The following is a 68653-nucleotide window of genomic DNA, read 5'->3' as shown; positions in this document are numbered from 1 at the left end:
GACTGCCTGTAACTGACTCTGAGATTCGGTGATTGACTAGGCCTGACCGTTGACCCGAGGTTTCCCGAAGATTTTCGTAAGTGGCCGATCTGTGGTCAACCGTTGATATACTGAATTTTGACTGCGTTTCAAACATCTACTTTTCTGTTTTTTTTTCAAAAAATCATTGTACGCTCTCTAGTTTTCGCAAAAATGGAGCTATCAACTTGTTTTTTCATTCTTGTGCGCACGATAGTTTGAGACAAAAAGAAGATATCAAGTGGAAATTTGGTATGATTATAACTCTCATAATATTAAAGATTCGTATTGTGAATGGGCGCAATCGGCCCAGTGGTTTGGAAGATATTAATTTTTTTGTATAAATCCATTTTATCAAAAAGTTGAATATAAATTTTTTTTTCAATAAAATGATTTTATGCGTGGTAGAAAACATTGATAGTTTGTCATTCCATTTTCTTTCTCTCTTATGAAGAAAATGAATTGTTTGAAGACACTTTCGAAAAATTGTCCAGGATATCTAAAATCTTTGAAAAAATTTAAAAAAGTTGTTATACATACAGACATGACTCTAAAGACATCATTTCTTCATGTTTCATAACATTCTTGACCATTTGCAATCAAAATTAGAAACACGAAAATTCGACCAAAAAAAATCTGCTTTGTGCATATTTTATAAGAAAATGAGATATTAGTTGAAAATCAGAGATAACCAGCAATACCAGATTTAGAAAATTATCAATAGGCTCACTCATCAAGCAATCTCGAATCCAGCCATCTAATCGCTAATGTTCAAGGTTAAATTTCTTCAATATCAACTCTTAGTTAATAATTTCCACATAGAAATAGAATTAGTGTGGTTGCGTATGTATGCCGGCCTTAGGAACAGGGAAGTGGTACGGATCCGTTCGGAAGCTTACTACCAATGGAATTGGTAGAAATAAAAGAAAGAAAAAGACTAATAAGACAAAAAGTAACGGTTGCATGCCTTCTGTCGAATAGGCTTCAACCCCTACTTGTTTCACTTTTTTTTTTGCGAATAACTGAAGAATCGCTGAACCGATCGTCTTCATGAACTAATCAGTTGTAAGTTACACAAAGATGCATTGATTGTAAAAAAAATTGAATCATATCATTTGTTCAAGACTAATCGTCGGGCAAAATTTTGTTTACACACACACACACACACACACACACAATGAACCTAGCATGAAGGATCGTGCTAGAGGCGAGCGAACTAAGGGCGAGACCAATCAAGGCAGGTTCAACAAGGATGAAGCCAGTGAAGACCAGGGCTGGCAGAAGTGGAAGCGACGAAGGGAGAAAGGTGACTCGGCTCCTAAGATGCTACGGGAAAACCCGAACACGAAGCAAAGTCAGAAGAAGTTGGCGGCTAGGCCAAAAGCGCTGATCATTCGACACAGGGAGAAGGAGAACTACTTGGACCTCCTTAAGCGAGTGAAGAAAGACAGTGCTTGTGATAAGGCTAGTGATTGCGTCGAGAAAATCAGACGTACGACCACAGGAGATATGCTGATTATTCTGAGCAAGAAGAAGGCGTATGAAGCCTCCCAGCTACGATCAGCGATTGTTGCACTCCTAGGAAGTGAAGCCGAAGTGCTAAGTAAGGAGCCTATGGAAGATCTCGAGATCAAAGACCTCGATGAGGAGACTTCGAAGGAGGACGTTCTCGTTGCTCTTTGGAAACAAGTGGGTGAGGAGCATGAGTTAGGTCTCGAGGCCATAAAATCCATGCGTAAAGCATATGAAGGGACGCAAACTGCCTTGGTGACACTCACGGCCGCTGCTGTCATGAAAATCCTGGGGGAGGATGCGCACGGGAAGAAGATTAAGATTGGCTGAGTGAACTGCCGCATACGTGGAGTTCAGAGGCCGGTCAAGTGCTTTAAGTGCTGGCACTACGGACATCTCGCTACCAAGTGCACCAGTGGAGTGGATCGGTCAAAACTCTGCCCAAAGTGTGGAGAAGATGGCCACAAAGCAAAGGAGTGTCAGAAGGGTCCTTGGTGTGCCCTCTGCACTGAAAATGTCAAAACGAAGAATTGTGCTAATGTCGCTGGTAGCAGTAGATGCCCAGCGTACAACGAAGCACTCCAGAAGCTCACCAATAAAAGGCGATCATAAGAGGAGAANAGTGAACTGCCGCATACGTGGAGTTCAGAGGCCGGTCAAGTGCTTTAAGTGCTGGCACTACGGACATCTCGCTACCAAGTGCACCAGTGGAGTGGATCGGTCAAAACTCTGCCCAAAGTGTGGAGAAGATGGCCACAAAGCAAAGGAGTGTCAGAAGGGTCCTTGGTGTGCCCTCTGCACTGAAAATGTCAAAACGAAGAATTGTGCTAATGTCGCTGGTAGCAGTAGATGCCCAGCGTACAACGAAGCACTCCAGAAGCTCACCAATAAAAGGCGATCATAAGAGGAGAAACTGCAAGGTATTACAGCTCAACCTCAACCACTGTGAAGACGCATACGATTTGCTCATGCAAACGGTGCGCGAGCTGAAGGCGGATCTTGTCATGATTTCGGAGCCATATCGACATGTTGGCACTCAGTCCTGGATTACTGACGCCAGTGGGAAGGCAGTAATCTGGGCTTGTGAGAATCAGCCGTTCCAAGACACCGTAAGCAGAAATGGTTTCGTGAAGGCGAAGATCGGTGGAATATATTACTACAGCTGTTATGCCCCACCTAGTCTCAAAATTGATGAGTTCACAGACTTCCTCGATCGGCTGACTGTGGATGCCAAGCAACACTTTCCCGTGGTGTTAGCTGGAGACTTCAATGCTTGGGCAGTTGACTGGGGAAGTAAGCTAACAAACGCGAAGGGACAAGCTGTACTGGAAGCCATGTCCGCTCTGGACGTGATCTTGCTGAACAGAGGGGATGAACCAACCTTCAGGCGGGGAGAGTTGAGCTCAATTGTTGATCTTACCTTCGTGAGTAGTGCTCTCGCTAAGAGAAACTACTCATGGAGAGTGAGTGATATCTACACGGCGAGTGACCACCGAGCAATACTCTGGGAGATATGTTCTGACCAGAAAGTCACATCAACAGCAAAGAAAACCAACAGCGTTGGCTGGCGAGTGAGCACATTTGATCCGGGCTCATTTTCGAAGGCATTAGATGACCATCCCATTGCTGGAGCAAATGCGACTGCGAAGGCACAGGACATTATGAGGAAGGTGACTAAATCCTGCGATGCCACTATGACGAGGACATGAACCACGAATCGACATCCACCGGTGTATTGGTGGAATGAGACCATCGCTGTGTTGCGGAAGGAGTATAATGCAGCAAGGAGGTCAGCTCAGCGTGGTAGGAAAAGTCCTAACTTCCAGGAGTTAGAGATGAATTACAAGAAGGCACGGCGGAAGCTCAGCAAAGCCATCAAGTACAGCAAGAGGCAATGCTGGAGCGAGCTTCTTAGCGAGGTCGAGAACGATCCATGGGGGAGGCCCTACAAGGTGGTGATGACACGATTCAAAAGTCAATCAATGCCATCACCATCGTGCGCGGTGCTCCTGAACAGAATTGTGGAGACGCTGTGTCCGAGTCAACCGGAAGTTCACAGCAATACTGAGCAATGGGAAGGCGAAATTGTTCCGAAGATCACCAGAGAAGAGCTGATGGAGGCCTGCAACAGAGTGGGAAACTCCAAAGCTCCAGGGCTGGATGAAATTCCAAACGTCGCATTGAAACTGGCCATCCACACGATACCAGAGCAGTTCCTGGATGTTTACAACGAGTGCCTCAGAGAAGGCATCCGCCTTCTCCGCCTGGAAGCAGCAGAGGTTGGTACTGCTCCCAAAGGGGAATAAACCACCGGACGAACCTTCATCCTACCGTCCTCTCTATATGCTCGATACTGCAGGTAAGATTCTCGAGCGTATCATTCACCAGAGGATAGAAGCTGCAGTGGAACCCATGCTTGCCAAAAATCAGTACGGTTTCCGGAAAAGCCGATCCACACTCGATGCCATCAACCTTGTCGTCGAAACCGCGAGGGAAGCGATTGCAGGGGAATGATGGCTCAATGGCACCAAGGAGTACTGTTTAGTAGTGACACTGGATATCAAGAATGCCTTCAACTCAGCCAGGTGGGACTGCATAATGGAGGCTCTTGACAAATTGGAATTACCAGGATACCTGCAGAGAATGGTTAACAACTATTTCACCGGAAGGGTCCTTAAGTACGACACAGAGTCCGGCCCCAGGAAGTACAAGGTAACAAAAGGAGTACCCCAAGGGTCAGTACTAGGTCCTCTATTGTGGAACACCATGTACGATGGGCTGCTAAAGTTGAATATGCCCTGGCGGACCAAGTTGGTGGCATTTTCGGATGACGTGGCGGTGGTCATTGTTAGGAAGCACCTGGAGGACATGAAGCGTGTTTTCAGCACAACGTTCGAGACGATCCGCGGCTGGATGGATTCTGTTGGACTGAACCTAGCGGAACAGAAGATAGAAGCCGTATTGATCACCAGCAGGAAGAAGATCGAGACGATCACGCCGCAAGTCGGGTCTTGTGAAATCACCTCCCAGCCATTCATTCGATACCTGGGCGTGATGCTCGATACACGACTGAACTTCAAGCAGCAAGCGGAACACGTGAAGAAAAAGGCATCGGGCGTCAGATCCACCTTATCACGCATCATGCCTAACATCGGGGGACCTAAGCAAAGAAGACGAGCACTGTTGTCCTCAGTGACTACTTCAGTGCTCACATATGCTATTCCCATTTGGGGGGACGTTCTACGACTGCAAGAAGCATGGCGCAAAATCGCACCAGTCTATCGACTTAGTGCCCTTAGAGTTGCAAGTGCTTTTCGGACAGTTTCTGAAGACGCGGTGTGTGTCATCGCAGGATTGTTGCCCATTCAGGTTTTGGCTGAGGAGCGAGGATCGCTGTATAAGCGGAAACGAGCGCTCGCATCGGAAATGATAAGCACCGAAGAACTGGCGTCTGAGGAGAGGCGAAACAGCTTAAACCGATGGCAGGAGAAGTGAACAAATTCGACCAAGGGAAATGGACCTATCGTCTAATTCCACACGTAGCCGCGTGGGTAAGTGGAACTCATGGCGAATTCCACTACTATCTGTGCCAAATGCTTTCAGGGCATGGGTGCTTCAGAGAGTATCTCCATAAATTCAAACATGAAGATTCTTCATGTATTTTTCAGCTGCCCCCAATTCAGTGACATGCGAAATACTTGGGAGTCAGAGTTCGGAAAGAGAGTTTCACCAGAGGATCTAATGGAAGCAATGCTGTTATCATAGGCAGCCTGAGACGCAACGAACAACTTCGCGGTAGAAGTCATGAAGGAGCTCAGTAACGAGGAACGAAAGCGCAAGGCTGCAGTATAGGTGAGAAATCTTTTTTGGAACTTCCCAATCACGCACATCTTTGCAGGTTAGGGGGACGTACATAAGATGAAGGCGGAAGAGCGAACAGCTGGGACCTCCCTCAGGAAGTAATATCTAACGGTGGTGCCGTGAGGGGAAGAAAGATTAGTGGAAATTTGTCTGATTGGAGTTTAGTGGGTATTGGCAGTCATTGTCGGAGTCCCACACTCACTTGACGGAGGGAAACACCTATTCCCTCTCTCAGGTGGTCGTGCGTAAATGAATTCTCCCAATAGACGAAAAAAAAAACACACACACACACCACGGATCCTTTCGGCGATTAACGCCTTTACCCGCCGAGTTTTCGCAGGCTGGAAGATCATGCAACGTGGCGCGTCCCCATGTGGTGGATGGGGGAATGCTCGATATTCTGAACTGCCGTTCAGAATATAGCGTATCGACTAAATAAAATACGTCGGCGCGAACCAACACCTTCCGAGAAACCCAACTCTAAAAGTGGTGCGCAGGGCGGGTTCCCTATAATACCCCCGGATCAGTCTCCCGTTAACAGCTAGTAATGAAAATGATGAGTGATGATAAAATTGAAAGTTCCCAGGCGGGTAGCCCCACAGTGGTAAATCCCGTCATCAGTCTTACTGATGCTGGCTCCATGGATTCTGGGAGGAGCCAACCATCATTGCAGTCAACAAAGGTGGACCTCTTGGCCTCAGGCTGCAAGAGGAGTAGGGTCTCAGACCCAACAGAGCTCTGATTGGCTGAAAGCCTTCCAACGACTTGAAGAACTTGTCTCCCGTCTGCAGGAATTCGTCCAGCCCAGGTCGAATGTCCACAACGAAATCAAGTCCAAAGTGACTTCTTTGTGCAGCGTAGTCAGGAGACTCAAGGTCTTAGAAAGGCAGAGCGTCAGCATCCAAATCCAACCATCCGAGAAATCGCCGCGCATGCGATTGAACTCGGCGTATGGAGGAACCCAGACTGCCTCTGTAAGACTCGAAGCTGCTACAGCGAAGAAGATCCTGGGGGAGCATGGGAAGATCAAAATTGGCTGGGTGAAGTGGCGGGTCAGAAGAGTGGTGAGTCCGCTGAAGTGCTTTAAGTGCTGGCAAGATGGACACTTAATCACTTAAGACTCGAAGCTGCTACAGCGAAGAAGATCCTGGGGGAGCATGGGAAGATCAAAATTGGCTGGGTGAAGTGGCGGGTCAGAAGAGTGGTGAGTCCGCTGAAGTGCTTTAAGTGCTGGCAAGATGGACACTTAATCACTTAAGACTCGAAGCTGCTACAGCGAAGAAGATCCTGGGGGAGCATGGGAAGATCAAAATTGGCTGGGTGAAGTGGCGGGTCAGAAGAGTGGTGAGTCCGCTGAAGTGCTTTAAGTGCTGGCAAGATGGACACTTAATCACTTAAGACTCGAAGCTGCTACAGCGAAGAAGATCCTGGGGGAGCATGGGAAGATCAAAATTGGCTGGGTGAACTGGCGGGTCAGAAGAGTGGTGAGTCCGCTGAAGTGCTTTAAGTGCTGGCAAGATGGACACTTAATCACTTAAGACTCGAAGCTGCTACAGCGAAGAAGATCCTGGGGGAGCATGGGAAGATCAAAATTGGCTGGGTGAACTGGCGGGTCAGAAGAGTGGTGAGTCCGCTCAAGTGCTTCAAGTGCTGGCAATATGGACACCTATCCACTCGATGTAAGAACGCAGTTGACCGCTCGAAGTCTTGTATCAAGTGTGGAGAAGAGGGACACATGATCGAGGACTGCCAGAAAACGCCTCGCTGTGCCCTGTGTACCGAAGGCGGCAACACAGAGAATCGTACCCATATTGCTGGTAGCAGTAGATGCCCAGCGTATAAAGAGGCACTCCAGAAGCTCGAAGGTAAAAGGCGATAATACATTGGTTAACCTCAAGGTGCTTCAGCTCAACCTCAATTACTGCGAGGCCGCACAGGATCTGCTTATGCAAACAGTGCGGGAATTGAAGCCAGATGTAGTAGTGAACTCGGAGCCATATAGACAGCTCGACACTCAACCATAGGTTACAGATGTGTCTAAAATGGCCGTTATCTGGTCCTGCAGCGGACTCCCATTCCAGAGTGCCGCTTTCAGTACAGAGAGGCTTTGTGAGGGCTGAGGTTAGCGGACTACATTTCTACAGCTGTAATGCCCCACCTAGCCTCTCAATCGACGAGTTCACCGACTTCCTGGATCGACTGTCTGAGGATGCGAAGCAGCGCTTCCCTGTAGCGATAGCGGGCGACTTCAATACTTGGGCAGTCGATTGGGGAAGTTGACAGACGAAAGACAAAGGCCAACCTGTGCTGGAAGCCATGTCATCGCTGGATGTCATCTTGCTTAACACCGGCAATGAACCGACCTTCTCGAGGGGAGAGGCGAGCTCAATCGTGGACCTAACCTTCATGAGCAGTAATCTGGCAAGGAGAAACTGTTCTTGGGAGGTGACTGACATCTACACAGGGAGCGACCACCGCGCGATATCCTGGGAGGTATCCACCGGCCAGCGGAGCAGACCAACATCGGAGAGGACCAACGCAGTAGGCTGGAAAGCGAGCATCTTTGATCCTAGCTCCTTTCTAGTAGCACTGGACGACCGCCCGATCGGTGGCAGTGATGCCACTGAAAAGGCAGCAAACCTCATGGGCAAACTCATAGAGGCCTGTGATGCTACTATGCCTAGAAAGCGTTCCACCAGCCGGCAGCCACCAGTACACTGGTGGAATGATACCATCGCCGAGCTACGAAAGGAGTGTAACGCAGCGAGAAGAGCATCTCAGCGCGCCCGGAACAAACCCAATTTCAAGGAGCTGGAGATGAGGTACAAGAAGTCGCGCTGCAAACTTAACAAGGCCATCAAGTGCAGCAAAGCGCATACCTGGAATGAGCTGATTGCTGAAGTAGACAGTGACCCGTGGGGCAGGCTGTACAAGGTGGTAATGGCGCGGTTTAAAAGCTGACCTATGCTATCGCCGACGTGTCCTGACCTTCTGGGAAAAATTGTCAAGGCGCTGTTTCCAGAACAACCGGAACTCCAGCGGAAAGACAACCGGAAGAGTCAGTTGATGATTCCGCAAGTCACAAAAGAAGAGCTGATGGAGGCATGCGGTAGGGTTGGGAACACTAAGGCTCCTGGCCTTGATGGGATTCCCAACATCGCGCTCAAAGCCGCCCTCAAATCGCTGCCGAGCCTATTCTTGGACGTCTACAACGAGTGTCTTAGGGAGGGTATCTTCCCTGCNCTCAAATCGCTGCCGAGCCTATTCTTAGACGTCTACAACGAGTGCCTTAGGGAGGGTATCTTCCCTGCCGAGTGGAAGCAGCAGAGACTGGTGTTGCTCCCGAAAGGGAAAAAGCCACCAGACGAACCGTCATCGGTAGGACGGTAGGTCCTCTCTGCCTGCTCGACACAGCTGGCAAAATCCTCGAACGTATCATCTATAAAAGAATTGAAGCAGCTGTCGAACCGCTGCTGGCCGATAACCAGTATGGGTTTCGGAGAAGCAGATCCACCCTCGATGCCATCAACCTCGTCATCGAGACCACTAGGGAAGTGATCTCAGGGGCAAGGTGGCTCAGAGGCACGAAGAAGTACTGTCTAATCGTGACATTAGACGTTAAGAATGCCTTCTATTCAGCCAGCTGGGACTGTATCATGGAGGCTCTTACGAAATTTAATGTCCCTGATTACCTGCGGAACATGGTGGGCAACTACTTCACCGAAAGGGTACTCAGATACGATACAGAGGATGGTCCCAGGGACTACAAAGTCACCGGAGGGGTGCCCAAGGGCTCAGTACTGGGTCCACTTCTGTGGAATATTATGTACGATGGCCTGCTGAAGCTGACGTTGCCGCAGGAGGTGAAGTTGGTGGCGTTCGCGGATGATGTGGCCGTAGTTGTCGTAGGGAAACACCTCGAGGATATCGAACTCGCATTCGACATCACTTTTGAGGCGGTCCGCACCTGGATGAACACAGTGGGTCTGAGCCTTGCCGAGCATAAAACCGAGGCCGTATTGATCACGAGCAGGAAAGCTGTAGAGACAATCATGCTGCATGTCGGGAATTATGAACTCACATCCCAGCCGTACATTCGGTACTTGGGAGTGATGATCGATGCCCGGCTAAATTTCAAGCAGCAAGTGGAGCACACGACAACTAAGGCATCCGGTATATGAGTAGCTCTTTCACACCTGATGCCCGATATTGGAGGTCCAAAACAGAGGAAACGAGCATTGCTGACGTCGGTGATTACGTCAGTGCTGACCTATGGCATCTCCATTTGGGCTGATGCACTGCTGACCCTGGAGACAAGACGGAAAGTGGCTTCGGTGTACCAGCTGAGCGCTTTAAAAACTTCAAGCGCCTACCGCACCGTGTCTGAGGATACGGTGTGTGTCATCGCTGGAATGCTACTCATAGAGGAGCTAGCCGAGGAACGAAGATCCCTATATCGGCGGAAGCGAGCAGAATCATTGAGCGCAGAAGAACTCGCAGCAGACAAAAGACGGAAGAGCATCCACAGATGGCAACAGAAGTGGGACACCTCGGATAAAGGAAGATGGACTCATCGCCTAATTCCGCAAGTAGGTGGTTGGCTCAATCGAAATCACGGCGAACTGAATTACTATCTTACTCAGATGCTTTCTGGCCATGGGTGCTTTCAGGCGTATCTTCATAAATTTAAGCATGAGGATTCTTCCGATTGCCCCATATGTACAGGTGCTGACGAAGACGTAGAACATGTTTTCTTTGTCTGTCCACGCTTTAGGTCGAGCCGCTCCGAGTGGGAGTCTGTACTTGGTGGCAGGGTCCTGCCCGTGAATCTGATGGAAGCAATGTTGTCATCGCACGCAGCCTGGGATGCCACGAGCGACTTCGCGGCCGAGGTCTTGAAGGAGCTCAGAAAAGAGGAACGCAAGCGCAAAAGTACTGAATAGATGAAGAGTCTGATGGAACCTCCTGCTCTCACAAAACATCATAGTTGAGCAGGGGGATGTACATTAGACTGTGACAAAGTGGAAGAGCGAACAGCTGAGACCTCCCTCACGAAGTAATACCTAACGGTGTTGCCGTGAGGGGAAGAAAGGTTAGTGGAAATTTGTCTGATTGGAGTTTAGTGGGTATTGGCAGTCACTGTCGGAGTCCCACACTCACTTGACGGAGGGAAACACCTATTTCCTCCCTCAGATGGTTGTGCGTAAATGCATTCTCCCAACAGAGGAAAAAAAAAAAAAAAAATACAACACGGATCCTCTCAGTAAGAAACTCCTTTACTTTCTGAGTTTCGCAGGCTGGAAGGTACTGCAATGTGGCGCGTATCCAGGTGGTGGATAGGAGAAATCTCGATATTCTGAATTGCCGTTCAGAATATAGTGAAGGTGCTACAGCTCAACCTCAACCATTGTGAGGCGGCACACGATCTGCTTATGCAGACGGTGCGGGAGCGGAAGGTCGATCTTGTCTGTATCTCAGAGCCATATAGACATCTTGGCACCCAACCCTGGGTTACTGACACCAGCAAGAAAGCTGTCATCTGGGCTTGTGGGAATCGACCTTTCGAGAGCACCAGCAGTAACAAAGAGTATGGTTTGTGAGGGCTAAGGTTGATGACATCTATGTCTACAGCTGTTATGCCCCGCCGAGTCTTTCGATCGACGATTTCACCGATTTCCTAGATAGACTGACCGAGAATGCGAAGCAGCACTTTCCCGTGGCAATCGCCGGGGACTTCAATGCCTGGGCAGTCGACTGGGGAAGTAAAGATACCAATGCCAAAGGACAAGCCGTACTGGAGGCCATGTCGTCGCTCAACTTGGTCTTGCTTAACAGCGGCGTGAAACCGACTTTCAGGAGAAGCAAGGTCCATCATGGATCTTACCTTCGTGAGCAGCAACCTGGCAAGAGGAAACTGCTCATGGGAGGTAACTGTAATATACACAGCGAGCGACCACCGTCCAATACTCTGGGAGGTTTCCACCGGCCAGAGACGTGGACCCGCAACGAAAAAGATCAATCCAGTTGGCTGGAAAGTGAGCTCTTTCGATCCCAGCCTTTATTTAGTGGCCCTGGATGATTGCCCAATCAGTGGCAGTAATGCCAATGAGAAGGCAGCGAACATCATGAGGAGACCCATAGAAGCTTGCGACGCCACCATGCCCAGGAAGCGAACCAGTAACCGGCAGCCACTGGTATATTGGTGAAATGATACCATCGCAAATTTGCGTAAGAAATGTAATGCGGCAAGAAGATCATCTCAGCGCACCCGGAAGAAGCCAAACTTCGAGGAACTGGAGATGAGGTAAAAGAAGTCATGCTTCCAGCTCAACAAGGCCATCAAGCGCAGCAAAGCACACTCCTGGAATGAGCTGACTGCTGAGGTGGAAGGCGATCTGTGGGGCAGGCCGTATAAGGTGGTGATGACGCGGCTTAAAAGCCAGCCCATGCTATCGCCGACGTGTTCTGATCTCTTCGAGAAGATTGTCACGGTGCTCTTCCCACAACAACAGGAATTCCAGCGTGCCAACAAACAAGGGAAATCATTGATGGTCCCACCAATCACGGAGGATGAGTTGATGGAGGCATGTGATGGAGTCTGGAATACTAAAGCCCCCGGTCTTGATGGGATTCCTAATATTGCGCTGAAAGCCGCTATCCATGCTTTGCCGGACCTTTTCTCCGAGGTGTTCAACGAGTGTCTCAGGGAGGGCATCTTCCCTGCAAAGTGAAAGCAGCAGAGGCTGGTGTTGCTCCCGAAAGGGAAAAGCCACTGGACGGACCTTCATCCTACCATCCCCTCTGCATGCTCGACACAGCTGGTAAGATTCTCGAGCGCATCGTCCACAGGAGAATAGAAGCAGCAGTTAAACCATTGCTGGCCAACAACCAGTACGGATTTCGCAGAGGTCGATCCACCCTTGAAGCCATTAATCTAGTTGCTGATACAGCTAGAGAAGCGATTTCAGGGACGAGGTGGTATAGAGGCACGAATTACTCCTTAGTAGCGACACTGGACATCAGGAACGCTTTCAACTCAGCCAGATGGGACTGTATTATGGAGGCCCTCGAGAGGTTTGGTGTACCTGAATATCTACGGAGGATGGTGGACGATTACTTCACTGGGAGGGTTCTCAAGTACGACACGGAGAGTGGCCCCAAAGAATACAGAGTTACTGGAGGGGTGCCTCAGGGCTCGGTATTGGGCCCTCTTCTATGGAATATTATGTACGATGGCCTGCTGAAGCTAACTCTGCCACTCGATATGAGTCTCGTGGCGTTTGCGGATGACGTGGCCATAGTGATCGTGGGAAAACACCTGGAGGACATTAAACTTGCTTTCGAAATTACTTTCGAGGTGGTTCGCCGTTGGATGGACTCAGTTGGCCTGAGCCTGGCTGAGCATAAAACGGAGGCCGTGTTGATTACAAGCAGGAAGGTCTTAGAGACAATCACACTGCAAGTCGGAGACTATGAGCTCACTTTCCAACCGTATATTCAGTACTTGGGGGTGATGATCGATGCCCGGCTCAACTTCTAGCAATAAGTGGAACACGTCACTACCAAAGCATCTGGGGTTCGAGCGGCCTTATCACGCCTCATGCCCAACATTGAAGGTCCCAAGCAGAGAAGACGAGCGTTATTGTCGTCGGTGATTACGTCAGTACTCACCTACGGCATTACCGTTTGGGCGGATGCGCTCCAAGTACAAGAGACCCGACGCGAAGTGGCAGCTTTTTATCGACTGCATGCCCTCAAAGTTGCCAGCGCATTTCGCACTGTGTCCGATGATGCCATGTGTGTTATAGCCGGAATGATGCCGAGCGAAGTACTAGCCGAGGAACGAAGATCCCTGTACCAGCAAAAAGGATCGACCGCAACGAGCCCAACCGAGCTCAAGGCAGAGGCAAGACGTAAGAGCATGGAGAGATAGCAGTCACAATGGGACACCTCACTGAAAGGGAGATGGACGTATCCCCTGATCCAGCAGGTGAGTGCTTGGTTAAACCGTGAACATGGCGAGATTAATTACTATCTAACACAGTTGCTTTCTGGACATGGGTGTTTTCGGGGGTATCTTCACAAATTCAAAAATGAGGATTCCCCGGATTGCCCGACCTGCCCAAGTATTGAGGAAGACGCAGAGCATGTGTTCTTTGTATGTTCATGTTTCAGAACGAGCCGCTTAGAGTGGGAGACTGCACTTGGCAGACCGATTCTGCCTAAGAATCTGATGGAAGCAACGCTGTCATCGAAGGCAGCCTGGGACGCAACGAGCTACTTCGCGGCGAAAGTCATGAAGGAGCTCCGTAGGGAAGAGCTTTCCCGGTCCTTTTCAGGCCATCATTGAAGAGAAGCCCAACTCCAAAGGAGGCGTGCAGGGTGGGGTTCCTACAACAGCCTGCCCTACTGAAATCTTTGGCTTCCGGATGGATGCCGCGTTTGGATTCAGCGTTGCGCCGACGTTTCGCAAACATTGCAGTCTGCATCTTCAGGGCTATGAGCTCCGATTCTGAGCTCCGATGTCTAGGGATAGTCCTTATATGCCTTCCCTTGTGGTGGTGGGGGAAGGGGAAGGGGGGGTGGTCAGCCAATCATATATTTTTAATTGATCAGCTGGTCAATTAAAAAACCGGGAGGACGGAGGCCCTACTGTCAAGGTGTTCACCGTGCTAAGTTCAGGAAGGCGCCAGGGGCAGTTGGCGTCACGAACGGTGGTCTCTGGGGCACCAGGTCCCACCCCAGGTCTATTAAGTGGCCCTACTCCTACACCCGGGGCTCTGTCAGGAGTGGACTGTTATACTTCCCTAGGTACTCGTGGGAACACAATGAAGGAAATTTATAAATCAAAAATAATGGAAGATATAGGAGGGATGAGCGGGCAGCACTTAATTCAAATGTCTCGATGCAGACACATCAAGCGTGGGAGAGACTCGAGAAGATCCTGAATGAGCTTCACGAGTTTATCTAACCGAAGATAAATGTCCACCAGGAGATCAAATCAAAAGTGGTCTCCGCGAGGACCGCACTATGGTCACTTTGCCACTAGATGCACGAACACAACAGACCGAGCAGAACTCCGTATCAGATGCGGAGAAAGGGGCCATAAATCTGCTGACTGCCAGAAGGATGCCCGATGCGCTCTGGGCATTGAGAAAGGGAAAGTGGAAAGTCTTGCCCATGTAGCTGGCAGCAGTAGATACCCAGTCTACAGGGAAGCATACCAGAAGATGTGCAACAAACGAAGATGAGGGTACCCCAGCGGAACCTCAATCACTGTGAGGCCGCACATGATCTGCTTATGCAGACGGTGCGTGAGCTGGAAATAGACCTGGCGCTGATCTCGGAGCTGTATAGACACCTGGCCACACAACCGTGGGTAACGGATACCACTACTAGGGCCGTTATTTGGTCCTGTGGTAAGTGTCCGTTCCAGAGCGTGGTCAATTGTGGAGAGGCGTACTTTGTGGCGGCTAAGCTGGAGGGAATTCGTTTCTACAGCTGTTATACTCCACTCAGCCTCAATTTCGATGAGTTCACCATCTTTCTGGATCGACTGACTGAGGATGCGAGGCAGCACTTACCTGTGGCAGTTGTCGGGGACTTCAATTCCTGGGCGGTCGACTGGGGCAGCAGGTACACCGAAGGAAGGGGAGGAGCACTACTGGAGGCTATGTCAACCATAGATGTAGTTCTCTTCAATAGTGGTGAAAAACCAACATTCATGCGAGGAGAGGCAAGTTCGATTGTGGACCTTACCTTTGTGAGCAGTGCTCTCGTGAGGGGGAATTACTCCTGGGAAGTGGCAGATATCTACACAGCCAGTAACCACTGTGCAATACTATGGGAGGTATCGACGGTTCAGATGGTTGGAGAAGCATGCCCGAAAACCAATACAATTGGCTGGAAGGTTAGCAACTTCGACTTTGACACGTTTTTGGTTGCGCCGGACGTTCGCCCAATCGATGGTAGAAATGCCATGGAGAAGGTCAGCGAGATCATGAGGCGAGTCACGGACGTTTGCGATGCTAGCATGCCTCGAAAGCGTACTCAAAGCCGGCTCCCAGCGGTACATTGGTAGAATGATCGAATCGCTACCCTTCGTAAGGAGTGTTTCAGGGTGAGGAGGTTATCACAACGTAGCAGGAAAAAGCCAAACTCCGAAGAACTGGAGGCCCAATACAAGAGTGCGCGCCGAGAACTGAATAAGGCAATCAAGTGCAGCAAGAGGCAAGGCTGGAAGGAGCTAGTGGATGGAGTTGAGGATGATACATGGGGAAGGCTCTATAAGGTCGTGATGTCGCGGCTGAGAAGTCAGCCGATGCCCTCATCGACATGTCCCCAGCTCCTGGAGAAAATCGTCTCGGTGCTGTTCCCTCAACAAAGAGAGCTCAACCGGCTATCAAGACAATGTGAGGTGGAGGCCATCCCGCCTATCACAGAGGATGAACTGATGGAAGCATGCGGTAGAGTAGGCAATACCAAAGCCCCTGGTCCAGATGGTATACCAAACATTGCGCTGAAAGCAGCTATTAAGGCAGTGCCAGCGCTGTTTTTGGATGCATACGTCGGTGGATGGACAGTGGAGTTGACACTGGCAGAACACAAAACGGAGGCCGTGCTGATTACTAGTCAGAAAAAGTTGAGACAATCACGCTGAAACCTGGGGATTATGAACTCACTTCCCAACCGTTCATTCGATACCTGGGGGTGATGATTGATACCCGCTTGAACTTCAAGCAGCAGATGGAACACGTGGCGACCAAGGTCTCAGGGGTCCGAACACTCTTATCCCGCCTCAGGCCAAACATTGGAGGTCCCAAACAAAAAAGAACAGCGCTGCTGTCCACGGTGGTGACATCAGTGCTGACTCATGGGATTCCTATCTGGGCCGATGCGCTCCAGTTCCAGGAATCTCGGCGTAAGATCGCTCCCGTCTATCGGCAGAGCGTCCTGAGAGTTGCTAGCGTGTACCGCACAGTGTCGGAAGATGCAGTTTGTGTGATCGCCGGAATGCTGCCTATCGAAATATTGGCTGAAGAGCGGAGGTGTCTTGACCAGTGGAGAAGGCACACTCCATTGAGCCCAAAAGATCTCAGGGAAGAGAAGAGACGGAATAGCATCAGCCAATGGCAGGTGTTGTGGAATACCTCAGCGAAAGGAAGTTGGACTCACCGTCTAATACCACAGTTAGATGTTTGGCTGAACCGTCCCCACGGAGAGGTCAACTACTATCTGACGCAGATGCTCTCAGGACACGGATGCTTCCGGAAGTATCTTCATAAATTCAAACTTGAAGAGACCCTGGAGTGCCCGACCTGCAGTGGAGAAGGAAAAGATGCTGAGCATGGGTTTTTCAGGTGCAAACGCTTCGCATGGCTTCGCAGTAGTTGGGAGACTGCAGTGGAACAGAGAGTCCCACCTGAAAACCTGGTGAAAGTCATGATTTCATCGAAAGTAGCGTGGGACGCCACGAGCTCGTTCGCAGCCGAAGTTCTGAAAGAACTTCGACGCGAGGAGCAGGCCAGGAGGAACTAATGAGAATATCCGAGAAGAAGGAAGCATTGTATTCAACCACCTGATGGGAGAGCTGCGGCTAAGACCACCTCTGCGAAGTAATGCCTAACGGCGGTTGCGTGGGGGGAGTATAATTACAGTGTCGTGGTCTGTTTTTTAGTCAGTATGGGCTGCAAATTTGCCGATTTGAAAGCAGGTTCCACTTACCGGGAGTGAGACCTGGGCTCGTGGTCGTTACCTTCAAGACCTGACCGACTCGGGCACAACGTGCGTAAAGAGCATTTTCCAGACCATGACGTAGAGAAAAAAACACACACACACACACACATACGAACATGTCTTCAAAATTCGTTGAAAATGATTCTAAACGTTAAGAAACGTGGACAAATCATGAAAATTTCACATTCGATTTCCGGGGTCATTACTATAACTACCCGATAGATCGGGAAGTTAATAAAATGTAATTTTTTCCCCAGCACATACAGAAATAGGGTTAGCATAGGGCGTACTATTTCCATTTCCACTCTAAAAAATAGCTTGAAACAACTTTTTGGTAACATAAAATTTTTGTGAATTTTTTCAGATTTTTAAAATGGGGCTTTCGTTGATCTACCTCAAAAATTGATAAAAAATTAAGGAATTGATTAAAAAATCTGAAAAAAATGAGGGTAGATTTAGCATCGAGTAGAATCATGAAACAAAAATGAAACGAATCCCAGATGATCAGGGTTTAAACCGGTCGAATTGACATGGAATGCCCCATATACAAAATCCTCACATATGTCAAAACATCTCATACTAGGGCTCATCGCCCTCTGCTAGTTTCGCTCGACCTACGCCCCTCCATCAGATACCGGTGCCAAAAAAAAATTCAAATAGAATCAGAATTTGGAGTGGAACAATTTCCCTACGCCCGGCCGAGATTCAATCCTGGGTCTCCTAGATACGCGCCGGGCACTCTCCCAACTAAGCTACCGGGAACCACGGAAATTCCCTCTCTAAATTACTCTCAGAAGTGCAGCTGGCTCTGTTTTCAAGATTTTATCTAAAACCAGATCTGACTCCTGGTCCAGTAATTTAAAACTGTTCAACAGCATAATTTTCTCAAATCTAACTTATGGCTCCCTAGTTTGGGCCATTCGTTATGGCGATCTTCTAGAGTCTGCCCAGTTATTCTATTTCAAAAGAATTTTTCATTTGCCGTCATGTACACCCAGTTATTTACTGAGATTGGAATTGGACCTGGCCCCAGTGTTGGTACGAATTTTTAGTTTGACTTTAGGTTGGATAATTAAAATCCTCGCAATGGAGGACTCGCGTCTCCCAAAAGTTTGTTATTTACGTCATCTTATATTATTCAAAAATAAATCGAGTTGATTGGAGGATAAGGACAAGGAGACTAGGATTTTAGAATCTTCCAACTGGATTTATCAAGTTAATCTAATAATGAGGTAAATTGGGACTGAAGACATGTGGAACAGCTTAGATAGTGAATATTGGGAGAGTGAGAGAGATGCTTTGGTCAAGAGACTGGTGTGTTATTGTAAAAGCGAAGATCTAGCCAGGGCTCGCAAGTCGGGGAGCATTCAACTCAACATCCCGCGTTCGATTGATGATGGGCCTGCTCTCTATTTTTTGATGAAATATCCTTGGTCATACACCCGTTCGGTGATTCAAGCCAGGCTCTCGACTTTTCGCTCACTCACTTTCTCAATAAAGGGATCTTTCCACAATATTATTTCTCTGGATGTATGTGAGTTGTGTAACCTTGGGGAGGTAGAATCCCTTTCTCATGTTGTGTTGCGCTATCCATTTTACTCTACCCCAAGGAGATTTTGGTTGGGCGCTGCGATTGAGCGAAGTAGGAGATTGAATGTGAATGTCGAACCCGACAAAATTCTTATTGATCTATTGCACACATTCCTCGGCGATGAAAATATTATTAAGAGTCTGCACAACTTTGTAAAAGATGCGATGAAAATTAGAAGTTTTCACCTTGAAGTCTAATGGTGGTTTTATGTCGATTGCTCCGCCGGAGTACTTAGATTACTTTTTGTCTAATTGCGAGCTATTCTTTTCTTCTTTTAATGGCAATGTGCGATACTATTTTAGGTTGTAATCTTGTTTTTTTTTTATGTACTGGTATCTTCTAAGGCGATGCTCACGTCATGCACCGATGAAACTCTATTTATGAATGTTTTTTACTTGTGTTAGCCCGATATTAACAATTCTGTACCCCCCCTGCCATAGGGTGCTATCCCTGGGAGTCAAGTAATGATAAATAAAATAAATAAATAAATAAAATTACCCTCAGCAAACCACCTGACCATCTTCAGGCATTAAATAAATCCAAAGAGAATTAAAATTTAAAGAGGAAGATCTCATTGCGCTGAGCCGGGATTCGACAATACTTGACTGCTCGAATGTGTTCGGTCATTGTATTATGTGAAAAAAACCCAACACTACAAAAATTAAACCTGATACGACTGAACCTCCCTGGCCTCGATTTTTACCATATGCATATGATCCACATATGATCCCCACATCACCATCATGTGACCCCATATGACCAATATGTGAACGCATGTGATTCCGTATGACATCCATATGACCCTCTATGAACCTCATAGGATTCTCATATGACTAAATATGGCTTTTATATGAACCCCACATGACCCAATACGATCCTCACAAGACGCCACATGATCCTTATTTTAAAAATTTTTGAGTTTTTGGGAATTTTGGAATTTTGGAAAATTTTGAAAATTTAAACAAATAGAACATTTGAAAACTTGGAACATTTGTGAATTTTTAAAATTTTGAGATTTTTAAAAAGTTGAAGATGTTTAACAATTTTGGGAATTTGAAGAATTTTCCCGTATATAAGATCTTTCTACATATGACGGCTTCTCCATATATAAAACCTCCCCATAGATAATATTAATTTTCCCATATTCTATATAATATCTAGATATCGAGAAAGAACATCGAACCAGAATAAAAGATCGAGACGTCGAGATCGACTCCGAACCAAAACAAAATAGGGAGATAACTTGATTCGGTAAAAATTTTTTCGCCCCTATCTATTTACATTTGAAATCGGGAATATTAGGAGAAGGGGAAAGCGCTTAAGAATAAGTCTAGCGGTAGTAACTGTTCCACGTATACGTCGTGGCACTTATCTCGACCGCGATACTTGATCGAAAACCTAGCAAATTCGCTAGAAAATTCTATTGGGATTGTATAGGCATTCTATGGGGTTTCTATAGTATTTCTATTGGAATTCTATTGAAAAATTCTATTTACTAGGCAGGACGTGCTTCGCGCGCGCTAGCTGAATTGTGTGAAATCGATATACTAACCACTTGTAATTTTTGATCTAGTGGGTGGAATAGGTAATATGGGATATCATTTCGAAGATCTCAATGAGACCTTCGAAATGATATCAAATTGTAATATATGCCCGCTAGTCAAGTCTCAAGCGTCGATAATTGACAAAAAATGTCATTCTTAACGTCTGACCTATTTAACGTAAAAAATGGAAACCATCTCCAATAACTTGATGAAAATTGAATTGAATAAGACTTATCATACACCATTTAGAAGAACATACCCTTCAAAGTGGCATATGAATAGTTTCATTTATTTCACTGATACTTATAGAGAAATCGAATCAAAGCTGAATTGCCAATAAAAACATAAAATGTTGTTTTTTGGTGTATGCACAAAAAACGCTCATAAGTCAATGAAAATTGGGGATAATCAAATAATTCATGGATCAATTTGAACGTAATTGAATTAGCTTCTACTTAAGTATAAAATATCTTCACAGATTTGAACAGGAATCGAGCAACTCTCGTTATTAAGAGGAAGAAATAGGAAATTTTCAAAATGTGACATGGTAAAATCGATGCATTATCACATATAACAATTGATCTAGTATATAGAGAAGATAAAATGGGATATAGTTTTAAAGATCTCGATGAGGCCTTCAAATTGAGATATAAAATATCCCCGCTAGTCGAGTCTCAAGATGGAAAAAATGGAAACAATCTGCAATAACTTGATGAAAATTGAATTGAATCAGATTTATCATACACCATTTTGAAGAATATAAAATCCTTCTCTGGAGCGTGTTTAAATAATCCTGTCTAATCGTCTTGAAAGTATTGAAAAATGCAACAAAATTTAAATTTTTAAGTGAAACATAAAAGTTCAATTTTCGCCTAAAACTCTCATAAGTCAATGGAAAATGGTCGAAATTGAACAAAATAGATGTCATTTTGAAGCTTGCTTACTAGGCTATCAAATAAATACATTATATAAATGGTTCATGGAGAGGGAAGAAAGACTCGAGTCTAGAAACCAAAGAAAAAAGCCTGGTGACGCTCACGGATCTTTCTCTTTTGGATTTTTTGCGCTACTCCTAGTGGATATTCGATAAGAAAAAGTCAATAGATTTCGAATTTTTGGGAAATTTCCTCTGCAGATTTTTTCTATAAGAATGCTTGGGCAGTAATTTTCCAAGTTTTTCCTACTCGGATTCTGTAATGCAAAAAAAACTAAATCCAGCGAAAAAAACTTGGAGAACTTGTACCCAATAATTGTAATGGAAAAAATCTCAAGAGAAAAGTATGAACATAAATTCGAAATCTATTGACTTTTTCTTACCGAAAATCTCATAGCATTAGCGCAAAAAAACAAATAGAATTTTTAAATAGAATTTTTTTTATCTGTGCTGATTTGGTGATGCAAGAGTTGGAGTAACATTGTTTCAGCCAGATAGACTTTGCCCCACCTTTTTTCAATCGTTACTTTGATGACGTCATCACCTGTATCCCAAAAGACAAAATTCAACTCGTGCTCAATGAATTCAATGCGTATCACCCTCGCCTCCAATTCACCTATGCAACTGAGTTGGATGGAAAGATTCCCTTCCTTGATCTGCTGATCATTAGGGACAGAATAGGTTGCAGTTTGACTGGTACTTAAAGTCAACTTTCTCCGATCGACTTTTCAATTTTCACTCTCATCATCCGATGAAACAGAAAATTGCAGTCATTCTCAACTTGGTAGATCGCATTGTAAAGTTATCCGACGGTAAGTTCATCAAAAAGAATTTAGTATTCGTCCGTCGAATTCTTCTAATGAATGGGTATCCACTTGCCTTTGTCAATCACCACGTGAATCAAAGACTTAGTAGTTTACGGTTGAATAACTTTCCTAGGATCTACATGGGTGAAAAAGAAATCAAGGAGGATGAGAAGAAATCCTTGGTTTTGTTGTTCTCTTATAGAGTGTCTTCAAAGTTAAATAGATTATCCGGTAGATTTGGTGTTGACTTGGTCTCGAAAGTTTCAAATAAACTGGCTTCTTTTTTCGGCTCTACTAAAGACAAAATAGATCCCCAATTGAAATGAAATGTGATATACAAGATTGACTGCTCGGATTGTGGCTTAATTTATGTGGGTCAGACTGGTGATGACTTAAAAAATAGGAATTATAGACATGAATATTGCACTGGACTGGAGACCAGAAATGGTCGCACGGCTCTGACCAAATATGCGTAAGAGGCAAATTTAATTTTGATGACACAAAAATTATGAATTTTGAGGGAAACAAGTGTGTGAGGAATTTCGTGGAAATGTTTCACATTAACCCATTGCCGTGGATCACGGTTCCCCACTTTCAACTATTTTGAAGCAGTGTGCGTGCGCCGCCGTGGTTTTCTTATGGCGCACTAACACACTTGCGACATCCCCCCCCAACTTCCCTCATATCGAGACGATTCACGACTCTCCGTCGACAATGGGTTAAGAAAAATATGAACTCCAGTATTAACTTCAGGACATCAAGACTCTTTCCGCCACCTATAATCCACTAATAAAATAAAAAAATAGCGAAAGGTCTTAGCCATGCATGGTTGTACGATCGCGCCATTTATGTTGAACATGTGTTTTGGACTAGGGTCCCTAGGTTGGAACTAGTTCATCAGCAAGTGGAGCGTACCATGATAGGTAATGGTTTTGTTTGTTTACAATTAGTCTTGTTCTGTTATACAGGGAATTCTGCTTTTATTAGTTGTTGTTCTGAGGCCTGCCTCTTGCTCTAGTCTTTAAAATGTCATATCTAATACCTTAAGTGTGATATTATTGTTTTAGGTTAAACATGTCATGCGTACTGTGTTAAGGCCCGGATGGAGTCCCCAACTCCCGCTTCTTCCCGCCCCCCGCTGAAATCCATCATCTAGATATAGCGGACAGTGGGTGATGGATACGTGCACTCGGTATATAAATTATTGCACTCGAAATCTTTAATAAATCGCGGAAAAAAGGTTGAGCGGCCACGCCAAATTATTATTCTTTTTTTTTTCATCACACTCTCTCCTCTAACTATTGAATATTAGAAAAAAAAGCCTGTATAATTCGAGTTGGCTCTCAGCTGTCATGTCCTCGGACTGACAAAAACATAAGCTTTTTTCTTTTGAGCGCCCTCGCCGTCAACGGTGATGCGGCGAGTTGAAGGCGAATGTTTTACCGACCGGCATAAGGTGGAGTTTGTATTTTTTTTCATTCTTTTACAGAATGTTCTTTTTTGCAATAGCTTTTATTTATTAAAAAATGTGTAATAACATTTCTCAACACTTCTAAAAGGAAAAAATTGCGAAAAAAACTGGAAAGGCGGAAAATGAAGGGAGGTTACAAAACAAATATGGTACGATCGAACAAAGTGTTAATAATTGTTTCTCCCCATTTCCATGGAGAGAAAAAGAGTGACATTAACAACCACAGAAAAATCGAAGGTCGGGAGTAGGGGATAAGACACAGGTTTTCATTTTTTTGTGATTTGTTGAGCATTTTCAGTGGTATGAGCCCATTATAACAACGTTCGATGAATAAGCAATAAAAAAATTAGGTTAAAAAACAATGTTTAAAATGACAAAGTGAACAATTTTCTACTTATTCTGAAGCATAAAATACAGTCGAAAACCTAAAAATCTGGAGAATTGTTTTCTTATGCAAATTAAAATTACGAGAGATTTGAGAGAAATCAGATTTATCAAATACTGCTGAAACTGTAAGAAAAATTACAAATGAAAAGGTTGAAAGTGTTATAAAATGCAAGCAGTAATTTCTGGAATCTTTATACGATAATTTGTAAAAATACAAAATTTTTTCGATTCGCAAAAAAATAGGAGAAATTACTAACAAAAAAAGGTATGAAGATTTTTTTTCATTCAGAGAAAAAAAAATTAAATATACAATAAATTAATAGACCGAAATTTTGAAAAAGCAAAAATTTGAAAATTTGATAATAGCGGGAGTTATGATTTTTTTAGAATAGCTAGGTTTTATAAAATAGTCCATTTCATTATGAGTGCGGAAAAGATTTTTTTGGCTCGTGGAAGGGTTATAGCACGAGTGGAAGGCGAGTGATATATTCCCACGGGCCAAAAAATACTTTTCCCATGAGTATCGAATGATTTTTTTCATCACAATATATGGAAAAGGGACGTTTTAGGCACGCGAAGCGTCCCTAAAAGGTTACTTTTCACACAGCGTGATGAAAACAAGTTTTTTTTTCCAAACTGGCATCAATATTTCTGCGGGGCTGCAAACTATCAAATTGCCCTTCGGCACAGTCAAAGAACATGAAAAACCCTTCAAAATGGGACATCATACATAGCATTATCTTCAGTTAGACAGAGTTTATACGAGAAAACGTTTTTTTTCAATCGTTAATTACTAAAAAAGGTAATTTGTTTTTAAATCTGAAATTTTCACCAAAAATTGTCAATAAAATGGAAAGAATTTCGGCGCTAATTAGAGTTGGTCTTCCGCCGAAAATCGCTATTATTTATGTAATTATCCCCGAAATGAATGAATATTCAATTGAATAATTAAAAATGAGTCAATTCAATTAAATTCTCGATTACCAACAAATGAATGCTGTTTGAAAAATGTATTTCCATTGCACAATTAGAGAAATAATAATTTTTCATTCAAAAAATGACCCTGAAGATAAATAATAGAAGATATAATGAATCTAAGCTCCACCGTTTGCTAATATTTAATTAAATATTCACTTATTTGGGTGATTATTGCACGTATAATAGACATTTTCGGTTATTTTCAATACTTGTCTCAGTTGAAAAATTAATAATTGCCGAACTAGGGCAATAGACAAACTCTAATTGTTGCAAAATTTTTTGACTTTTTTATTGAGAATTGTTGGTGCAAATGTCAGGTTAAAAAAAATTAACTTTTTGAGAAATTAACGTTTAAAAAAAAGTTTCCTCGTATAAACCCCGTCAAACGGAAGATAACGCTATGTATGATGTCTCATATTGAAGGGTTACTCATGTTCTTTGAGTGTGCCAAAAGGCGATTTGATAGCTTAAAACCCCGCAGAAATATTGGCACCAATTTGGAAAAAAATATTTTGTTGAAAATCATCCTTCAGTCGGGCTAAATGTCGAATTTTGCTCGCTCGGAAACCTTCCGGCATCGACGAACACGCACGAGGACGATCGTGCGTGTCGTATCTTTAGTACGCCATCGAACCTCATCGAGTGACAGTGCCGGAAAATCATCGCAACTATTATCGAACATTAATCGCAAATCATTTTTCTTTGTTAAGTTGTATACAGTCCACTCGGAAATCATCTATTTATTAAACTCTGTGTTGTGTAATTTTCAGTGCATAGTAATTTGTTTATTAAAGAAAACTCATCAAATTACCTCCGGCAAATAATCAAACCGTTAATCCGAACCTCACTTTTCCTCCCGACCACCCGGCTCATCAAATCGTAATTGATTTCAAACATATTTTTTTGGACAAAAACTAGCAATTTTCAAAAAATCATAACTCTTTCAATTATCCATATTTTTCAATTGTTGCTTTTTCAAAATTTGTGTCTAATCGCCATTTTTTCAGAAAAAAATTGAGACGAAAACCGCCAGCGTCGACTTTTTTGTCCAGCTGATTTGGGATAAAGCTGCTCAATTTCAACAATGGGTTGGGTGGAGTAATTAAAACGGTCAAATGGGACAAGCCGATGAATTGGAGGATACAAAGAGGGTCAAATAAGAGGATGAGAGCCAAATGTAAGCCGAAGGATAAAATTGGAAAAGCGTGCGAAACAATTAGCAGGGTTAAACAGCAGGCTGAGGCAAAACGATCACTAGGGTTAAGAGGAGGGGCTAGATTGTCATAGGTGTCAAATCGGTGAATGCAGTCAAATTATCGCAAAGGGTTTAATTAGTATTCACGAGAGTCATGCCTATTGAGGGTTAACCGGAAAAGGCAGGCAGGAAAATCGCCAGGGTCGAAAGATCATCATTTGAGTTCCCTCATAAGTCAATTGACCCTCATGGCTAATTGACTTAAGACGGAAACGGAGAGAGAAAATAGTATGTGCACCTAAAAAGGAAAACAACACGTCAAAACTCACGTGTTTACTAATCCACGCGAGGTTTGAAATGTCCTGTTTCCCTCCTTTGGTGTACAATTTACTATTCTCTATCGCTCTTCGACTCGATGATATCCATCAATGACTACTCTGTCAGCCTCGAGGGGATCATAATTCGCAAGGGCCATCCCTCGCGGTCGAAACTCAAACGATCACAATGGTCGAACAACGGAGACAGGCAAGACACTCGAAGAGTCAAGCGAAAGAGGTAAGCACAACAATCACAAGAATCAATTGATCATGAGGGTCAAACGAGAGATCCTCCTGATTCTTCCACTCAATTGATGATCGTTTCACCCTTATGATTGTCCTTCCTGCCTATTACGGTTGACCCTCACGAGGCACGACCCTCGTGAGATAAAACTCTTGGGACATTTGACCCTTGTAAGGTATGATTCCTGTAACGTTCGACCCTTGCGATGCTTGACCCTCACGAGAGATGACCCTATCTCACCCCATGCTCGATCCTTATAAGAAAACTCACAAATCAAAATTTTGACAGTACTATATATAGTTTCAGCAATATTTGATACATCTGATATTTTTCGAATCTTTAGTAATTTTAATCCGTATAACAAAATAATTCTGTAGATTTTGATGTTTCCGACTGAATGTTATGCTTTAGAATAAGTGGAAAATTGTTCATTGTGCCATTTAGCACGATGATTTTTAATGAAATTTTTCCTTTCTTATTCATCGCCCTAAATTTTTCTCCTGTTATCAATTTCTCTTCTTTTCTCTCCCCGTAAATAGGGCAAAACAATTATTAATACTTTGTTCGATCATACCATATTTTTTTCGAACTTCCCTTCATATTCCCCCTTTTAAATTTTTTCCCGAATTAGCAGAGAGAGTGCGATTAAAAAAAAGAATAATAATGTGACGAGGCCGCTCAACCGTTTTTTTCGCGATTTATTAAAGATTTAGAGTGCAATCATTTATATACCGAGTGCATGCATCCATCACCCACTGTCGGCCATATCTAGATGATGGATTTCAGCGTCGGGCGGGGAGATGGGGGTGTTGGTAACTCCATCTGGGCCTTAATGTCGGTGCCAAGTGGCGATATGCTGTCGCTTATCTGTTAGGTAAATGTAAATTTTAAGCTTTTTACAGGATTGTGCATAATGTTCCGAAGATTTTTTATCTATTATGTTTTTTCTGATCTGGTTTATTGTGTAGAATCTAATAAAAAATGTCCCTGAAGAGGACCCGCAAAGGGGGTTGAAATATTGGGCTTAGTCCATATGAATTGATTTTGAAGTAAAACTTCTTATGGCTCGGTAGCTGCCGTCAGGGGTAAATGAGGAATGGGATGGAACGCGGAGCGTTAGGAGTTAAGGGGAAGTGATGGGAGAGTAGTGGGGGGGACCGAGCGGTGAAGAGAATTATCGATCCGTTTGCCACCGCTTGGTTGCACTCAAGTGCTCGGGGAGCTCCGTAACTGTTCGTTGCCCTTCGGTTTCTTGCCTGCTGGTGACGTATCCACGGGCGAATGAGGGGAGACGCCAGTTAATGCGCAGCTGACACGTGCTTGAGTGTTGCAGTGAGAAAAACAAGTGAAAATATGGAAAGTGAAAAGAAAAATGATAACAGAACCTGTAAAACAGGGACGTGAAGAGGATACACTGTATGTGAAGGACTCACCTGTGCCAAAACGAGGACGGAGGGCAGGTAAACAGCCGAATAATAAAACTGCAGTCCAATCCATGAGGGAATACCGATTGAGACAAAAAGAACTACATGGCAACATCATGTTAAAACAGGTGCCTAAAAGTAGCACGCCACGAGTGAGAGAATACCGACAACGAGAAAGAAAAGAGGTTAGAATTTTGTTCTAAATCATTATTGAACTTAGGAAATTCATGTTTGGGAAAGATATTGCTTCCCATTCATCTTTCATTATTAATACAATATCCCTCATATTTTTTATTTTTTTGCGTAGAAAGCGAAAATCCACCGAGCGATACACAACTCCCATTTACAAGCAAACGAAGCAGAGAATAGCAGCGCCAACCTTATGGCAGGGATTGGAGTATTATGAACTAGATGAAGTTATGCGTCAGGCGAATCGAGAGTTTTCAAATATACTAACGAAAATCGGAAATGGGTTATAATTGCAAGGGAATGAGCTCCAACTTATTGAATCACGTTTACTCGCACGAGAAGAGGCTGATAGACTTTGTCCCGATGGTGTTCAACTATTTTATTCGAATCAAGCAGGGAATGAATACAATCAATTGATTCTGAATTCAGTTGATGATAAAGTCATCTCATAAGCACGAGATATATTTGAGGGTTGTCGAGGTGTGGAACAAGAGGCCTTTGTTAGACAAAAAGTGTACAAAATATCAATAATCGATACCGGCGGTTTACCGTACGAAATTACATACGTAAAAAATGAACCGTATATGTTGACTACTAATGTTGATGTCGCAGACGGCTTGGCTAATAGTGCCATTGGAAAATTGGCTCACATGGAATTTGACGAAACTGGAGAAGTAACGAGAGTATGGATGGAATTTCCAAATGCGAAAAAAGTTGGTGAGAAAACAAGAAGAAAAGTTAGTGCATATGTACAGTCACACAATATCAGTCGAAGAGCTGTAACCATACCTCGACGATTTTCTACGATATATCTGAATAATAACAAAACTATTGCAGCCAAATGGAATCACTTCCCCGTAATGTCATCTTGTGCTGTGACAATACACAAATCTCAAGGAGGTACCTTCGATCAAATTGTATATGAGTATTCCAAAGAACACCCACAGTCGCTGTTATACGTAGCATTATTTCGAGTTACAAGTCTCAACGGCCTTTATATCGTTAACACCAAGGATGATTATCGATTTTATCATGAGCGAAGAGCATCTACGTCTATGGGGACTTTACAAGCAGAATTCAAGCGTCTATCATTGAATAAATTAGAAACGATTACAAGTCAAATTATGAATTTTCAGAGTGACAGAAATAAAATTTGAATATGTTAATTAAATTGTCAAAGCTTAAAAGCAGATGCGGTAGACTTGAATGATCAAGTGACACAGAACTCAACGATACTGATGCTATCGGAAACTTGGCTGGACATGCGGGACAATGTAGAAGTCCTTAATTTTGATTGCGTGTTAAAATTCAAAAGAAAGAATGTGAGAGCTGTGGGCATTGCGATTTATCATAAATCCCTTGACAGAATGATTGCAATAACTCCTCATCTGTCTATTTCAATCCATCAACAAGATGCCATGTCTATCAACATGTCTGCGATTGGGGACATTGGTGCAGCACGATGTCGTTTGAAGAACGGACAACTCATTTTGATAGCAGCTATATCCATATCACCGAATAAAAAAATTGGAGACATCACTGATTTCATTCACGAGTTATTACTGCCGTACACGCGAAGAGGCGCTGCAATACTCAAGAAAAATTGGGGCGAACTTCCAATGCTACTGACTGGCGATTTCAACGTTGACTTCTCAAAAGCAGAGGCCCAACCGTTGATTGATTTTTTGAGAGATGAACTTCAATTAATTATGAACAACGATAGATCTCTCGCTACAACGAGAGGTGGTACAACTATTAACGCTGTATTCAGCAGAAATCTTGAGAAATTAACTTCGATTACCTACGTATCTTACTTTAGTTATCATAAACCCATTATATCGATTTTGGATGTAGAATAAAACGAACTGAAATGGATATTTTTTCTGTGCAATATTTTCTTATCCAATTGGTTAATTTATCAGAATCCTTTTGTACCAAAACTTTATCAGTTAAGTCATAGCTCCACAGAAGTTTCACTTCTACCGCAGTAAAAAGGAAGTTCATCGAATTCAATCGGATGAGAAAAAAAGTCTGTTGTAATGCATCATGGAGCACCAACGATGTATGCTTTTCGAAAAACCAATAACATGCAGGAAAATGACCTTCATTTAGATTATTTATTCAGCATTGATTGGTAGAAATGAAATCTTCTGAATATCATAACCCAGCACCGATATTAATTCAGAGGTGAAGAGATAAACCAAATTGTGTCACTCAAATCACAAAATTACTTTTGGCATAATATTACGAACGGCAAAATAGATAAAGCGATTTTTGCAATAACCTTTTGGATAGATCTCATTTTCCCTGGAAGAAAGGTTCTGGTAAGAACTTTTCTTGTAAGAAACTTTCCTGTGAGAACCAAAACAGAGAAGCTGGAAAAAAAACCAATTGACAACTGAATCTGGAGATGATTTTTCAATGAATATCTCTAAACCAATTTATTACAATTGATTGCAATGAGAGAGGGTTCTTCAATAACATCAGACGAGTGTACGGAGAGAACATTTGCAAGCAAATTAAATACTGGCAAAATGACGCAAAGAAGCTAGCAGCGTTTAGGAACAGGAGAGTTTTCTTTCAACGAACGTAAAAGGAATAATGTCACGCCGAAACATATTAGTAACAATATGAATGCACTTGGCACACTGTATTTCAAAGATCATTCATTCAAAGCGAATGCGGATAGACTGGTCAGAAGGTTCAGGGCTTCGGTGCTGAATTTGGAGATTCAGATCCCGATTTGGAAGATTCAACAACTTGAAACACGGTGTGCTGTGCGTAAACGTAACCTCAGAGACAACATAACTGTAGAATTATTAGAAGATTTGTATTATACTATTTCTGAAGCGCAGGAGGCCCACTTCAAGGTAATAAAAAAGAAGAACCAGAAGAAACTCAACTCCCTAGTCAATGAAACGTCAGTAGTGACGGTTTCTACTCATCATGACTCAGTTATTCACAACTTCCAAACCGTGGATCTACCGGAAGCAGTAAAGCATGTTTTGTGTCTGGAGCCGAAGTTTGGGCTGGAAGTGAATAGTGACTGTCTCCCGGTGCCGACCATCATAAAAGACATCGAGCACTGCGTTCAGAGCTTGGTGGTGAAGGACGTGGAATGCGAAGATCAAGAGGAGGATAAGAACAACTTATGCTCACAAATGGTCAACATCGTTTCGAATTTCTAGAACAGACCTGCTTCCAAGAAAAAGAAACAATTAGCTGAGGACGTGAGAAACACCAAAGCGTTCTTGAAGGAGAACGATCAAATAATACTGGCAAGATCTGATAAAGGGGGGGCTACAGTACTGATGTACAAGGACGAGTACCAGGAGGTAATGAAATACATGCTTAAAGATGAGTTTATTTACAAGAGGACTGAGATGGAACCGACGGCTAAGTTTCAGAGGAAGGCCAATTCTCTAGTGGACGTCCTGAAGGTGCACAAGGTGATAGACGATCTGAAGGCGAAGGTCCTGAAGACACACAACGCATTTATGCCGAGGATGTACGGACTTCGCAAGGTGCACAAGGAAGGGTATTGAGCCTGTCATGAGCTGTATGAAAGCTCCGAGTTATACGGTGGCGACGTACCTACATGGATTATTCTCAAAGGTTTATGAGAAATCCAAATACAACATCAAGAACTCGCAGGAGTTCGTGAGGTTTGCGGAAGGCGTGAGGCTTCCTGACGGATACGTGCTGATTTTCTTGGACGTGGTCTCATTATTCACAAACATCCCCAAACAGCTGGTAGTCGATATTGTTGAGGAGAACTGGGAAAAATGGGCTCCACTAATCCCAGCTCCCAAGGAAGCAGTGATCGACCTAATGAGGTTCTGCTTTGAGGCGAGCTATTTTCCGTTTGATAACGAAATTTATGCTCAGATCGACGGAAGCAGTATGGGGAATGCAGCTAGCCCCATCCTAGCTAGTTTGGTAATGGGCCACTTGATATCGAAGGTACTGGAATTGCTACCTTTTGATATTCTCTGGATAAAGTTGGATGTGGATGGCACGATTCCGCCTGTTCCTGCGGATCAGGTGGAGAGGGTCAGGGACCAGTTCAGCTCGGTTCATCCCCGCATACAGTTCACCATGGAGAGAATGACGGATTCGGCGATCTGCTTTTTGGACGTGAAGGTGCATGTGACGAGTGACGGACTTCTCAAGACGAATTGGTATCAGAAACCGACTAGTTCGGGCAGAGTCATTAACTTTGCTTCCAATAACCCGGCATCGCAAAAAATGCGAGTGGTCTTCGTACTTTTACCTCGAGCAATTGGCTTAAGCCATGCAGACTTCCATGAGGAGAATGTGGTGAGGGTGAGGGAGGTCTTGGAAGCTAATGTGTATTCCAGGAAATTTATAACGAACTGCGTGATGAAGTTCAGGGAGCGCAGGGACATGTACACGCCCAGGGTCGAGGCTGAGATCAAGCAGGGACTCCGTTTCCCACTGATGAATGAACTCTCTCAACGCCGTAATCGTTGTTTGAAGAACACGAACTCCACGCTCCTCACGTACAATTTAAAGAGGATCGGGGATTTCTACTCGAACTCGAAAGATGAGATTCCTCTGATGAACAAGTCAGAGGTAGTCTACAGAATCCCGTGCGAGTGCTTGCGTTGCTATATCGGGCAGACAAGGCAGCTCTTAGGCGCGAGGGTGAAGCAACACAAGTACGACTGCGCTCCGTTGAAGTACTCGAAAGAGGAAAAAACGGCCTTGACAGCCCGCCATTACGCAACGGGACACAACTTCAAGTTCGATGACATGAGAGTTCTTGATACGGAATTGGACTGGAGGAAGAGGAATATTAGTGAGATGATCCACATTTCATTGAACAGCACGGTGAATAAACGGGAGGATACTCAGGGGTTGAGTAAGATGTACCGCGGGATGCTCAATAAATTCAAGCTGAAACTGAAAAACAAACTTTCCTAGAATACCGGCATATCCTGGCCCAATAGGTGGCGACTGTAATAAGTAGCCGGATCCTGAGGGAAGCAGAGGATAACGCTGAGAGGATGTCAGTGGAGATCTTGGAGTGCTCCCACAATTAGGTGATTTGGAGGAGTTTTGTTGTGTTGGAGCATCGGCCAGGGCTTTTTGGAGATGTTAATTAGGATTGAGGCCCCCAGAAATGCCGAGAAGAGATGGAGATGCCCGGATAACCGTTGGAGAATTCCTGTTCCTCTGTTGGGAAGTGTTAAATGATGTTGCTGTCAATGTTTTGACAGGTGAGGTTACGGTCGAGGTTATAGCCGGATGGAGTTGGAGTTCCTGGAGCCCGGAACAATTGTCAAGGGATGACGACTGGAAGGAAAAATCGTAGGATTTTTCCCCAAGATGATCCAAATGACTCAGGAGAGCACAATAATACTTTTGTACCTGAGGTGACGGTACTATTCACGAACAGCTGTAAGGCCGGTAAGAAGGACACTGACCTTGATCATGTGAGATAATTAATTCTCACCTTGACCGTGGCAGCGTGAAAATCACTAAAGTAACCGATAATTTCGGGGAAGACGCTCGCCATTGGTCCGGACCCGAAATGGAGTAACAGAGGGGAATTCTGAGGATGCTGATTGGTGGGAAGGCACGTCATTGACCGAGGCTGACCACGACAACTGCGAAGTTGGAGGAAGAAGCCACTCTGGATGACGAAATCAGCGTGATAGCGACCCTTGTGTAGAACGGTTAAACGTTAGTAATTAGAATTACTGAAATTTAGTTATTAAGTGGAGAAAACGATACCCGGAAGTCTTGAAATACCCGGACGACGTACTAGTAAGCTGAAGGAACCATTAAAATACCCGGACGATCCGAAATTCCCGGAGGAAATTTATCATTGAAATCAGATCGAAGTAAAATACCGATTGTCATACGTAACTCTACTCCTGTAAATACCAAGTAATTACACGGGTGGTAGAGTCATTATTAATAAAATAACGAAACAAAAAGAATCGTTATTAAATCACGGAAGTGACATACGCGGATTTAATTACGAAAAATCAATGGAAATCAATAAAATTGCAGTAAATACCTGAGCATCATTAGACTTGCTAATGACGCCATTTTCACGTTAGGGACTTGTAAATTGCAAAACCAAGACATCAATTAAATTTATTCCCTTCTATCCGAGGCAGCCTTCGCGATCACAAGTAAATAATCATCCCGGAAAATAGAACAATTAATAGAGAAATTATTGAAACTACTATTTTGGAATTTAGAGTCATTTTCAGTGATATTTTGCGAAATTAGAAAACCTGAACTGTAGCGTCAGATCGTATGGATGAATGGTAATTTGAGGGACGCCTTAAATATACACTTTTTGTACTCTGCTTTCTGAATTATTCTCATCGATAAAATCATTTAAAACACTTGGGACTGTAGCTGAAAAGCCCGAACAACATGAAACAATTGAGTAAATAATATTTTTTCTTATTTTTGTCATCAAAAATACCTCTTTTGATTTATCTAGCCCCAAAATACTAATTTAGCCCGAACAATATGAGTACTGAGTAAAATTCATACTTTGGAGTAAAATAGTAACAATTTTGGCCCGAACAACCAAAGTAAGTATGATTTATGATAATTTTTATGTCAACAGACACCTAATGTGGTAAAATAACCATCTTGTAAGTGATTTAGTCTATACAAGACCGTTGCAGTCAGATTGTTTTGTGAAATAATTTTGTAAATAATTGAATTAATTTGGCTGCAACGTCACAAATGGCGCCCGAACAGGGACTTTCTTCTCCCTGTTTATTAGAATTGTCGATTTCTGTTCGTTGGCATTTCTGTTTTCTTGAGTGAAAGCACAAATGGCGCACGACCGGCGACACTAGCTGTCCTTCGATTGGAACAAGTTATTATTATATACAAGTTCTGTTGAATAATAAATTCTGCCCGAATTTGAGATTTAGAAATTGATAAATCAAGAGAGATAAAGACTCGAAGAGAATTATAGGAAACTAATAGGTCAGGATTCTATTGAGAATAGATAGGGTTGACAGGGAATGACTTCTGCCACCCATGAGGAAGTAGATAGTGTAATATTTATTGTTATAATCATTATCGTCAGAATTGTTCACTACTCCGGGTCAACCTTTCCACCTCCTCTCCCTATAATTGGCATTATTTCGGGTGAAATATTTCTGAATATTGAATCTTATTCGACATAATATTGGAAAATCTCTTGATATCGATTGTGTTCAGTACATTGAATTCTAAAAGTTATTGATGATTCTCTCAAATTTATTATCCTTGAGACAGAATTTGAAGACATTTTTCTCTGAAGAATTGAAAAACTCTGAATGAATATTTTTCTGAATTTCTTGGGGGGGGGGGATTCTTCTCTATTGAGATGCCATTTCCTATGCTTCTGCATAAAGAGTTTAGTAGAGGGGGCAAATAAATATTCTTATTCAAAAATCGACGAATTATTCAAATAACTTAGAGGAAAAAATCTTGCAGTTTGACCAGGATGGCTCCTATTGAGAGATTTAGACTGAGGAATCGGCTGATTCCTGAAGAGATCCCGAATAGACAGATCAGAGAAGTGATTACCATGAATCCAAAGGAATTGATGGTTCGAATGGACATCATTTGACTACGTCTAGAGGCACAGTCCTTGGAGGACATCCACTCGAGAGCTGTACGTTATGAGCAACGGTTGAGGTTGGGACCACAGATTGTTCACTGGGATGACGTTGAGGAGTTCACATACGATAGACCCTATACTGTGGGTGGAGCACAGGTATTGGGACTCTTGGCTTTCAGGCCATTACCCGGAACTAATCCCGGAGCTTCAGCAATTGAAGCCTTTCAGCAGTATCTGGCATTCTACCAACAACCATTGCCAACTGGAAAATCACCCGGACAATACTATGAAGATCCACTCCCGATGGTTGGAGCATCGCCTCAATCAGGAAAATTCTTGGGGTTGAGTCAAACAACACCTTCCCTGGGAGGGCAATTCTACTTGAGACTCCCTCATCTAGACCATTTCATGAGTTTGCCTACAGTACAAATTCGTGAGATTGAAGAGCCCGGGTCAGCGGCAGCACAATCTCTTCAGATTCCACCCATTCCTGCCCGGAATTCTTCATCACCACTGAGTATTAGATCACAACCTTCGAGGCAATTAGAAGATTCATACATCCCGGAGCAAACTGACAATCAGATTTCTGGTATTGAGCCGCTGTCGCCAACAAGATCGCTGAATGAGGTGTCAATTCAAACGGAAAGTGTTGAAGTAATTGGAGTTACTAGAGGCGCTCAAGCATCAGCACAATTGGAGGAAACAGCCAATCGAAGTCTCAACCAAAGAGAACTCCGCACCACCTCTCATCACAATCCCTTCTACTGATCCACAAGGAGATAATGGGCAGTTGAATGGATCATCTTCGTCTTCATCTGAGCAGTCTGCATTTGAAGATAGAGTTGAAAATAACCATCAACAAGCAGTGAATTCAACGCTGAGTCCTACCGCTTCAACATTTACTCCTGGAACGTCTAATCAGCCTCCGAAGCATGGAGTTGTTACAGATGGAATTTTTAGATTATTTCGAGATAGTAGGGGACAACAACCTTTTGTGACACCATGGTCTAGAACCCTGCCAGCATCATGGAGCAGTTTAGCAAGATCCACAAACTGGAGACTACAGAGATCCTTGAGAAATCATCAACATCAACAGGTTACAGGAATACTGGTGAGCAGAATCACTAGCAGAATAATCAAGGTTTTTCCAGTTTCACTTTCCAGGCACCCAATGAGCAAGCCAGCAGCAGTCAAGGTCGCCCTAACCATCAAGATCATAGTGAACCGCCGAGAGATAGTGGTCCCGGACATGGTGGAGAAGGAGATGATCCTGATAATGATAATGACGGTCGACGAGGAGCTGGTGGTTTGGGAGGTGGACATGGGAATGACCGAAGGAATGATCGAAATTTCAAAGACCAGGATCAATGGAATGGATATCACCAGAGACAGAATGGCCAGGGACCCGGAGATAGAGGTTCTGGAGGATCTGGAGGACCTGGTGATGATGGTGGACCGCCTGGTGGTGGACGTGGTAATGGAGGTGGACCATTCTATAGAGGACCTGGTGACTCTGGTGGATTGGGAGGACCCGATGGATCTGGAGGACCTGAGGGTCATAGTGGATCTCAAGGAGGAGGCCCACCAATATCAGACCCAAGTGGCGACCCGGATGATGACCCCGATGATGACCCGAAAGATCCCTACGCTTTTGATATGACTCATAGAACGAATCCTTATACTTCTCATGTGGAGAATCTGAAGGGTAGGTATCTCAAAACGATTGAAGCTTTGAGAAAGCAGGGAATTTCCTTCTCGGGGAGGAAAACCGAAAACCCGGAAGTGTTTCTACGACGTCTCCATAGATTTATCACCTCTAATGGTATTTCGGAAGAGGAAATCTTGACAGTTTTGCCAAATGCTTTGACGGATTATGCTTTGGAATCGCATGAAGCATTAGGTCAGTTGAGTTCTTAAAAGAAGTTTCTTGCCTGCTTTCGTCGAGTGTATTGTACCCCGGATTGGAAGGCGACGCTGCTTGCCAAGCTGAACAATCGTACACAAGGACCAAATGAGAGCATTAGCCACTTTTATCCGAGATTATGCTCACAATTGAAGGATCTAGGATACCCAGAACAACAGCAGCTGGAATTTCTGTACTCCAAAATATCGCCTCCTCTCCGAAGGTATATGAAACTTTCAGACTACAAAACAGTGATAGAATTGGTTGAGGAAGTTAAGAAGAGAGAAGCTCATGAAGGTTATGAGGATTGCTACCGTGCCCCGGATGAGAGAGAAGTGAACAGGTATGAACTTGAGAAGAATGAGTCAACTTCGACTAAACGTGGGAGCACTTACAATCGTTGGAAAAGTGACACGTATGCATCCAAGAACACCTCTTCTAGATTCCAATCCCGAATGTCTTCAATGGAACCCGGAGAAAATGGCCATGAATCAAGATCAGAGGACACAACCATTAATCAGCTTGCAGTCATGCTTCAGGATTTGGTCAAAGGACAGTCTCTTCAACAGCAGAATCCGACTGCCGTACCCATTCAGAGAGTTGGACAAGACGACATTCAGAGCACCCGAATTCAGAACACAAATGGTTAATCACAGAGTCCCGGTGGCTCTTCATCCCAGCCAAGGAATGCAGATCCAAAAGCAGGATCAACAGCACAGACTGGAGCTCTCGGAAGGTATCGATTCGTTCAGCCATGTTTCAACTGTGATTTCCCTAACCATGGATGGCGTACTTGCCCACGTCCCATTGATGAAGAGAAAGTGAAACGAAGGCAAGTAGAATTCCTGAGGAAAAATGGCAAAATGACGAATGTTCTGAATGTGATTTCTTGGCCATCAGAGGAATTCTTGGTGAACTACATGCACAGTATTTTTCCGGAAGATTTCCCGGAAAACTTCGATGCGGACCAGTATTAATGCCACCGACTGCTCCGTGGTTGTTGGGTGGCAAGGACGCTCCTAGAATTTCAATAGAAGTAGTTGGGGATACCCAAGATATGTTTAAGCCTGTAGAATTTGAGATGCCGGATATTTTCCCGAAGGATATCTTTGTTAATACATTACAATCACCGATTTGTGACCTAAGTGAATCGCCACCTGATGACTTGATACGGCCAAACAAGACAATTACGCTGGACGAGCTACAATCCCTGATGCAGAGGATTCAAGATATTGAGAAGTGGTATATCGCTGTGGAGCTAAGAGGTAAATTGAGAGTTACTCTCCTTGATTCTGGAGCGAGTTGCAGTTGTATTAGCCCGGAGTTAGGAAGTCAATTGCTAGGATTTTCGATCACGTATCCCGGAAAATGCTTCGCAGCAAATGGTACTCACATTAATATCAAAGGACAAGCTGTCCTAGAATTCGAATGGGAAGATATTAAGAAGCTTGTGCCAGTTTACATCGTAAGTCCTCTGAAGGAACACTGTATTCTTGGGATGGATGTTATAAAAATTATGGAAGTAACGATGAGTGCTAGGGACGATACTTATCAATTGCCCGGATAAGAGGTTAGAAAATTCGTGAACAAGGACGCGGGACTGTTGCAGTATCCCCGGATCATGGTAGAACCCTATCATATTTGGGCAAATGGAATAAGTATTCACCCGAAAATAGCCGAAACAAGTACTTTCAGAGAGGAATTGGAGAGTTGGTTACCGGAAGAGCCCGAAGTAATCCCCATGACACCACTTCTCCAGTACAAGATCGAGATAGTTGATCCTACTCCAGTGAGACAAGCACCCCGGAGAATGTCCCCGAAGATGTTGATGATTGCACAGGAGCATGCTGACAAAATGTATAACGCAAGTTATATTGAGCAGTCGTTGAGTGAATAGTGTAGCTGTCCTGTGATAGTGATGAATCAAGATGGTTCTTCACGATTTTGCATCGACTATCATGCTGTGAATAAGAAGATCAAGAAATTTGGGTACCAGATAAAGCAATTGGAGAGAGTTCTAGATGGTCTTGGAGGAGCAAATTTCATCTCTAAACTGGATCTCAGTAAGGCGTATTTCCACGTACCATTGGAAGAGAAGAGCAGGGAGATCACGGCCTTCTTTGTGTTGGGAAGAGAGCTATACCAATGGGTGAGAATGCCGTTTGGCCTCTCAAATGCGCCTGGAATATTCCAAAAATTGATGAATATGATCATCACACCCGAACTTTATCCATTTGTGTATGCTTACTTAGATGATGTTACTTTGATAACGCCCACTATCGAAAAGCATCGTGAACTACTCAGATTAATCTTGGGTCGACTGGAAAAGGCTAAGTTGACCATCAACAGGAAGAAAAGCCGGATTTTGTACCCGGAAGTGAAGTTCCTTGGCTATGTCATCAACGCCAACGGTCTTTCTGTACACCCGGACAAAGTGAGACCAATCCTAGAATACCCACCACCGAGATCGCTGACAACTCTTCGAAGATTCCTGGGAATGATCAACTGGTACTCAAGGTTCCTGGGGGATCTTGCGAAGAAGAAGGTTGAGTTGCTGAAATTGTTGAAAAAGGATGCGAAGTGGGAGTGGACACCAGCACAACAGGAAGCATTTGAGGAACTGAGGAACGGACGGTGACTGAACCACCTGTGTTGGCTCACCCGAATTTCAAACTTCCGTTGGGAGCAAAGCTCACTCAGATGACCACGGCACGTGAGCGACCAATCGCTTTCGCATCTCGTGTCCTGCACGATGCTGAACTTAACTATTCGACCACAGAGAAGGAGTGTCTTGCAGTTCTCTGGGCCGTTAACAAGTTCCGACCGCATATCGAGGGCATGTCTGTCACTGTCGTGACAGATCACGCCAGCCTGAAATGGCTTTGGAACTTGAAGGATTACAATCAGCGATTGCTTCGTTGGTCACTGGCTTTGCAAGGACAGAATATGGAGGTAAATTACAGGAAAGGATCTGAAAACGTTGTGGCTAACGCTCTGTCCCGAATGTTTGAGGATCTCAGGGAGATTTCTATCAATTTGGCCTACACCGAGGGTCTTTGGTATCTTCAGAAGAGGAAAAACGTGACTGAGAACCCAGATAAGTACCCGGACTGGTGTGTTGATGGAGACAAGCTGTATTTCCATCGCCCGAATCTTTACTTGGATCCCTTCATGCCGGATTTGAATTCGTGGAAATTGGTAGTACCCCCGGAGATGAGATTCAAGGTTCTAGAGGACGTACATTGACCCCCTGAGGCCGGACATCTTGGTATTGAGAAGACTTATCATCGAGTCTACCAGACATTCTATTGGCCCGGATTGTATTCTGACACAGTCAGATACGTTAGAGGTTGCCCGGAATGCCGGATGTACAAGACCTCTCAACAACCACCAATGGGGTTGATGCAAGAGAGAATCGTGGAGTATCCCTGGAAAGTTGTAGCCGCTGATGTGATGAGACCTTTCCCAACGAGCAAGAAAGGATTCAACTACATCCTGGTCATTCAGGATGTATTTACAAAGTATGTGGAAGTTTGTGCTCTAAGGAAGGCCACCGCTTCGACCATATGAGAGGCTTTTAGGTTGCAAGTAATTTGTAGGTGGGGATGTCCCGAATTCTTTCTGTCTCATAACGCGACGGCATTTACGGGTAAGCTGATGTGTAAGAACCTGAGGGAGTACAACATCGTTCATGTAACTACTCCTCCCTATCACCCACAGGCCAGCCCTGTGGAGAGGTTCACCCGCACAATCAAACCTCTTATTAGTATCTATTGTAAAGAGAACCAAAGACTATGGGATGTCTATCTGCCCGAACTAACTTTTGCCATTAATTCCGCGGTCCAATCAACAACGGGTTACTCACCAGCTTTCCTGAGCTTTGCCCGCAACCCGGAGTATGTGAACAAAGTGATTAAGTCGTATGATAAGAATGTAAATGTGAATCCCAGAGATGAACAAGCTTGGTCTGAGTGGATAAAAAAATTAGATTATCTGCATGATTTCGTGTTCAAAAGACTAGGTCAAGCCCAATTGAGGCAGGCAAGCCATTACAATCAAGGGAGAAAAGAAGTAATTTTGGATTACTTGGGGATTTTGTCCTGAAAAAGAATTATAAACTGTCTCAGGCCGCAGAATTCTATTCTTCTAAACTCGCTGCCAAATACATTGGACCTTTTCAGATCCATAGGATTCATTCCACGGGCTGTTACGATTTAATTGACGAGGTTGGCAAAGTTTACTCCCGGATTCGTATTAAAGATTTGCTACCTTATCCTACTGATGCAAAAATTCCATCACCTGTAGACAGCCCGGAATCTGAGACAGACGACGATGGAGCTGTCGCCCAGGAACATGGGGATGATGACCCGGAGACTGATGAGAGGCAGGAGGATCATTGGACAGATTCACCCAGTGGAGTACCACCCTGTGATGGGAGAATGGACCCTTCCCCGGATGGCCGAGGGAGCCATGAGAGTTCTGACTCAGGAAATAACCCCACTGGAGCAGGAACAGCAGACCCTGACCAGCGAACCAGCCGAGGTCCTTCTCCAGGAGGGGATCCAGGAAGTAGTCCCTCTGCAACTACTCGGGATGATCCCATCAATGGCTCACGAGCCAGTCGTCCCAGGAAACCTGGGAGACCCCATAAAAGACCAGTCCCTCCCCGTGAAGTCAGTCCAAGACGACTCAGACCAAGACCCGGAGCTGATGGCATTGAAGCCGAGGAAGAGGACAATTTCGAGAAGCTCGACTTCCTCGGATATTTCTCCGATAACTGTGATCTCTGTGACTGGGACTCCGATGAAGAGTTTTCTTGCCCAGAAGAAAAAGGAGAGCCCTCAACTTCAAACAACCGAAGAAGAGACCTCTCGAACAATGTCATCACCACCGAGCGCACCATTAGAATCTCGACGATTTCCTGATGGAGAGGGTTGGCCCGGAGTGACTGATTTCCTTGGATTCTCACAGATTTCTGAAGTATTCTTTTTCTTGCGACTTAATTTTGAGGTTTATTTTCATTAGTAGATTTGTTCCTGAGCGATTATTTTGTGACTTTGTTAGGTTTGAGGGACTTGGAAGTTCAAGAGGACAATGGCTGTTATCCTGGGGTTTTAGTTTTCCCGGACTCTCAGAGATTTCATAGCCTGAGCAGAGAGTTTTGGGAGAGTTATTAATCACTTTAACGGTCAAGCTCTTCTTTGTCCAATTTCATACTAATTATTTGAGTTAATTTTAAACGGAGTAATCACTCTTAAATTGGGTGATTCGATTCAAGTTCATTGAATTTAATAATTTTGATAAGATTTAGTTCTATTTTATTTAATTGTGTAGTTCCCGGACAGATTGAAGGGAAGAGAGAAATAGTTATCATGATAACTTGATAATTCTAATTAAAATATTAGATGATCAGTTCTTGGGCCCAAGGCCGAGCGCTGGAGAAATAGGTTTGGGAGAAGGAGTATTTAGCATTTGATAGCGAGTTTTTTCCCAGTCGTGAGTGGCTGGAATTTATTCAGACTACCCGGATAATGTTGATAGCAAGGGTAGAATAGGAAACTTATGATTTTGATTTTTCTTTTCTCTTTTGAGATGGTTGCTTAGTTCAAGGTCTAGTCGGAAAAAAAAAATTCTTGATAGAACCATGAGCTGCGTTCAATTATAGTTGACAAGGAATCAAAGGAATACACATCAGTACCTGTGGATACCAAACAGTAAAAAGTGCTCTTAATTAGTTGTTGAGATTTAACCAGTTGATTCCCATTATTTTTCTTTCTCGTTCTTTTGAAAAGAGCCCGCACGAGAAGTCATTAAGACTTGATGCTCTTAAAACAATCATTTTTTTGGGTTCGTTTTTGGTTCTTTTATGATGACGTTCAATTATTATGTTAGTTGATGGAGAAGACTGAAGTATTTAATAATGGCAAAGTGCCTATTATAAGTAGAGTAATCATAAAGAAACAAAGTGCTCAAACGCAAGTGATGTGTTGTGATTATGGGAAAGAACTCTGCAGGGACAGAATTATGAACAAACATCATGAAGAGAAGATTTACATATTCTTCATGCTGATTCATTTATATTTTTCATATTGATATTCATATTCTCATACTTTTCTATTTCGTACTTGAGAGATTCTCAGGATTTTGGGTATTACGAATATTAATCAAGGAATAATTTTGCTTTCTTTTTATGAGAAAGATTCAATAAAACGAGTTCAGGTGTGTTTAGAATTAATTCTCTTTGTCTTATTTCATGAACCCGGAGATGATGCCAAATGTTTCTTTGAAATGTACCCTATCCTGTGAACTTTTGTGATATACGATTATTTTGAAGATCTAGCTGATACACTGATCTGATTCCTCAGTGTAATTATTGTTGAGGTAAGAGCTATTGATGTTGAAACGAGTTATTAAAATTTTGTAGTCACCAGAGTCGGTTCAAAAACCAGAGGAGTATGTCTCATTTGGCGCAGGGGATTGTGACGACGGTCACTTATAAAAAAGAAAAAAACCCGGATTTATCAAAAGAGATTGTAAATAAATATGATTCGATTAGAGAATAGTTTAGAGAGCATACTCTCTCTCGTTCTTGTACCTGAAAGATCCCGGAGTTTGTAAATATTAGTAATAAGTAGCCGGATCCTGAGAGAAGCAGAGGACAACGCTGAGAGGATGTCAGTGGAGATCTTGGAGTGCTCCCACAATCAGGTGATTTGGAGGAGTTTTGTTGTGTTGGAGCATCGGCCAGGGCTTTTTGGAGATGTTAATTAGGGTTGAGGCCCCCAGAAATGCAGGGAAGAGATGGAGATGCCCGGATAACAGTTGGAGAAGTCCTGTTCCTCTGTTGGGAAGTGTTAGATGATGTTGCTGTCAATGTTTTGATAGGTGAGGTTACGGTCGAGGTTATGGCCGGATGGAGTTGGAGTTCCTGGAGCCCGGAACAATTGTCAAGGGATGACGACTGGAAGGAAAAATCGTAGGATTTTTCCTCAAGATGATCCAAATGACTCAGGAGAGCACAATAATACTTTTATACCTGAGGTGACGGTACTATTCACGAACAGCTGTGAGGCCGGTAAGCAGGACACTGACCTTGATCATGTGAGATAATTAATTCTCACCTTGACCGTGGCAGCGTGAAAATCACTAAAGTAACCGATAATTTCGGGGAAGACGCTCGCCATTTGTTCGGACCCGAAATGGAATAACAGAGGGGAATTCTGAGGACGCTGATTGGTGGGAAGGCACGTCATTGACCGAGGCTGACCACGACAACTGCGAAGTTGGAGGAAGAAGCCACTCTGGATGACGAAATCAGCGTGATAGCGACCCTTGTGTAGAACGGTTAAACGTTAGTAATTAGAATTACTGAAATTTAGTTATTAAGTGGAGAAAACGATACCCGGAAGACTTGAAATACCCGGACGACTTACTAGTAAGCTGAAGGAAACATTAGAATACCCGGACGACCCGAAATTCCCGGAGGAAATTTATCATTGAAATCAGATCGAAGTAAAATACTGATTGTCATACGTAACTCCACACCTGTAAGTACCAAGTAATTACACGGGTGGTAGAGTCATTATTAATAAAATAACGAAACAAAAAGAATCGTTATTAAATCACGGAAGTAACATACCCGGATTTAATTACGAAAAATCAATGGAAATCAATAAAATCGCGGTAAATACCTGAGCGTCATTAGACTTGCTAATGACGCCATTTTCACGTTAGGGACTTGTAAATTGCAAAACCAAGACATCAATTAAATTTATTCTCTTTTATCCGAGGCAGCCTCCGCGATCACAACTAAATAATCATCCCGGAAAATAGAACAATTAATAGAGAAATTATTAAAACTACTATTTTGGAATTTAGAGTCATTTTCAGTGATATTTTGCGAAATTAGAAAACCTGAACTGTAGCGTCAGATCGTATGGATGGATGGTAATTTGAGGGACGCCTCAAATACACACTTTTTGTACTCTGCTTTCTGAATTATTCTCATCGATAAAATCATTTAAAACACTTGGGACTGTAGCTGAAAAGCCCGAACAACTTGAAACAATTGAATAAATAATATTTTCTCTTATTTTTGTCATCAAAAATACCTCTTTTGATTTATCTAGCCCCAAAATACTAATTTAGCCCGAACAATATGAGTACTGAGTAAAATTCATACTTTGGAGTGAAATAGTAACAATTTTGGCCCGAACAACCAAAGTAAGTATTATTTATGATAATTTTTATGTCAACAGACATCTAATGTGGTAAAATAACCATCTTGTAAGTGATTTAGTCTACACAAGACCGTTGCAGTCAGATTGTTTTGTGAAATAATTTTGTAAATAATGGTTTATTTTATACTCAATTGTGGACAGGGATTTCAATTCGAAGATGCTACTTCTGTATCAGGCCGGATTGTAGCCAGCCCTCTCAAGTTTAATATGAGGGTTAAAAAGTGGAGGTTAAAAAATGATCTAAATAGGGTATAAACTGTAACATGATAAAAATCATGTACTGTTCCTCGCCTGAACTGACCGCGGATCATGGGGGGAAAATTAGTATTTTTACCTCAGCGAGGAGTCGGATCACCCAGGGCCACAATTGTCATTTTATTTTTTTTTATTTCTATTATTTACTTTCTTTTCATCATTCTCTCGAACTATGTCGATCGCGCTCACCGTGGGTTACGTGAGCTTCGTGACGAGGGGAGTGTAGCGGAGCATCGGGAATGACTACAAGTCGGCACTACAGCAGATGACGAGTGGCACACCGACTAGCACGCACACACCGAGTCTGGGAGACTTACACCACGAAGGACGCGAGAGACGATCGACGCACGCCAGCAGGCATCTCAGGCCTCTACATGCGAACCCCCACCGCCTCACCGATGGGATGGGGGCGCAAGGCCGCCCAGTAAAAAACTCATGCTGCAACATTGAGGGAGNGGCACACCGACTAGCACGCACACACCGAGTCTGGGAGACTTACACCACGAAGGACGCGAGAGACGATCGACGCACGCCAGCAGGCATCTCAGGCCTCTACATGCGAACCCCCACCGCCTCACCGATGGGATGGGGGCGCAAGGCCGCCCAGTAAAAAACTCATGCTGCAACATTGAGGGAGCATCGGATTATGTTGGCTTCTGCGCTGTTCAATGCGGATCACATCCACCGACCACGCAGCACAGGTCTCAGTTCTCTGGGACTCAGGAACTGGGAAATATGACAAGTTTAAAATTCCCAATTCAAAATCATATAATAACGCGGATTTTCCGCGCTTCATCGCGTGATCGGGCTAGGGGTAGAAAAGATTTTGAGGTTCCTCGGGGCGATGTACGGCCCCGACGGACAATCTTCGCTGGGATTAGTTCAGCTAAAATCGCTCTGCGCATTGTTAAGTTTCTTTCGCTCTTCGAGCTTATTTGACTTACAAAAGAAGTAAAGTACTTTGTGGTGTTGTGCCCGATTGTTCCGGCTTTATTTTCCGACATCGCCGTACTGAGGATACAGATGAGTCTGCCTGGTGTTCTCGCGAAATCACGGTGAGCGTCTAATTTCGTTGTGAGTCCACGCGTACATCCAGTAGTGAATCCACTCCGGCGCCCATTTTGGGGCCGTTTGAGAATGTACTAGAGTCTGCTTGTAACGCGGCACTCTGTAGCCTTTAGCTACCCCATGATTTGGTTTTATTATGAGTATTTCTACTTGATCATTATTACTAATTTTTTTTTGTGGGGAAAAACTAGTCCTAACTCATTTGTTATGTCGATCTTCCCCAACAACTTTTTGTGTCGTAGCTCTCGCGTCGTCGTCGCTTACGGGTGATCCTCGCGTCTTAGCGTCTCACGCATCTCTAAAGTTATTACTATTTCTTTGAGTTAGTTAGCATCACTAGGTTAATTACATTTTTTGTTTGTTTGTATAGCGTCTTTGCTCGCGGGAGTCCTCTCCCGCACGTGTGAAAGATCAAACTTAACTCATGGATTAAAAATATATATATTTTTTTTTTGTAAAAGTTTGCATATTGTTGAGTAACGCTCATTGTAACCGGTTCCCACAAGCCTCCGCGGTTATCTGAGCTAGTCGAGAACGCGGCTCAAGGGTGCGTCCTCGTCCTTTGGCGGTTAAAAGGACTGGCGCCCTTTTTGGCATTTTGTCTGCTCTCGTTATTCCCGTCGTTCTGTTTCCGGGTTGAGAGAGTCCAAAGGGGTCGCTGGAAGTTCGTGGAGAACCACGCGTCTGAATCCCGCAGACGCGCGTGGAAAAATACCTCACAAAATATAAGTCATATATTTATTCCCTATAAATATAAGTTATATATTAGGCTTGATCACCATTTTTAGCTCTTATTTATTTATTTACTTATTTTGCTTTATGACTCTGTTATGGAGTAACAGTCACCCTTTAAGGACAACCTAGGTATTCGACAAAATTTCAACCTATTAATGGATACCGAGTGAAAATTCAGGAAATTAACAAAATTATCAAATTATATTCAGGTGCAATCGAATGTTAATGAGATTGCTTAGATTATCGATAAATGTATCGAAAAAGAATAATTCGGATGTAAAGATAAAACTAATGATTAGTAAATTACATGTGGAAATAGTGATTACGTTCCAAAGTATAGCGAGAAATTGGAGAATCTAATAATGTATTATCAATCAAAAAGAATTACTGAAAGAAACAAGAATGACCAACAAAAAATTCCTAACAGTCGATATGACATAGAGTATGACTCAGCTACAACTTAGAGTGATCTCTGCGATATATATGTAAATATTGTAGACGAGTTAGTTCGAGATACGCGGTAGCATATCGGCCAAGAAATTGGCATTCCAACTGAACAAAACATCAGGCCTCGTATCTATACATGACAGAACTTCCCCCTCCACTACTTCCAAATAATTGACATTCGGTGTAGTGAACACGGCACGATAAATCGGAAAATTATCCTTAGTTACATTACATAAAACGCCTATGAGCTTTTCAACGGTGTAACTATTGTATTTATTGGATTAACAGTAAAAAAGATACGCGCATAGCAATACGCTGATATTCACATTCTCGCGATTCACATCATAAAGTGTCAGAATCAAGTTACAACGTTCGCAGCGCCGGTCCAACTGAGCCTCACATCCAACGTCGAGGTTTTTACAACAGTGCGTTTAAACGTAGACTGTGATGATGTATTGTTATGAAGAACCACGGAAAACATTTTTTCCTCACTTTTAATTTAATATTAGAGCGAAACAAAAATACCATACATTGTTCTATTTTTTTTCTTTTATCGAAATTTCGAATTGCTTCTCACCATATCTATATCTGGACCTTGGAGATACCCGAGTGAACATTGCTTCAGGCCCACCTGAAGCACGATGAGAACTTGATCAGGTTTTTGTAAGGTTCGACTGACCCGGTGATTCCTGATGAGAACCTGACCAATTCTGATCCAGCATATCGGATCCGAAAAACTACAGGCGGGTTCAAATCAAGTTCTGATCAGGTAGACATGATCAGATGATGCCTAATGAGAACTTGACCAAGTTTTGATCCAGTAGAGCGGATCCGAAAAACTGCAGGATGATTCAGATCAAGTTCTGATCAGGTGGGCACGATCTTACCCTGAGGTCGGCTGCCTGACCCCAATTTGATCAAATTCCGATTTGAAGTCTGATCGGCATTTGGACGGCGTCAATTGAAGAGAAAATGATCAGATTCAGATCCGGTCCACCTGACATTAATTTTAATAAGATTTTCGGATAATTTAATTAACTATTATTATACTATTCACATTAAGTTTTATCAATCATTATCAATAATTTCAATCTTTAAAAAGGATCATTATACTATGATGTATTGAGATCGATCAATACGTCGATTTAATTAGCAATAAGATGATATAATATTGTAATGCTGGATGGTGGGAACGAGAAATATGATTTCTCTTTCCTGTCATCCAGACACTGATCAGCAATCCCACGGTATCATTTGGATACCGTGATAAGCAGTCCCATGGTTTTTCAGGAGTCCAGTTCAGAATGATGAACTGTTTGACTGTTTGAGTCTCTGTCAGTGTAGACAGGAGACAGTGTTAGTGAAGAAAACCGTGAGACTGCTTAGCTCAGCAAACTGGGGCTTTGCCAAGCTTTGAGGACTCAGGAAGCACCAGAGTACGATCAGGAGCAGAGTCGAGCGGACCTCTAGCTTAGGCCTTCAGCCGACAAATCGAGTCGACGTCCCTAGTCGAGCCGTAACATCGCGTTATACAAACCCGTAGTTAAAACAGTCGTGTATTTTAGCCCATTAGTAAATATACCATCCTTTTACCGACTAAATACGCGAGTGTTTATTCCGAACTTAACAATAATATCCCCGATACCTGTCCCAACATCCCTACGAATGAGCGAATCCCCCAGGGAGTTACCGCAAAAGTTAGCTGAGGATTAAGTGGCCACACCAAAGGATTACAGTGCAGGAATACGTGAAAAGGTGTAGTGAAAAGCAGGATCCACGCACTGACGGTGATAGCCGAAGGAAAAGAACAAACATTCACTGAGTTTTACCTACGGGTAAAACTCGTAACGTCACAATACAATAATTAAAACAAATTAAATTAAATTAATTTAATTTAATGAATTTAATTTAATTAATCAATTTAATTAACAGCCAGCCCTTCTCAAATGTACCGAAGGGAGAAATGATGATGCCGTAAATACGTATTAGAGGAGTATCAAACTTACACGCACATGATCTTGAGAAAAAAAATCACCAAATGTCTATTTATTTATTAGTGTTATTATTATTATCATTATTATTATTCATTACTGAAATAAATAAAAATTTAATTGAACATATTTTATCTCTGAGAATACACACGCACATCCGCGAGATCAGGAATAATCGTAAATTCAACGAATACCCCGATACAAATCATATAGGCAATGTACAGTTTACTCAATAGTGATAGCGCAATAGAGTAGTGGTTAGGGCATAGAATTAGCAATCATAGTGTCCCCGGTTCGATCCCCAGCATCGGTAAAAAAATAACAAGCTTTTTCAAAGGTAATAACAGTAGAGATTCATTAAGAGAGGCGGCCTACGGTGAAAGAATTGAATTATCTTTTATTTTGGATTAATTATCATTGATAATTGTTATTGATACTGACAGACAGGTCATCCGGTTTTCATACAGTTGACTTGATCAAGTTCGGATCCATTCGTCCTGATCAAATCCGGATTGGTCAGAGGCGTAACATGTCTGATCAAGACCGGATCCGTCAACTTGATCAATACCTGATCAGTGGTCAGGTCTAACCTGATCCAAACTTGATCAAGACCTGACCGGAATTTCCACTCGGGTAAAGATAGTTTATGAAGTTATGATTTATATTAGGAATCTGATAGAACTGCTGTTTTTCAAAAATTGTGTGATAAACTATTGAATGTACGCAGAGAGTTGAATTTAAAAACAAAATATGTTCTTCTTTCGAGTGATAACAGAAAATGTTTTCAGTTTCGTGGGGGACAATGCTTTGAATAAGGTTGCGGTAAGATAGGAGGAACAAGGAAACACTTTTGTAATTATTTCAAAAAATTAGTACTATCTGCAAAACAAAAAACAAATATTTTTATAAAAATATCTATCAAGTGAATTTTTTTCGGCTGTTCTTGAAAGGAATGCCATTCATCTCACCAAAAAATCCCCGTAGAAAATCCAAGAAAATATTGAATGGAAGAAAGAAACAAACTCGAAAATCTTGAATAAATAATCAAAAGTTGATAGAAACAATGCAACTTGAGTAGACCTGTTTGTTTCCCTTCAATTATCAATTGAAAGGATGGTCTATCTTGAGAAAAAATAAATGAGTTCAATTGAAAAGGACAACTTTTTCATGATATGGAGACAATTCTGTGCCTGTTTTGAAAAAATTAGTGAAGTCTCTCTAAAAAACAAAAAAAAATTTTTTGTGAAACTGCGTCGAGAAAAAGTTTTGTTTGGTTTTTACTAGAAATTGTACTTTTTTTTTAAATACAAATAAATGAAAAAGAAAGCCAAATCAGGAATGTCAAAAAAATGGGTATAGTTTATAATGGGATTTCTTTAAGATAAATAGTTCTCAATAGAAAAAGGATTTTGTAAAAATGCTCCATAAAATAAAAAATCAGTAGGAGCAGCACCAAAGTTCTTGTTGCAGATTTTTTCTACTCACTGTCTACAAGGTAAATGACCCTACGCTCGTCTAGCTACGGTGAACACATCATTAGTCCAATATTTCTATCGAAATGAGCGTGTAGATGCGATGATTTAAATTACATATCAGAGGGTAAAACGTTCAGAATTGGAATTTATTTATATTAATTATGATAATTACTATTTTTTAATAAATAATCGTTCATGAATGTGAAAAGTCCCATGTCCCTACGCTCATTCATTTGTCCCCATGCTCGTTTGACACATATCCCTATCATCGTCTCGTGATTTGAATGATATAGAAAGGTTATATCCGAACTAATTACATCGTGAGTATCCTATTTTGTGTTAAAACAACATTAAGAAATATGTGGATGCACAAAATTATATTTCCATTAGACAGTCCAACCTTTTAAATGATTTTTTCATTCGTTTAGTCCGTTACCAGTTGACAGTTGGGTGCAAAACGAGCGTAGGATCAATGCCATTTTCATTGTACCTATTCTTTTAATTGGCAATATTTCAGTGAAATATCCGGATATTATTATAATTTATGCATTTTTATTAAATTTTTCACTATTCGAAACCTTAGCCAAGGGATTTTTAATTCCATTTTGCTATTGTAACGGAGATATCAACGTTTTAAAATTGTGAGTTTCTTAACTTGTGGCTTAAGATTACTTAATTACCTCTGTCGTAGCGCGAGTTGATGTGAATGTGATTTTTCTGTCTTATTATTCAATAAATCACTCTGCATTGGTGTCTATAACTTTTCTTATTGACTAAAATAATAACTCCAATCGTACTTCACTCTTAATAGACTCTTGGGACTATCAAAATGATTGAAATGTCATAGCTGGCAGGATCTGCTCGAGCGTAGGAACAAAGATGGCCATAGGTACATTTACTTTATCAATCTAGTCCTCCATCTGCTGATCTGGGTCTTATTCTCATAATGCCCTTGAGAGCGCTTGGTACAACCCGGACAGATACGAAATAATTATCATCGAATTGAAACACCCATCTCCAATTCAAGTATAATATAATAGTACATTATGTCATGAGGGCGATAAGCGGCGGTTTGTGAGGAGTGTGGAGTTGCAGCAAGAGGCGTGGCAAGCAGGAGACGAGGATCGCCGAAGGCGATCCGAGTCGGACGCTTGCCATGCCGAGTGTTGCAAACTCCACACGACTCACAAACCAACGCTATCGCCCGAATGGCATATACTATTTTTCGTCACGAAGGCCCGACGCGGGTGTGGGCGCGGGAGGGGGTCCAGGGGGACGAAGTCCCCCTGGTGGGGGGGGTTGGGGGGGGGCGAAGCCCCCCCCCACTGAAGAAAAAAATAAAAGCAATAGAAAAAAATAAATCGAAATAAAATCAATATCAGTTGATGCGAAAATAAATAACTAGTAAAGTCCGCCAAAATATCCAAAAACAGTAGGTTGATGACGGTAATTTTGGACCTGTGAAAAGAAAATTGCATAAAAAATAGAAAATAAGAACAGATATCAAAGATAAAAGAAGATACTCAGCTGTTCAATTTTTCTTCTTTTATTAAGAACAGAAGTCGACGTTATAAATACTGATATTTTAGAAATTGTTGTTTTTTGAACAAAAATATCAACTTTAAATTGAACAAAAACTCGGAGAGTGACTTTTTTCTAATGATAAATCTTCTCAATGACACACAACAACATGGCTACCACTAGTGGGTTAAGTTGTAGAGAAGGCCGCTAGAGGCGCTGTACAGCTCATCCGACTATACGTTTACCCGAACGCAGAGCGCATGCCCAAGTGGGGGGAACGTCAGGGCACATGGTGACGCCCACTTTATCGCTCCTAGGATGGGTAAGTGAGATTTACCCTCCTTGGAGCACCGAGCGTCTCATTTACCCTCCTTGGAGCACCGATTATTCAAGTGCCGCGGTAAACTCTCTTTACCCCCTCTCGACAGAGCCCGAGTAAGCGCCGTTTATCGGGCCGAGTGACGAAAATTGTCATTTCCCATGACGTCGCAAAAGTGTCACAAAAGTGTATTCGTTTTTTTATTGCCCGCGTTGCGTTTAAGGTAAACGCAAAACACGATGTTTTTTCACAAATTACGCGTAAGAACATCGTTAAATATGTTCATTAAGATCGTAATTTACGATTTTCTAACGGTAAATTACGTTTTGATGAACGTAAAAGACGCTTTGTTAAAGAGTAATTTACGTTTTAATTTAGACCGTAGAGTACGCTTTTTGAAAGTCTAAATTCCGATTTTTATGACGGAAAAAAGGTCACCCGACATCATCTTGACGATAAGCGTAAATTGCGTTTATCAAAACCTAATTTACGTTAAACACAATGTAATTTACGTTTAGGTTTCTCTGTGTGTTCGCATATACATTCGGACATACATACATTTTCTAGAAACATCACATCATCAAGTTTCCTGAAATTCCTCGTCATTTTTAGGCAAAATTCGAAAATTGTCAATATCAACGATTACAATGCTTGCACTTGGAAGCTAATCTAAAATAATTAAAAATGAAAAAAAAAATTAAAAGTTCAGAATACTTAAAAATTGAAAATTAAAAATCTTTGAAGAACAAGTTGTAAACTGACAAATTTAATAAAAAGGAAGGAATAACAAGGAGAACTGACATTGAATAAATTCATAAAAAAATCAATGGAGCCAGGGGAACATGGCCAATACTACCAAAATCAAAGTAGCCTAGAAGAGAGAAGTAAGAGAACAACGTCGGGCAACACCAAAATAAGCATCGTACCACGTGTTTATTGATATTCAATCAAGTAGGCGAAGATCGATGTAGACAGGGGAACATGGCGAATATCACCAAGATTCAAGAAGACTAGGACCGAGAAACGAGAGAGGAAAGTCCGGGAGACACACGTGAAATGATGGCAATTTTTTCAGTTTTTAAAATAGATTTTCCATTCCTTAATTTTTTTAAATCAGTTCAGAACATTTTCATCGGGATTGTTAAGTTTTTCAGTGAATCTCGACACAATATTTAACATCTCGATTATCATGTACTTGCACCACTAAACAATTAATAATCAATTATTAGCGAACTTTTTATCAATTGCAAGCAGAGAAAATTATGATACTTGGTAGTTGAGGTAAAATTTCTTGGTAAAAACTCACGTTTTCCCCAATAAAATTTTTAGTACTGGCACTAGAATATTTTCCTGGCGTCACTTTGCGCCTCTTTTCCCGTGCTAGCACTAGAATTTTTCTAAAAAAATTCTTTCCGTGTAGTGACAAACAGAAACTGCTCGTGTTCCTTATTCCTCCATATTATTCCGGCACGGTTATAGAGTGGGAATATATTGGGTAAAACCTATGCATTTGACAGAGAAAGAAAGCGGTGACTGGCCAAACTCTCTTTGTCCGTTTGATGATTTTTATTTCAACACAAGAGAGGCATATCAATGCAGTCTAGGAATTATGTCTATGGTTGGGATATATCGCAAAAAATTTATGCCTTCGACAGAAAAAAAAAGCGAGGACTGACACAACTCTCGCTATCCATTTATTGTCGTTTCCTTTTTGCTAATCATCAATTAATTAGGATGATGGATATTCGAACTAGTATACTGAGAACCATCCTTGAAACCTTGGGTTTTTCTTAAGTGCAAGAACACCTGTTTTTATTGATTTCTGGTGGAGTTGAGTATGCCCAACAATGCCTTTTCGTTTGCATGTAAACGAAAAAAGATACAGTTCGCCACTCATTAAATGTAATATCATTGACAAAAAATATAGTTCGACGCATATGTGATGAGGATTTTTTAGTTTGGGTGGTTGGCAGCCCATGGCCGCCCCACGGGTCACCAACTTTACACTCGTGAAAAAATCCGTCGCACTTTCATCGAAATATACTATTACATTTCCAACCAAAGGCGAAGATTGCAATTGAGTGGGAAAAGCGTATTTTTGTATAATACCTACCTAAAAATTCCACTTTTCGAGGCGGTTTACTGTGAGTAAAGTGTTTAGTTTTTTGCGTGAAGTGCGTAAAAACCTCAACACTTTACCCCTGCTCCACTATTCTGAAGAGTAAACTTTTCAGGTAGGTATTCCAAAACGAAATTCTGGTAAAGCTTACTCAATAAGTTTACTTTTGGGAACGGTTTAGTGTGCGTAAAGGATTTGTTTTCTGGACGACGTGCAACTCACAAATGAATGACTTCTTAAATGTTTTCAGATCTTTTGAGGCATCCTGTGAGCAGCCATGTTTTTTTGCAAGTATTATCTTCAAATACCTGTAACTTCCGTAAAAATCAACCGATTTGAGTTTTTTTTTTACAAAATATGCGTCTTCAAACACAGTTTTCACATAAAAATATCCAATTTTTTTTTCAATTTGTTCTTCTATCGATTTCCTCAGAAAAACCTCAAAAAACTTCAAGAAACGAGTCGTTTTCAAAGTTGGACCCTTTTTATATTTTTCAAAAAATTTCAGTGAATTTATTGGACCAAAACAAAATTTTGCACCAAAGGCCAAAGTGAGCTTCCCATTCCGTGGCCGTCATTTCCAATTTGGATATATGAATCCGGGATGAAAAATTTCAAAAATTTCAAAATTCTTTTCACACTCGAACGCAGAAGCATTATTTGAATTTACCGCCTGAAGAATCACTGCATTATATTCGAATCTGGAACAATTTGATGATTTTTTAAAAATTCGTTAACAATAAATCTTTCCGAGTGGTGTGTTCTAATAGAGGTCCCACTTTGGCCTTTGGTGAAAAATTTCATTTTGGTCCAATATATTCACTGACATTTTTTGAAAAATATAAAAAGGGTCCAACTTTGAAAACTACGCGTTTTTTGAAGTTTTTTGAGGTTTTTCTGAGGAAATCAATGGAAGAATTGAAAAAAATTGGCATATTTTTATGTGGAAAGTGTGTTCGAAGACAAACATTTTGTAAAAAAAAATCAAATCGGTTGATTTTTACGGAAGTTACAGGTATTTGAAGATAATACTTGCAAAAAAACATGGCTGCCCACAGGATGCCTCAAAAGATCTGAAAAAATTTAAGAAGTCATATTTTTCCATATACAACCAGAGGAAAAATCGGCAATATGATTGGCGATGGTGAAGGTTTTGACTTGGGTGAGTTCACATGGAATACCCCATATATACTCCGAACACTACTTTATGAGCGGAGTGATAACAAATTTCTTGGAATCTGTAGTAAGAGAGATATTGTTATAAAGACATTTTCCCAGATATGAAATTGGGGGCTACTACAAAGCTGTTCGAAGATTCCTTCAATTTATGGAGACCAAGAGAAGAGGGGACAATTCGAAATTTCTTGCCTCGTTAGGGAAGAAAAATAAGAACAGAAATAAAATTCCAAATTTTCCCATTTTTTCGCGATAAACAACCAATGAACGGACTTGATGAAAATTTCAGATGCTCAAAAAACTTGGCTATTCCTCATTTTTCTATCCATTACTTATGAAATTACTGGGATGAAAACCATAAGGAATAGAAAAAAATATTTGAGGTATTCCACGTCAAATGAGTCAATCGTTGAGCCTCGCCCTCTTGGAAATTGATGGCGATTTTTTCTACGATTGGGGGGGGGGGGGGGTTGAAAAACTATCTCTTAAATTTTTTCAGATTTTTTCAGCAGCCCAGTTTGGAGATTTTTTTTTTCTCTTTTTTTTTCCTTGTTTTGCAATGACTCGAGTTCTATCCATCCGATTTTTAATTGTTAGGCATCTAAATTGTTCATTTTTTACTGCCTATGAGAGTATTTTTAGCAGAAATTTTTTTTCACCTCCAGATGCTCATAATAATGAATTTTCGAGAAAAAAAGTTGAATTTTGCAAAGTATGTCACTTATGATTTATTTCATTTTTTTAAAGTAATTCTTATAATCAAAACAAGTATTTTGGATGGTCATACATGTCGGGCGTCCTCTTGGATCTATTTTATTTTCAATTTTTTCCTTTCAAAATTTTGCATATTTGGTCAAAACATCCCAAAACGACTTGATTATGTATCAAAAAAATATGTAATATATAGGTATACAGTCAAATTCACTTCATACTGTCTGTAATCAAAGTCAATCAACGCCATTTTGGGGTGTTTTGACCGAATCTGCGGAATTTCGAAAAGGAAAAATTGAGAATAAAATAGATCCAGGAGGATACTCAACTTGTATGACGGCTCAAAATACATGTTTTAATTATAAGAACTACAGACAAAAATGAAACAAATCAAATGTAACATAATTTGCAAAAGTCCACTTTTTTAATTTTTTTTTTTCGAAAATTCGTTTTTATGAACATCTAAACATCGAAAAAAAATTTAAACTCAAAATATTCTTATACGCAGTAAAAAATGAAAAATTGACGCTTAATCAATCAAAATTGGATAGATAGAACTCAAGTTATTGAAAAAAAAAACGGAGAAACGAGAAACAAATCATCTCTCCAAACTGGGCTTCCGAAAAAATCAGAAAAAATTTGAGAAATTATTTTTCACTCTCCCCCCCCCCCTCCATAATTTTAGAAAAAATAGCCATCATCTTCCAAGAGGGTGAGGGTCAACGGTTGACTCATTTAGCGTGGAATACCTCATTTATATTCCTGTCGAGGTGTATTTAGAAAGAATGAAATGAAGCTCGAAGGCGACATTTACGCAGGGTATGTGTACTAGGAGATTGGTTATTTATAAAGCGATTTGCGATAATCGATAATTCGTGGTTCTTCTTCAGCCTCCTGCTTTTGCAGCTTTGGCAGGAGGGGGGGGGGAGGCTCCAGCTAGAAGTGTCTTTGATTCTCGATGTTTTCTTTTCCTTTCTTCTTACTTTGAGGCTCCCACCTCCCTGGCCTGGTGATGTATAGATTATAATGGAACGGATTTACATCTCTAGTCACTTACAGTGGCTCATGGAGTATTTTAAAGAGTCGGTTGATCGCCCGTACAGTTAATCACTCCCCTGAAGTAATGGCTGCCCCTGATGAATGGAAACTTTTTTCTTATCTTAGCCGAAGTGGGATAAATCTCGAAAACGGAGTCACGTAAGAATACGATAAATTGAGAAAAAGTATAATGGTAATGAGAAAAAGTACATTGATTTGAGAGATCTCAAGACCATCTTGGCAACAAGATGTAAAAAATTCGATACGAAGAAGTCAGAAGAGTTATATGCTGAAAGGANCGGGGGGGGGGAGAAGTAACCAATTTGGAATGTAATTGAAATGAATACGATGTCGAATTGGGAATAGCTTCTGCAGGTTTCTGCGGAGAGCACCGATATTGAATTTTAATCGTAAGTATGGTGTGAAAAGCCAATCGCTTGCAAACTTGGCACAGTCACTTTTATACTTCTCTCTTTGATTTATTGATTCTTTAGGAATATTCTCGCGAAAATAAATTTCACAGCAATTTATATGTTTCACAAAAGAAATAATTGTAAAAAATTACATTATAAGAAATTTTATAAATTAGCACTGGTTTATTACCTGAGGTCGTTTAGAAAATGCAGGGCACGACGGCATGATTGTCTCGCACCGTCGTACCGTAGGTGATCGTTCGACCGATACTACACTAGCATGTTCCCAAGTTTCACATCAAGCGATGCGCCAGAGAGCCGCGTCGACGCTGTTGTAAAGACGGGAACGCAGGCGCGGCTCGAAAAACACGATTTCTCTCCTCTTTTCTTGAATTTCCCATCAGTGTTGAGAAAAAACACTGAAAATGAAATCGAAGTATGCAATAGGAGATGAAACCAAGTAGTTGACCCACATGGGATCGTTATTAGGCGTCTCCCAGATGAGCGGTTATCATTTTGTCTCTCTTTTTTTCTTAACCGACTCTATCAGTAGTGACGTTAAATACCGAATACATTCGATGTGTTATTGTATCATCTGAGCGAAGGAGGAAATTAAATCTTGAATAGACCAAGCAGTTGGACAAACTGTGAAGATCTCACGTCCACACCTATAAGTTGCCATATAATTGGATGACAGTAAGCATCAGGGTGATCAGATTGGATACTGAAGAGCACGCGGGTTTCAATAAATAAGTGTTTATTAAATTAAAAGAGGCGTAGTAGATAAAATTACAAAAGACGTGTCAAAATCGGGAGGAAGAAGAATGAATCGAAACAGTTGAAAAGCACTAACTTCAGAGGAGAGGTTCAAAAGAAAGAAAGGAATGCATAGTAGATAGAATGCAATTGGAGAAATTAGCGTTTCGTTACACTACTTCCTCCTCTGAAAGAAAGATTGTCGCCTCGATAATCATGCAAACCTGTTAAGAGCAATGGAAATATCAGAAATCAATGACTTCTGAGATTTCAAATATCTGGGGTCCTTGACCCATATTCTCTTCGAAAACCCAGACGGAAAATACAAAAGAGAATAGGATTTGACTCGAAATAAGTTTATTGTTGTAGTCTGGATCTTTGATGAAGTCGTGGTCATTGTTGGAGTCGCGCGACAGGTCCAGTCAGGAAGATCTTGATCAGAAAAATCTGAAAAGGAGATAAAAATCGGGCAGAATCAAGTCAAAAAATCGGTGCGCGTGCTTGCACTCACACACACTCCCATGCACACACATCGCCATATTCCGCATCGAGAAAAGATGTAATTTATCAGAAAAGTAAAATTGTTTCTTGAATATATATCGATTTCGAAAAAAGTTAGTGAACTGCTAATTAAATGTCTTCCAGTATTCCATGATTTGTGCGTTATAGCAAGATTCATCGTTTCTAACAAAAAAAACTTGAAATCGCATCGTTATGCACGGAAAAATGGTCTCGTTTACAAAAAAACGCTAATTTTCGACTTTTTTCCAAATGTTTTTTGGAAAAAACTGGAGAAACGCTGAGACGATCGTCTCCATAATCTAATCAGGTTCAAGTCACATGAAAATACAGCGATTAAAAAAAAAAGTCAAATCGCATCGTTTGTTCAGGAGGAATCGTGGCACAAAATTTTTGTCACAGACGTACGCACACACATACACACATCCACACATACAGACAGGTACCTGAAAAGGGTCAGAAGTGGTTCCAAAGGTCATGAAACGTGGAGAAATGNGGGACAAGAAGTAATGAAAATAAGAAAACTATTCTCTAGGAGAATCAATCAAGATTGAGAAGTTATACGCAATTACTATCTCAAAAATCTTTCCCGGGAAAATAAATAAATAATAATCAATTAATCAACTTCGTTAATTATGGCCAGTAATTAACAGAGGAATCAATCAGAGAACAATTGTCAAATGGAAATGAAAAGAGATGAGGTTCTAATCCTTATAAGGAGCAATTCGGTTAATATGAATTACTTTTGGTCTAGAGTGTAAGAGCAAACCACGTCATTCAACTTGTTTTTGATGGTGTGAGGTCCTTCCGAATCACATTGGAGTTTGAGAGATTTCCCTTTAACTCTACGGGGGTTGAAAAACCAAACTTTTTGATTAGGTTGGAAATAAATCATATGCGATTTAATGTCGAATTTCGATTTTGTTTAATCGCTCTTAATCTGGAGCTTATTTCGGACATCACTATGAATTGAATCGAGTTGATCTTTCGAAGATTCGACATAATCGGGAAGAGAATGTGATGAATTATTGGGAGGACATCCCCTAATCAAGTTTAATGGAAGTTTCAATTCGCGCCCCACCATCAGCATTGCTGGGGTATACTCAGTAGTCTGATGTTTAGAGGAGCGAAATGCGAGAAGAAAAAGTGGAATCCATTTATCCCAATCCTTCTGGTTGAAATTGATGTACTTCGCTAAATAATTGGTGATTGTCCTATTCAATCGTTCAACCATCGCATTGGATTGAGGATGGAGAGGAGTAGTCCTTGTCTTTTGGATACCCAGCAGTTTCGTAAGTTCTTTGAAAACTGAAGATTCGAAATTTCGACCTTGATCGAAATGAATCTCGAGAGGAATACCGAAATGAGAAACAACATCCTTGACCAAAGCTTCAGCTACAGTGATGGCTTGTTGGTTAAGCAGAGGAATAGCCTCTTGCCACCTAGAGAAATAGTCAGTGACTACTAGGATAAAACGATTACCCGCAGATGATTTAGGAAAAGGTCCAAGAAAGTCAGTACCTAGCCTCTCAAAGGGGAAGCCAACATTATAAATTTGAAGTTCACCCTTAGTTTTAACATGAGGACCTTTTCTAGAGAAATAGATTCTACATTTTCGACACCAATTTTCGACGTCAAATTTGCAGGTTGCCAAATAGAAGTTTTGGCGAATCTTCGCGAGAGTTTTATTAATTCTGAAATGTCCAATGGAAGGAGAATTATGACCGGAAGAAAGTATCTCTGGGATAAGATTTCTACGAATAACGACTTGATGAGCGAATTTCGTTCGATCTGGGGATTCCCAACGATGAAAGAGAATTCCATCGTTCAATTCTAAAGAATTCCAGTGAAGAAGATAGGTTTTGAATTCGGGATTAAAATCTGAAATTTCGTTTCCGTCAGGACGATGGCTAGACTTCTTAAATTGGATAATTGTCCTGAGTGTGGAGTCTTCATCTTGACGTTTGATCCAATCACGATCATTATTAGAAGAACAGACCGTCCTGAAAACCACTTTATTGGAAGAATTTTGGACCGTATTAGCCTTACTACAGGACTTAGATGAACAAGAGCGACGTGAAAGAGCATCAGCGTTGCGGTGAAGATGACCAGGACGATGTGAGATATCGAAATCATAAGAAAAAAGTAATTCTATACATCGAGCTATCCGATTGATCGGTTTTTTGGAAGAAATTAGCCACTTTAAAGCAGCATGATCCGTGCGAATCAGGAATTTTCGACCCAGAAGGTAATGAGAAAAGACTTCAACGGCTTTGATGACAGCCAAGAGCTCTTTTCGAGTGACAGAGTAATTCTTTTGGGAATTGTTGAGACATTTGCTGTAATAAGCAATTACTTTTTCTTGATCATTCTGTAATTGTGATAGAGTAGCGCCAGTGGCGAATTGTGAAGCGTCAGTATCGAGGATGAATTTACCATCAGGAGAAGGTGTAGATAGAAATGGAGGAGAAATGAGTAGAATTTTCAATTTATTGAATGCTGATTGACAATCATCAGACCAAACGAAGGGATTTTGACGTCTGAAATTTTACGAAGAGGTTTAGCAATGGGTGCAAAACCCTTGACATACTGTCGATAGTAGGAACAGAGACCAAGGAAACTTCGCAAAGAAGTTTTATTAGAAGGAATGGGCCATTTCATGTTAGCTGAAATTTTCTCTGGGGAACAATTCATTCCATTTTTAGAGATCACGTGACCCAAGAAAAGAATTTCCTTTTGAAAGAAGAGACGTTTCTTATAGTTCACCTTCCAATTAGCAGACGAAAGCCTATTAACAACAATTTGTAGATTTTGAAGATGTTCTTTGAATGATTTGCCAAGAACTAAAATGTCATCGAGGTAAACTAAACAAATCTTCCAAATGAGGTCCTTCAGAATGAAATTCATAACACGAACGAAAGTGGCAGGGGCATTACATAAACCGAAAGGAAAAACTTTAAACTGCCACAGTTCATTGCCAATGGAAAACGCTGTCTTCTCTTTATCCTCAGGAGCTATCTCAATTTGCCAGTAACCACTTTTGAGATCGATAGAAGAAAACCATGAAAAACCTTTAGTTGCATCGAGAAGTTCACTAATCGATGGAATGGGCATAGAATCTTTTGTTGTGACTTTATTCAAAAATCGATAATCGACACAGAATCGAAGAGAATCGTCCTTTTTCTTTACTAGAACAACTGGGGAAGACCAAGGGATAGAGCCTCGTTCGATAATTCCATCCTTTATTATTTCTTCCAGATCAAAGGCAATATCTCGATAATGGGAGGGAATGCTACGAGGGTTTTGTTTAATAGGTGAGGTATTTTCAATGAAGATTCGATGTTGTAAGCCAACTAATCTTCCCAAATCTTTATTATTCTTTGCAAAACTATTGTGAAAATTGATAATAAACTGTTGGGAAAGAGTCTTCTGGGTTACATTCAACAATTGAGAAGAATTCTCGAATAAATCAAGCAAAAATTCAGAAAGAGATGTTGAAGAAATTCCTTCATTATCGACAGAAGTTTAATAAATGGAGACGATTCTCTGAGAGGAATTTCCATTGAATTTTCGTTGGATAATTGATTGGAATTCTGTAAGAAGTCCAGTCTGAAATATAAAATCTAATCCCAAATTGCAATCGATTTGGATATTAGCAAAGACTGCATCGATGACAATCGAGATGTTGCTAATCGAAATAATAACTTGTTTGATAGTAACATAATCGAGCTTGGAACCATTAGTGGTGGTAATAGTGAATTTTCGAGAAATTGTTTTCAATTACTCTAAATTATTTGAGAAAAGTCTAGGATTGACAATAGTGATATGCGAAGCCGTATCAAGAAGCATCGAGCATAATCGGTTGTTAATTTTCCCGAATAATTTGAGGTATAAATCAGTGAATTGGTTGGAGGTTTTAAAACAGGAATTCTTATGATAATTATGAATCAATCTGGCCTCCTCCAAATCGACTCTATTTAGTTTTCCGTATTAGACTAAGATGATTGGGGCTCAATAGAATGTGATGTACTGAGGGGTACATCAGTGTTCATATTATTGTTTGAGTTAGAGAAATTCCGATTTTGTGTATGAAAACATTTAGTGTTTTGATTTGAATACTGATTTCGAGTGTGGAAATTAGGATTGTTCTGAAAATTGCGATGAATATTAGAAGTTCATTTCGAATGATAAATCTTTTGATTCTGTGGTTTATTTTGATTAATAGGATTGGGATTTCGGAAGGCATATAAATTTGAGGGATCTTTGGGATCTTGACATTCAAAATTGAAATGACCTAGTTCACCGCAAGCGTAACAAGCGACATTCTGTTTATTTTGAAGTGATTTAGAGTTTAGTTGTTGTGGTTGAGGACGATTGTTCGAAGAGTTATTGGAAGAATTATTAGAATTGAATTTTGTGTTATTGAAATTCGAAGAAAAACTTTGAGTTTTGTTTTGATTTTGAAGAGTAATAACTTTTTGTTTAACGAGGTTGTGAATCGATTTGAGCTCGGTGGCGCGCGTGACCGCTCATTGAAGAGATTCGATGCCCTCGGATCTCATCGGATGCGTGGGTTCGAATCCCACTTCTGACACCAATTGAACAGCACGCGGGTTTAAATAAATAAGTGTTTATTAAATTAAAAGAGGCGTCGATAAAATTACAAAAGACGTGTCAAAATCGGGAGCAAGAAGAACGAATGGAAACAGTTGAAAAGCACTAACTTCAGAGGGGAGGTTCAAAAAAAATAAAAGAATGCTTAATGGATAGAATGCAATTGGGGAAATTAGAGATTCGTTACAATACCAAAGCGAAAATTGAACTACTTAGGGTGGGGTCAAGGGTGCTTTGCAAATTAAAGTAGCACCGGCGTCCAATTTGGCACCGGTACTTCTGTCAGAACCAAAGCACCGTTGACCCTACTCTCAGAGAAAAATTACCGAACAAAGTAAGTAATGGTGTAGCTAATTCGATTTTCAGTCCTCTTTCCGCTTTTATCAAAGAAAAAGTGCGAGACCAATAGTGAATTTTTCTCCGTTGGCTCGGGAACATTTACTGGACGTGAGGGTAATTTGTACCAAAATAGTAAACTTTACCCTAAATTCGATCGAAAATTATGCCAGTGAACATGAATGATTGCTCAGTATTTCGTATAATCTTTATCTAACGGAGAATAATTTTTACCGAACGCGCTCGGAAAAATCTCACTTCCATTAGTCCGCATGACCTTCAGATGGGGTCAAGAAAAAACAGGAGAATAATTTTTCCATCCATAAATATGCTGTTTCTCTCGAATGGAAGTATTGAAATCATTCCATTTTTAGATTCTCCAATTTTGCTTACCCTGTCGATCGAGAAACCCCGCTGTAGCGTGGTTGTTGCGTGATTGATTGTATTTGTCATTTTTAAGACTAAAAAAGGGTAAATTATATATGGAATTAACAGAAAAGTTAATGGATGAATTATTTATTCATATTCTCACGATTAACTGCATTGTTTTTACTCAATTAGATGCAATTCGTGTTACTGTATAGAATGATGATAATAGAAGACCGTCGACGGAATGCCTCGAGATGGCGGCAGCTTTGACTTCTCACTGGGTCGGAAAAAACTCACTGGATCAAATCTCGGCTATTATTTTCTCATCTGTATGATTAATTTTTTGCTTCCGAATGGAAGCATTGTAATCGTGCTGTTTTTACATTCTCTAATTTTCATTGGAAATTATGTAGAATGGTCTGAAACGTAAAAATACGAAGTTTGGCGACCATGTCTGTCGGTCTCAATGTCCACCACCACTTTTCCGGTGGTCAATTTTTGGAAAATTGAATAATTAATTGGTTAAACTTGTTTCAAAAAATTTGAAATTTTGTCAGATTATAGACCTTAATAAGAACTAACTCTGTGCAAAAGTTCCGCCTGATTGATCGAATAGTTTTTCAGAAAAAGCTATTCGTTTTTAAATCGTTTTTCGCTAAGCTCTTCGAAGCTAGTCAATCGATTAAAATTTTTTTTTTCAAAATATTTGCTTCGATGCCGTCTATCAGAATCAATCAAAACATATACGGCCGTTCATACAAAGTTTTCGAGATATTTCCGTTTTTCTGTTTTTTCATAAAAATCCTAGTAATCACTCTAGCTTGTGCAAAAATTGAGATATCAACCTGAAACTTGGAGAGAATCTTCATCTCATGATGACAATCCTTCCTAATAAAAATAAGCTGAATCGCATGGGTAGTTTCTGAGATATTCGACTTTCTCTGAAAACCTTTTATGTGCAATAACTTAAAAACTACGCAACCGATTTCAAGTTTTTTTTTCAAAATATTTGTTTCGATGCCTTCTATCCCATTCGGAAGCTTACTACCAATAGAATTGGTAGAAATGAAAGAAAGAAAAAGAGTTATAACACATAAAGTAACGGTCAGATGGCTTCGGCCAAAAAGGCTCGAACCCCTGCTTGTTTTTCTTTGCTTCGATAAATTTTATTGAAATAATAACTAAACAAGCATTATCGAGAGGGAATATTTCCATCTTAATATACTAAACCTTATTTTATCACTTGACTCGTATATTCAGACCTTTATTTTCTGATCCTTATATTTGGCCCTTAGATTTTGACCATTATATTTCAATCGGTAGGTTGTGACCCACAGATTTCGACTCTTATCTTTTGATTGCTATATTATGACCCTTGTATGCTAACCTTCATAATTTGACCCTCGGATTTTGCCCTTAAGATTTTGACCCTTTCATTTTGACACTTAAATTTTGATCCTTATATTTTGACACTTAGATGTTGAAATTCAGGTTTTGATCCCTATGTTTCGACCCTTAGCTGTTGATCTTTAAATTTTGACCCTCATATTTTGACTCTTATATTTTGGGAATTAGATTTTGACCCCCAGATTCATATGCTCAGATTTCAATTTTTAGCTTTTGACTCTCAGATTTAGGCCCATATATTTGGACAATTAGAGCTTGCCACTTATATATTCAGTGATATGCTGACTCTCATACTGACCTTTATTCACATACTTATATTGACTCATTTCTGTTCCTTCCTCATCTCTGTTTTCGACCCTTATTTTGAGCCCCATCATATGGTAAAAAATGAGTGTCAAACTCTAGATCAAAATATAAGGGTTAAAATCTAAGTGTCATAATATAAAAGTCAAAACCTGGGAATCGAAATAAAAGGGTCAAAATCTGAGTGTCAAAATATAAGAATCAAGATACGCGGCAGCGTATCGGCTAAGTGTACGTTTTCGAAATTTCGAAAACGTGGGCCGATAGCTCTCGTATATATTATACACGACACAACTTCCCCATCCCCATCCACTAGCCCCGGAACTAATATTGACAATAATTTAAAAACGGAATGCGATTGAAGAAAATCGATCTCACAAGGAACTCTAGGGAGGTGTTCCCCTCCGATTTCGATGAAACTCATATATGTTGTGGAGGACTCGAAACTAAGCGACACGTATTTTTTTTATCGGCGGATACGCAGTTTTAAGGGGGGAAACCATGGTCAGAAGGTGACCACTTTTGGGGGTGATTATTCAATTCCACCTATAAGAAGGGAATTTTGTTAAATGTTCATTATGGGAATAAATAGCTCGTGAGGAATTATGAAAATTACAATTGATAGTTCCTCCGGGGGTTGAAATTTGGCGGGTAAACTGCCTCTGTAAACACTTCATTTTTCAAAAAAAAAAAACTATGATTCAGAATTTTATGAAACCAACTGCGTTGGATGGAACATGGAAAAATGCGGAATGCCTGTTTTTGGTTTTTTCCCAGAACTGGAGTTTTCTAGGGTGAAAAAAATAATTTCCCGGCAACATCATCCACCAAGGTAGTGGGGTTATTTATTCAATTTATCCAACTGATGAATAGCTGGGGAGGAATTATGGAAATCACAATCACTACTCACTCTGAGGTTTCTAATTTGGGGGTTAACTATCCTCATGAAAATTGTGTCTTTCAGAAAAAAAAAATATTGTTCAAATTTGCAAAAAACCAATAGTATTCGAAAAAAATATGAAAGAATGCAGCTAGGGGCCGGAGAGCCCAGTAGGAAGAGTACCCGATGCAAAAAAAAATGCGGAAACTGGTTTTCAATTTTTTTGCTCGAAACTGGAATTT

The 68653-nt window shown here is 41.6% G+C and overlaps 2 protein-coding genes across 2 annotated transcripts in view; one reads left to right on the top strand and one right to left on the bottom strand.

Annotated features, from left to right (window-relative positions):
• Window positions 1–752, bottom strand: part of LOC107045668 — a 6344-nt gene extending 5592 nt beyond the window's left edge. Inside the window, exon 1 of the mRNA XM_015268000.1 lies at window positions 749–752. Coding sequence (XP_015123486.1) covers window positions 749–752 — 4 coding nt within the window. The remainder of the gene's footprint in view (window positions 1–748) is intronic.
• A 13886-nt stretch (window positions 753–14638) lies between these two features.
• On the top strand, window positions 14639–16051 carry LOC107045666. The gene is made up of 2 exons (XM_015267999.1): window positions 14639–15379; window positions 15473–16051. Exons 1-2 carry the CDS (start codon window positions 14639–14641, stop codon window positions 16049–16051), a joined length of 1320 nt encoding a protein of 439 aa, XP_015123485.1.
• Window positions 16052–68653: the final 52602 nt, after the last annotated feature.

The sequence above is a fragment of the Diachasma alloeum genome, unplaced genomic scaffold (genome assembly GCF_001412515.2).
Source record: "Diachasma alloeum isolate Michigan unplaced genomic scaffold, Dall2.0 Dall_scaffold_01045, whole genome shotgun sequence".
NCBI lineage: Eukaryota > Metazoa > Arthropoda > Insecta > Hymenoptera > Braconidae > Diachasma > Diachasma alloeum.
This window is presented reverse-complemented; position numbering and strand designations above follow the sequence as displayed.

Excerpts from the sequence above, each read along its gene's own strand:
- LOC107045666 (XM_015267999.1), top strand. The coding sequence starts at position 14,639 with ATGAGGGTACCCCAGCGGAACCTCAATCACTGTGAGGCCGCACATGAT. Across the intron at positions 15,380-15,472 it reads GTAGAAATGCCATGGAGAAG|AATGATCGAATCGCTACCCT; the intron begins GTCAGCGAGATC and ends GTACATTGGTAG.